Source organism: Opisthocomus hoazin, chromosome 36 (genome assembly GCF_030867145.1).
Source record: "Opisthocomus hoazin isolate bOpiHoa1 chromosome 36, bOpiHoa1.hap1, whole genome shotgun sequence".
Taxonomy (NCBI): domain Eukaryota; kingdom Metazoa; phylum Chordata; class Aves; order Opisthocomiformes; family Opisthocomidae; genus Opisthocomus; species Opisthocomus hoazin.
In genome coordinates, this window is record NC_134449.1 from 411,271 (window position 1) to 477,821 (window position 66,551).

At 55.7% G+C, this 66,551-nt stretch overlaps 4 protein-coding genes and 3 long non-coding RNA genes across 18 annotated transcripts in view; 5 read left to right on the forward strand and 2 right to left on the reverse strand.

The window, feature by feature from the left end:
* Window positions 1–4,586: 4,586 nt before the first annotated feature.
* LOC142365342 (medium-chain specific acyl-CoA dehydrogenase, mitochondrial-like) lies at window positions 4,587–22,810 on the forward strand. Of its 3 annotated transcripts, none has more exons than XM_075446076.1 (12): window positions 4,587–4,704; window positions 12,552–12,651; window positions 13,373–13,470; window positions 13,581–13,650; window positions 15,865–15,965; window positions 16,057–16,137; window positions 16,930–17,060; window positions 18,581–18,689; window positions 19,060–19,200; window positions 19,277–19,372; window positions 20,579–20,827; window positions 22,723–22,810. In XM_075446076.1, the coding sequence occupies exons 1-12, from the start codon at window positions 4,651–4,653 to the stop codon at window positions 22,792–22,794; spliced, it is 1,302 nt and encodes a 433-aa protein (XP_075302191.1). In that variant the 5' UTR covers window positions 4,587–4,650; the 3' UTR covers window positions 22,795–22,810. The 3 variants fall into 3 exon arrangements, with proteins under 3 accessions (XP_075302191.1, XP_075302193.1, XP_075302192.1); XM_075446078.1 differs by lacking the exon at window positions 4,587–4,704 and adding an exon at window positions 10,268–10,473 and having other exon boundaries at window positions 12,555–12,651; XM_075446077.1 differs by lacking the exon at window positions 4,587–4,704 and adding an exon at window positions 10,377–10,473.
* On the forward strand, window positions 5,526–8,206 carry LOC142365353 (uncharacterized). The gene is made up of 5 exons (XM_075446089.1): window positions 5,526–5,667; window positions 5,735–5,802; window positions 5,903–6,012; window positions 6,101–6,343; window positions 6,461–8,206. The coding sequence occupies exons 1-5, from the start codon at window positions 5,526–5,528 to the stop codon at window positions 7,041–7,043; spliced, it is 1,146 nt and encodes a 381-aa protein (XP_075302204.1). The 3' UTR covers window positions 7,044–8,206.
* Window positions 20,821–23,996, reverse strand: LOC142365344 (uncharacterized). The gene is made up of 3 exons (XR_012766430.1): window positions 23,832–23,996; window positions 22,473–22,656; window positions 20,821–21,457 (listed from the first exon to the last, which is right to left on the reverse strand). It is a non-coding gene; the product is annotated as an uncharacterized LOC142365344 (long non-coding RNA).
* A 143-nt stretch (window positions 23,997–24,139) lies between these two features.
* LOC142365350 (uncharacterized) lies at window positions 24,140–37,958 on the forward strand. 9 transcript variants are annotated; one of them, XR_012766438.1, is made up of 7 exons: window positions 24,140–24,392; window positions 25,451–26,266; window positions 33,069–33,468; window positions 34,222–34,385; window positions 34,790–34,927; window positions 35,472–35,538; window positions 36,126–37,944. It is a non-coding gene; the product is annotated as an uncharacterized LOC142365350 (long non-coding RNA). The 9 variants fall into 9 exon arrangements; XR_012766433.1 differs by having other exon boundaries at window positions 34,790–36,883; window positions 36,961–37,957; XR_012766435.1 differs by having other exon boundaries at window positions 35,007–37,957.
* A 2,594-nt stretch (window positions 37,959–40,552) lies between these two features.
* LOC142365347 (medium-chain specific acyl-CoA dehydrogenase, mitochondrial-like) lies at window positions 40,553–53,011 on the forward strand. Of its 2 annotated transcripts, none has more exons than XM_075446086.1 (12): window positions 40,553–40,675; window positions 42,757–42,853; window positions 43,575–43,672; window positions 43,783–43,852; window positions 46,066–46,166; window positions 46,258–46,338; window positions 47,130–47,260; window positions 48,781–48,889; window positions 49,260–49,400; window positions 49,477–49,572; window positions 50,779–51,027; window positions 52,924–53,011. In XM_075446086.1, exons 1-12 carry the CDS (start codon window positions 40,652–40,654, stop codon window positions 52,993–52,995), a joined length of 1,269 nt encoding a protein of 422 aa, XP_075302201.1. In that variant the 5' UTR covers window positions 40,553–40,651; the 3' UTR covers window positions 52,996–53,011. The 2 variants fall into 2 exon arrangements, with proteins under 2 accessions (XP_075302201.1, XP_075302200.1); XM_075446085.1 differs by having other exon boundaries at window positions 40,570–40,675; window positions 42,754–42,853.
* LOC142365351 (uncharacterized) lies at window positions 51,491–56,751 on the reverse strand. Its single transcript, XR_012766440.1, has 3 exons — window positions 56,590–56,751; window positions 52,674–52,857; window positions 51,491–51,657 (listed from the first exon to the last, which is right to left on the reverse strand). It is a non-coding gene; the product is annotated as an uncharacterized LOC142365351 (long non-coding RNA).
* Window positions 56,752–65,940: 9,189 nt separating this feature from the next.
* Window positions 65,941–66,551, forward strand: part of LOC142365349 (uncharacterized) — a 5,686-nt gene continuing 5,075 nt past the window's right edge. The window contains exons 1-2 of the mRNA XM_075446088.1: window positions 65,941–66,019; window positions 66,117–66,209. The gene's annotated coding sequence lies outside the window, so the exon portion shown is untranslated. The remainder of the gene's footprint in view (window positions 66,020–66,116; window positions 66,210–66,551) is intronic.

The window sequence follows — 66,551 nt, forward strand, 5'->3', positions numbered from 1 at the left end:
CTCGAGGGCTGTATCCCGTAGGCAACCTCCCTGGGGCAGCTCCTTGCCCTCCTACCAGGGCGCTGGGCGCCTGCTCATGGCACCAGCTGTCTTCACGTGGTGGGCTTGGTCCCTGGGGCTTTTCCCCGTGGGAGCTGTGTGCTCGGTGGGGAGCGCAGTCGCCCTTTTCCCAGCAGCAGTGGTTAATGCTCGGAAAGGGTCTGCAGCTGACGAAGGAAAGGGTTGGCAGCGCAAGTGAGGGCTGCAGATGTGCTCCTGTTCCCGTCCCCTGCACAGGGACACGGGTCGTTCGCTCTTGTTGCGGGGCAGTTTCAGTTCTCGCAAGCGTCTCTGTTCCTGGAATTCCAGAGAAACCTTTGAATCTGTTTGGAGGCTGAGGTGGTCCTGGAGAGCCCCGTCCCGTGTCCAGGCAGCCCAGTGCTCCGCTCCTCGAGGGCTTGCTGGTCCGAGTGAAAGGCAGCAGCTTGCTTTCCCTGGGAACCCCTCCTCCAAAGCTGACCAAAGCAAGCACAGTCTTTGTGTGTGGATGGCAACAGTCTGTGCATGGGTAAGTGTCCCGGTTCGTGTCGATCTCTCAAATTTACAGGACAACGCACTTTGTAAATTCAGATTTATTTCGCAAGCTCCTCTGGTTAAAAAAAAAAACAATCAAGCAAAGGCTTAGTCCCCTTTGTACAGATGAGTCTGCCATGTGAATTCTCTAATTCATTAACTTGTGGATTTGCTGCACCTTCTCAAATACCTCGTGTGTGATGGAGCAGCTTATGCTGGAGGCCATCATGAAGCAAGTGGAGGAAAAGAAGGTTATCAGGAGTAGTCAGCATGGATTCACCAAGGGGAAATCATGCCTGACCAATCTGATAGCTTTCTACAATGACATGACTGGCTGGGTAGACGAAGGGAGAGCCGTGGATGTTGTCTACCTCGACTTCAGCAAGGCTTTCGACACTGTCTCCCATGATATCCTCCTAGGGAAGCTGAGGAAGTGTGGGCTGGATGAGTGGTCGGTGAAGTGGATTGAGAACTGGCTGAATGGCAGAACTCAGAGGGTTGTCATCAGCGGCGCTGAGTCTGGTTGGAGGCTGGTAACAAGTGGTGTCCCCCAGGGGTCAGTACTGGGCCCAGCCTTGTTTAACTTCTTCATCAACAACCTGGATGAAGAGTTAGAATGTACCCTCAGCAAGTTTGCTGATGACACCAAACTGGGAGGTGTGGTAGATACACCAGAAGGCTGTGCTGCCATTCAGCGTGACCTGGATAGGCTGGAAAGCTGGGCAGAGAGGAACCTGATGAGGTTCAACAAGGGCAAGGGCAGGGTCCTGCACCTGGGGAGGAACAACCTCATGCACCAGGACAGGCTTGGGGTGGACCTGCTGGAGAGCAGCTCTGTGGAGAGGGACTGGGAGTGCTGGGGGACGACAGGGTGACCATGAGCCAGCAGTGTGCCCTGGGTACCAAGAAAGCCAATGGGATCCTGGGGTGCATCAAGAAGAGTGTGGCCAGCAGGACGAGGGAGGTTCTCCTTCCCCTCTACACTGCCCTAGCGAGGCCTCATCTAGAGTACTGTGTCCAGTGCTGGGCTCCCCAGTTCAAGAAAGATGAAGAGCTACTGGAGAGAGTCCAGCGGAGGGCTACAAGGATGATGAGGGGAGTGGAACATATCCCCTACGAGAAGAGGTTGAGGGAACTGGGCTTGTTCAGCCTGAAGAAGAGAAGGCTGCGAGGGGACCTTATAAATGCTTACAAATATCTGAAGGGTGGGTGTCAGGAGGATGGGGCCAAGCTCTTTTCAGTGGTGTCCAGTGACAGGACAAGGGGCAACGGGCACAAACTGGAGCAGAGGAAGCTCCAGCTGAACCCGAGGAAGAACTTCTTCCCTCTGAGGGTGACAGAGCACTGGCCCAGGCTGCCCAGGGAGGCTGTGGAGTCTCCTTCTCTGGAGATATTCCAGCCCCGCCTGGACAAGGTCCTCTACAGCCTGCTGTAGGTGACCCTGCTTCGGCAGGAGGGTTGGACTAGATGACCCACAGAGGTCCCTTCCAACCCCTACTCTTCTGTGATTCTGTGTTCTCCAGAATCTTGCAGATTCTCTGGCTGCGTGTCCGAGAGGGCAAGAGTTACCCAGCCAATGATGGGCGTGCTGCTGCACCCCAGTGCGTGCCCAGCGTGCCCTGTGAGCGTGCTGCTCGCACTTGGACCTAGCGGTGCTGCTCCCGGTGGTGTCCCAAACTTGGGGTTGGTTTGCCCGGTGTGCAGGACGCCAATGTGCGCTCCGAGCAGAGGGGTTTGGCTGCGTGTCTGCGCAGATACGGGTGTCTGTCCCGAGGCAGCAGCCCTCGTTCACAAGCCGACAGCCATTGATGCTCTTCGCATTGCCATAGTCCTCTTCCTAACACACGTGCCCTGTGATTCTGTTAACCGAGTGGTTTGAGTCTCTTTGCGCAGCGTGTAAATTAGTAGGCGTGCTGAGTTTCTTCATCCTTGGAGTGCGGGGTCGAACTGGGGCAGGTGGTCCGTGAGTCGGTGGCCGCGATCTCCCCGTGCCGCAGTTGGCTTTCCCCGAGGTCCCTGTTCCTTTTGGCATTCCCTGCAGCTTTTCACAGCTCGTTAGCTACGCTTACGATTCGTCGCTCTGGGGTTCTGCTTTGGACAGCTTCATCCTTCCATGAGACAGTAACACGTTCTTCACAATCCTGTTTCTTAGTTTCTGTGGTGAATTTTGAACTTACAAGATTACGAAACTTAATTATAGTAAGGGTAGGGCTTTACAAAATTACCTACAGCAGCAATAGCCCAGCTGTTTCGATGATCATGTCACATTTTGATTCCCCTTCTTATTCCTCAGTACAACACCAGCACGCGTCGGGCCTCGGTGAGAGCCACGTGTTGTGCCAGAAGCTGTGCAGAAGTCGGGTGAACGGTCGCTGCGCGCCGCACGCCGCGTTGGTGAGGACCCTCGATGCCTTGAACGTCTGAGCCAGCGCTGCAGGGCGTGAGCCACGTCTGGTTTTCAGATGACCTGCAACGAAGTGGGAGTGCACACCATCCCGGGCGGGTGATGCTCCTTGACGTGCTGTCCTGATGTCTGTCAACTAGTGACGGATCCGGCGTGCCACCTCTCATGCAGAGCATCTCCTCGGTCCCTCTTCCAGGCAGCCAGCCCAGGCAGAGCAGTCACAGCCATCACCTCTGTCCCTGCTCCGTCAAGCTGTAGGGAATCCGAGGAGCAAGTTGAAGACACTCGGGTGAGAAAACTGTTCATAGAATCACAGAATCTTTAAGGTTGGAAAAGACCTCGAAGGTCATCAAGTCCAACCGTCAACCCAACCCCACCATGCCTGCTCAACCATGTCCTGAAGTGCCACGTCCACACGTTTTTTGAACCCCTCCAGGGATGGTGACTCCACCACTGCCCTGGGCAGCCGGTTCCGCTGCTCGACCACTCTTCAGTGAAGACGTTTTTCCTAATGTCCAATCTAAACGTCCCCTGGTGCGACTTGAGGCCATTGCCTCTCCTCCTATTGCCTGTCACTGGGGAGAAGAGACCGACCCCCAGCTCACTACAGCCTGTGTTCAGGCAGCGGTAGAGAGCGATAAATCCCCCTCAGCCTCCTTTTCTGCAGACGGAACAACCCCAGCTCCCTCAGCCGCTCCTCATAAGACGTGTGTTCTAGACCCTTCTCCAGCCTCATGGCCTTGCTCTGGACACGCTCCAGCACCTCAACGTCCTTCCATTCTGCTCTGCTGAGAAGAGCCTTTTGTTGCCTTCTGGGGAGAAACGGGCCCGGAGGACGCCGAGGGATGAGCTTGGAGCAAGCGGTGGCTCCAGCACCGAGCTCGTGGCCAAGCACTGGATCCCATGAGTGTGGGCAGGGTTTCTGGCTGTGGCATGCTGGCATCGGCCCATTGAGAGCCTGCTGGGTGGTGACGTCTGTCCTGGTGACAGTGAGGGCCTTGAGTCATGTTTTGATGGTCCCTTTGGTGTGTCTCCCCTGCAGGCTGCGATATTCCAGCTGACCAGCGCTGGCTGCGGGGACCTGGCTGCTGCGCTCAGCCCCAGTCTGCAGGAGCTGGACCTGGGTGATGGTGACATTGGAGACCCCGGACTTCAGCTGCTGTGCGAGGGGCTGAAGCAACCCACCTGCCCGCTGGAGATCATGGGGTGAGGGACCCGGGGCTCCTCGGGGCAGCCCTTGGTGAGGTCTGGGCTGGGGCTGGGCAGCTGCTGCCGGCGGGGACGGGGAGAGGCTGCCGTGGGTCCCTGCACATCCCATGCTCCCTGCCTGCCCACCCGCAGAGCAAGAGGGGAGCGTAAAAGTGTGTCCCTCCAGGCACCTTCTTCCCTTTCCCTGGGTCCTACACCCCTGGGGTGGCTTCCAGGTGAGCCTTGTGGGGCAGAGCGGGTGGATTCTCACTCAACGCCTGAAGAAGTTCGCTGGTAGCTCTAACTGTGCCATTGCTTTGGTCCAGCCACGTCCAGTCAACTCCTGGCCATGTTAGCATCTTGCCTGGAGGGTCGTATCCCGTTTCTAGAATTGCCGCTCCAAGATTTACCTCTTTCTTAAGGCTGTTGAGAGGTTGAACGACATTGCTGTTTGGTGGTGGAAGACCTGAGGTTGGACTTCAGTGGTTGTCCTGTCCCCAGCCAGAATGGAGCAGACTCCACCTCTCCGACACCGGGAGATCTTCGCGCTGCGCGCATGGGTGGGTCGTGCCTCCTCTCAGCGGAAGAAGGGTTCTGGTACCAAGGTCCTTCTTCTGAAGGAAGGGCGGGCTCTGTCAGACCAGAGTCGTTCGTGGGGCTGCTGATGGACTTTTCCCAAGTCCACGAGGTCTTGCGCTGCGCTGCTTTGGCTGAAGAATCAGCAAAGACGGGCGCCCTGCTGGTTTCCACTGCCTGAAGCCCGGCTGAGTGTCAGTGACCTGGGCGAAGGGTGAGCTGGCTGGGGCTTGCGTGCTTTGGACAGAGAGGAATGGCCTCGATGAAGGGTCCTCAGGGGAGCAGAAATCCTCAGACCAGCTCAGCCCATTAACCTCCCCGCTCCCCGCCCCGTGCCAGCTCCCGGGCAGGGAGAGCAGCAGCTGGGGAGTGGGGAGGACAGCGAGGGGAGGTCTGGCAGGCGCTTGGGAGTGGGAGGGGGTGAAGCATAGGTGCTGCTGGTGCCCGGTCGTGCAGTGTGCTGGGGTGTCAGGCAGTGGTCAGTGCCAGGCGGATTTAAGAGTTCTTCTTCTCTGCTTCTCTCCAAAGGTTGATCAGATCTGGATTAATGAAAGGACGCAGCAGAAGCTGGCTGTCTGAAAGAGAAAAAGCCAAGGTAGAATAAATTGCACATTTCTGGAGCAGGGCGAGGTCCCTGACCTCATGGTGCTCTCACAGATACAGGCTGAACACTAGAAGTGAGGCAGGGCTGAGGGGATGTTTGTAGCATTTATGGATATTCCCTTTAATGCCAGAAAGGGGTTACCAGCGTCTCTGGTCGGGACGTGGCTGCAGTCGTGGCTGACTGTCGTGACGAGGGCGGGAGATGCTGCTGGGGACTGAGTTCTGCTCAGGCGCAACGGCAGCTCGAAGGGGTCCTGTCCGGATCCCCGTTAGGGCGCGAGGCGGGCAGAGGGACTTAGGGCAGGGATGTAGAAGAACGGCGCTGAGGGTGCAGACAGAGGAGTGTAGGCCCTCCTGCTTGAAGTTTCTGGGAGCTCTGTATGTCAGGGCGGGTGTTTTTCCTGTTCCCAGGGCCCATGGATGAAGATTTTGATAGTTCTGATTTGACAGCTTCAGAGGAGCTTGCTTCTGTCTCTTTTGTTTGTCTTGCTTTTATGCCGGAGAACTGCTTCTGGTTTTGCAAAGGGGGCCTGGCTCGGGGATCTCCTCAGGTTGTGAGGTTTTCCTCCCCTCCCGTAGCCGGTGCCAGCCTCTGGACTCTCCTGGTGCCAGACGATCCCTAGGGACGCCAGCCATGAAATCTTTCCGGGTCTGGTTTTCAGTCCACGAGCAACAACAACATCGCAGTGGCAAAGCAGGAGCTCCCTGAGCTGCAGAGACGCCCTCTGCTTTGAACTCCCTTGGCCTCCCAGGAAATCCCTGAAAATACCCGTCCAGGTCCTTCCTCCTCCCGCCTGGCTGTTCCTGTGCGTGTGTAGTGACGGGATCACGGATCGGTTCTGACGCGAGGGGACTTCGCCATGAATGCACAGCAGTTTGTGCCTGTAACCACGTGGACGAGGCGGGCGTCCCAGACGGCGCTGGGGCGAGGATTTGTGGAAGCAGAGAACGGCAGAATAGCTGGGCTGGGAAGGACCCAACCGCCTGCTCGAGCTGGGTCGGCGGGAGCAGCTTGCCTCGGTCGTGTCCCATCGGGTCTTGAGTACCCGCAGGGACTGAGAAGCTGCAGCCTCTCTGGGCAGCCAGGTCTGACGCTTGATCACGCGCACAGTAACAAGCTTTTTGTTACGTTTGCAGAGTCCCCAAGTGCGAGGTGCAGCAGCTGGGGGGGACAGGGGACGGAAAGGAGGGGCTCCTGGGCTCGGAGTGCCCGCCAACCCGACAGCCGAAGGCCGGGGGCTCAGCCCGGGCCGGTTGTGCTGCTGGTGGTCTGGGTCTGTCCCAGCCCAGCCCCTGCCTGGCAGAGGGGCTGCGGAGCCGCAGCTGGACCACGCTGAGCGGGATCTCCTGGGGTGCGACAGTGGGGGGGGCACGGGCTGCTTATCTCTCCTGCTCTGTGCGTGTGGGTGCCAGCGCCGTCCCCGCCAGCAAGTCTCGTTCTGCCTCCAGAACAGCCGAGGAGTTGTCTGTCGGAGCAGCTGCCGTCCTGCGTTCACTGTCCCTGCGGAGAAGCGACTTCGAGCCCATTCTCAGAGCCGGCGAGCCAGTGACCACGCTTGGGCGGACGTGCCCGTCCTCGGGCCCCTCCTCGCGCTTGCGCTCGGTGGCAGCGACAGCCAAACTCCTCCAGCAGTGCCTCCCCGGGGGGTCAGCTACAGGAGAGGTGGTCTGCGGGGGGCTGGGACCAGTCTGTGCAACTCAGACCAGTGACCGGGGGTGATGTTCAGGCAGGGCGAAGAAAGGAGTGTGTGGAGAGCAGGAATGGCGGCCATCCCCGAGCCGGGGCTGCTCTCAGACCCAGTGTCACGGCCCGCAGCCGTCCCCGCCACCTCGATGGCACCTGGCCCTGCCAGCGGGACGGAGCTGGTGCCGAGGGCTGTGTGCTGCGGCTCTGCCCGCGCCGTCCCGCTCCCCGCTGATGCCCAGGGACGATCCCGTAGGGGTCTCATCCAGCATGGCGGCCGGGGAGGGAGCGGGGCCGGTGCTGCGGAGGAGACGGCCCTGCCCGGCAGGAGCTGCGCTGGTGCCCGTGCACCCGGGCAGAGCTGGGGGGTTGTGCGAACCCTCCCTCCCTGCACCCGTTTCTGCTCTCAGAGAGGGAACAGAGGGTGGGGGGCAACAAAGCCATACAGATTCTTGTTGACATGTCGGTGTTGGAAGGAGCTGTCAGGCAAAAATCAAAAACTTTCCATAAATAATAGGATATTTAGAGTTGTTTTGTTATTTATACGAACTTTTAGGGCACCTCGAGGTTTCCGAATGCTCTGCAAAGAAAGGCAGATGTTGGCACGGCCTGATCTCAGCTGTGTGCTCCCCCGTTACGCCCGCTCAGCGCACAGCAGGGCAGCGAACAGAAGGTGCTGCTGCCCTGTATCCTGCCACAGGCAACGAAATCGTGTCTTTGTGGCAGCCATGACAGCAATGCAGACAGATAATTTATAGCTCTGCAGAGCGGGACGCCGCGGGCTGTCGGGAGCTGCCACTGCCTCCAGCAGAGCCGGCCCGGGACCCCCGGGAGCCGCGGTCTCTGCCCAGGGCGGGGGACGCGGCTGCTGCCGGCACAGACCCTGCCCGACCGGTACCCCAGCCCGGGTACCGATTCCCCGGTGAGTCCCCCCGCACCCCCCGCCCCGCTGCCTCGGGGGGACACGGACCCTCGCCCCCTTGCCCCAGGCACAGAGCCCCTCACTCACGCCAGTCCCCCCCAGCAGCTGGTTTTGGGGACCCAGACCGTCCCTGCCGCAGTGGCTGGAAGCTAAAGACCCCCAGTTGCTCCCACAGCTGCACGGGGAGCCCACCGGCCCCAGCAGCAGCACTGGGACCCCACTCCCACTCCCCCCACCAGCCCGGGGCACCCACGCCCTGGGTCTGGCTCCCGTTGCCGGCGCCGGATTCCAGCGAGGGGCAGGGAGGTGTCGCCAGAGCTGGCACTCGTCCCTGCGGCACGCGCACGGCCGTGAGCGGGAGGTTACGCAGAGCTCAGACGAGGTTTTAAGAGACAGGTTAAAAAAGATGCAATGAGATGATACAGCGTGTACAGCGTCTGCCCCGCCTGTTTCTTCACAGCTCCCGTTCGGCAGCTGTAGAGATGTAACCCAGTTGCACAAAAAAAAGTATTTGATGTGTTACATACAGCAGCCAAATTAAAAGCCCTGAGCCTTTGAGCAGATACGGCTTTAGAATTAAAAGAAAAAGAAAAAAAGACTGAAAATTTGAAATGAAGTAACGATTGCGATAGTCAGGAATGAAACAAGCTGAAAACATACCTGGCAATATTTTTATGGAATTTTGCGATGTTCTTTCGCGGCAGCAGCTTCAGTGACCTGCGCTGCATCAGCCCCTGCGTGATGTTCCGGCCCTTGCCCTCGCTGAAACACCGGCTCAGCAGCAAACGCTAGAACACAGTTTGTAATATTCAAAAAAATAAATTGCAAAACATTTATACCTGTTATAGAAGCTCGCCTCCCGTGACGAATTCAAATTGAGCAGCCAATTGTTAATTAATCAGTTGTGACCTTATTAGCAATAGAATTTATTTAAGCAAGCGATGAAGCAGGCAAAACAGCGCTGGGCGGCCGGGGAGCCTCCTGCTCCGCCAACGGTCCGCACCCCACCCCCCAGCAGAGTCTCTCTTTATAGTTTAGTGGTTCCGGGCTCTATGTGGCACATCCTGGTATATTTTTTTTGCAGCTGCACGTACTGTTGCGAGGGGGTCATCCTGGTCCCTCTGGGGGTCGTGAGAATGAAGGTCGTAGTTTTCCTCCGTGTTGTGGATCAGTTTCTTTTCTCATTTGGTCATGCTGGTCCAGCACGAAGCAGGAAGGATTCGTGCTCGTTTGCTCAGCAGGATGTCGATACTCTGAGGTTTGGTTTGGTGATTTGTCAACGTGCATTCCAAGGCTCACAGCTATCACAGCAGAACATCGCTCAAGTGGTTGGTGGGGTGGGTTGAGAACCGGCTGAGTGGCAGAGCTCAGAGGGTTGGCATCAGCGGCGCAGAGTCTGTTTGGAGGCTGGTAATGAGTGGTGTGCCCCAGGGGTCAGTACTGGGCCCAGCCTTGTTTAACTTCTTCATCAACGACCTGGATGAAGAGTTAGAATGTACCCTCAGCAAGTTTGCTGATGACACCAAATTCGGAGGAGTGGTGGACACACCGGCAGGCTGTGCTGCCATTCAGCGTGACCTGGACTGGTTGGAGAGTTGGGCAGAGAGGAACCTGATGAGGTTCAACAAGGGCAAGGGCAGGGTCCTGCACCTGGGGAGGAACAACCCCAGGCACCAGGACAGGCTTGGGGCAGACCTGCTGGAGAGCAGCTCTGTGGAGAGGGACTGGGAGTGCTGGGGGACGACAGGGTGACCATGAGCCAGCAGTGTGCCCTGGGTGCCAAGAAGGCCAATGGGATCCTGGGGTGCATCAAGAGGAGTGTGCGCAGCAGGGCGAGGGAGGTTCTCCTCTCCCTCTGCTCTGCCCTTGTGAGGCCCCATCTGCAGTGCTGTGTCCAGTGCTAGGCTCCCCAGTTCAAGAAAGATGAGGAGCTACTGGAGAGAGTCCAGCGCAGGGCTACGAGGATGAGGAGGGGACAGGAGCATCTCTCCCACGAGGAGAGGCTGAGGGAGCTGGGCTTGTTCAGCCTGGAGAAGAGAAGGCTGAGAGGGGACCTTAGAAATGCCTCTAAATATCTGCAGGGTGGGGGTCAGGAGGACGGGGCCAGACTCTTTCCAGTGGTGCCCAGCGACAGGACAAGGGGCAACGGGCACAAACTGGAGCAGAGGAAGCTCCAGCTGAACCCGAGGAAGAACTTCTTCCCTCTGAGGGTGACGGAGCCCTGGCCCAGGCTGCCCAGGGAGACTGTGGAGTCTCCTTCTCTGGAGATATTCCAGCCCCGCCTAGACGCGGTGCTGTGCAGCCTGCTGTGGGTGACCCTGCTTGGGCAGGGGGTTGGGCTGGGTGACCCACAGAGGTCCCTTCCCCCACCCCGCCCCGTGTGTTTGTGACATAGCGCCCGGCCCCGTTCCGCCCTCAGCCTTGGTCACAGCCCAGAGCGAGGCCAGGCCCCGCACCCCACGGCCCCACCGCCGCCCCAGCCGGACAGCGCCGGCAGCTGCCGCGGGTCGCCTGGGCAAGATGTCGGCCTTCGGAGCCTGCCGGGTGAGCGGGGGGGGGCCGGGCCGGGCAGGAGGCCATGGGGCGGGGGGCGGCGGGAGCAGCCGCGGGCCGAGGCGCCGGGGTCCTCCCGCCGAGGAGCGGGACACGGGGCGGCCCCCCCCCCCCCCCCTCTGCCCTGTGCTCCCAAGTGGGTGAAGGGTGAAGGGCGGCGGGGCGGGCGGCCACGGCCCTGGGGCCTCGCCAGCATCGCACTGCCCTTGGCGGCTCTGCTGGCCCTGGTGGTTCTGGTGGCCCTGGTGGTTCTGGTGGCCCTGGTGGTTCTGGTGGCCCTGGCGGCTCTGCTGGTCTTGGTGGTTCTGCTGGCCCTGGTGGTTCTGCTGGCCCTGGTGGTTCTGGTGGCCCTGGTGGCTCTGCTGGTCTTGGTGGTTCTGCTGGCTCTGCTGGCCCGGGTGGTTCTGCTGGCCCTGGTGGCTCTGCTGGCCCTCGTGACTCGGCTGGCCCCGGTGGTTCTGCTGGCTGTGGTGGCTTCGGGTGGCCTCGGTGGCTCTGGTGGCGTTGGGACGCGGCAGGCACTGGGCGTGAGCATGGCTGCGGGTGCCTCGGCGCCCAGCCCACCGAGCTGGGCAGCGGGGCGGCCAGCTGAGTGGGCGGGGGTCGGCCGCACCCCCAGGTGTCGGGAGCGGCGGGTTCCCGGCCGTAACCCACAGGAACGACGTTGCGCACCGCTCGGGTGCGGACGCCGCGCGAGTTCTCTGGCACGACCTCGGCAGCTGCCTCCACATCGGGCATTGCCACCGAGCTCTGGACTTTGGCTGCTTCAGGCCCAGCTTTCTGGTGGCAAAAATTATGACAATTACCTGGCTTTTTCTCAGCCCCATCTGCTTCTTGCCCGCTTCCGGATAAAATAAGGTGTGAAATGTTTTGGGGGGATCCAGCTCTTTGCAGCGGTTTCTCGGAGCTGTTTGATCCTGTTGGTTTTACCGCGCGACAGCGGCCGCAGCGAGGGGAGAACGCTCAGCCGGGCAGGTGGGGCTGGGGGAAGGCAGCGACCTGGCCAGGCTGGAGAGTTGGGCAGAGAGGAACCTGATGAGGTTCAACCAGGGCAAGGGCAGGGTCCTGCACCTGGGGAGGAACAACCCCAGGCACCAGGACAGGCTGGGGCGGCCCTGCTGGAGAGCAGCTCTGCGGAGAGGGACTGGGAGTGCTGGGAGACGACAGGGTGACCATGAGCCAGCAGTGTGCCCTGGGTGCCCCGAAGGCCAATGGGATCCTGGGGTGCATGAGGAGGAGTGTGGGCAGCAGGGCGAGGGAGGTTCTCCTCCCCCTCTGCTGTGCCCTGGGGAGGCCCCATCTGCAGCGCTGTGTCCAGTTCTGGGCTCCCCAGTTCAAGAAAGATGAGGAGCTACTGGAGAGAGTCCAGCGCAGGGCTACGAGGATGAGGAGGGGACAGGAGCATCTCTCCTGCGAGGAGAGGCTGAGGGAGCTGGGCTTGTTCAGCCTGGAGAAGAGAAGGCTGCGAGGGGACCTTAGAAATGCCTCTAAGTATCTGCAGGGTGGGGGTCAGGAGGACGGGGCCAAGCTCTTTCCAGTGGTGCCCAGCGACAGGACAAGGGACAACAGGCACAAACTGGAGCAGAGGAAGTTCCGTCTGAACGTGAGGAAGAACTTCTTCCCTCTGAGGGTGCCGAAGCCCTGGCCCAGGCTGCCCAGGGAGGCTGTGGAGTCTCCTTCTCTGGAGATATTCCAGCCCCACCTGGACGTGGTGCTGTGCAGCCTGCTGTGGGTGACCCTGCTTGGGCAGGGGGTTGGGCTGGGTGACCCCCAGAGGTCCCTTCCAACCCCGACCATCCTGTGACGCACCGTGCCGCAGCGGCTGGCGGTGGCGAGCGGTCCAGGCGCAACGCAGTGCCTGCTGGCAAGCACGGTCCCGAACTACGATGCCCTCATCGGCGGTCCCGTGCCCAGCAGCGGCCGGCCTGCGCTTCGTCACCCTTTACCTTCGCAGACGTTTTCCGTTTTCTGTGGAAACGCCTCGTCTCCCCCTGGTCCTGCCTTGTGCTCTCCCCGCTGCGGCGCGCGGGAGCGGCGGAGATCTCACACCCATCTGCTTGCTTCCTCAGCAGATGCTGCGAGCCGTGGCAGGGCGCGGGTGGAGGCCGCGCTCCAGCAAACCCGCTCCCAGCGCACACGCCAGCAGGCCCGGGGCTGGCTTCAGCTTTGGTAAGTACGGCAGGTTTGGGGAGGAATACGGCGTTATGGACAAATCAGAGTTAGGAGGAAAGCCAGCCGCGCTGCGGTTCGGTGGGAATTTACAAGGGGTTTCTTCTGAGTAGATTTCTGTCCTCTTTTAAAAAACCATTTGAAAACCAAAATCACTTTCCTCTCCAGCTGAGGAAAGCCGGGCACGTTTGTGATGTTTATGGGGTTTTATTGTTTTTCGAACTGATGTCTGTCTTCAGCTTTTTCATTGCCAGAGTTCCCTCAGCTTTGAAGAATGATCTCAAGTTGGCTTTTACAATGTTAAAATAACTGTCTGTAGTCTTAGCGGAATGCGGTTGTAAAGAAATTCCCCCCCGTTTAGGCCTGGTACGTAGGTAAGAGCAGATTTAGCAGCCAGACGTTTGGAGCGAGTAGCCAGAACCACCAGATGAGGAACGCCGCTCTGCCTCTGTCTCCTCCTCCGTTACGCAGCGCTCCCCGCTGCGTCGCCGCTGGCGTGCGGATGAGTCGGTCAGAGATCAGCGCGGGTTTTCTCTGGAGCGAAGGAGGAGGTCGAGCCGCTTGGTTGCTGGAGAGGCATGGGGAGGCGGGTCCACGTGGTCTGGGTTGTCCTGGGAGGAACTCACGCTTGGTTCTTCTTTTCTCGTCACCTGACAACTGGCAGAATGAAAAAGAGTACGGAATTTGCGAGGTGGTTTTTTTTACGTTGTTTTTTTGCTAGAACTGACTGATGAACAGAAAGAGTTTCAAGCCACTGCTCGGAAATTTGCTGTGGAAGAAGTTATTCCTGTTGCTGCACAGTACGACAAAACTGGAGAGGTAAATTACCATAGAGTAGGGGGGGAAAAGTCGATTTTTATCTTAATCTGTGTCAAATTTATAATGTTAACGGTGACGAATCCGGAAGTGATTCTGCCTGTCTGTTCCAGTATCCTCTGCCGCTCATAAAACGAGCTTGGGAGCTTGGTCTTATGAATTCGCACATACCGGAGAGCTGCGGTAAGTAACCGTTCTTTTTCATCTGTAAAATAAAACAAAGAAAAGGCCTTTGAGGAGATTTATATGTTCCGTATAAAACGAACAGTCGCCCACTCGACGCTCTAAACTTCCTCAGCAGGCAGGCTGGCGCCTGCAGCTGGTGCCGGGGGCGGACGTCGTCTGGCCACAAACTGGGCAGATCACGATTTCCTAATTTGTGACCAGGTTTTCTACCGTGGCGACAGCTGCCCGACGGTCCCCTGGCGCGGCGCGGCCGCTGGTGGGGCGGAGGGGTCAGAAGGTTGCGTTTTGATCTCGTTTCTGACGCAGGCCGGAGCAATTTCCGAGTTTAGTCCGGAAGGACGGTGTTCCAGTTTAGGTGCCGTGCGGTACGGCAGCGCATTGGTGTGTGACTGACCTTGGAAAGAAACGTTACATTTCAGATTTTCCTTTTGCGTTTATATTACCTGAAAACGAAGCTGGGGAAATGTCCATAGCAGAGCCTGTATTTTTGAAGAGTCAGCGGAGGGTGGACCTTTTATCAAAAATTTAATTAATAAGGAAGAAAGAGACAAAAGGAGTAATTGTGAGGAGCAGCCACAAATTCTAGGGAAACTCGAGGCTGAAAGAGCATTAAATTAAAACTTAGAAGGGACAAACTGGACGCCATTCCTTTACAAGGTCTGCAAGGGAGAGCGGGGAAAATGCACCCCAGTCAGCCTGATGCACCGCGTAAATTAAGAACACGATGAAGTACAGTGGAGCAGACACGCCTCCGGCACGCCGTGGGGTTTTCCTAAAAGGAAGTCAGGGCACAAAAAATAAATGGAGTTTGCTGCAGGAGCTGATAAGCCTGTGAACACCTGGGTGGTATAAAATGCTCAAACTTTGGAAATGAATGTGAACAATCAGCTGGTTTCATAGCGGAAAAATCAGCAGCACAGACTGGCTGGCGCTTGGGCTGAAGAACCGGGGAGAGGGTGTCCCCAGGGAGGTCACAGAGTTTGCTGGGAATACCGAGTTACTCCGTGTCGAAAAGGTGTGAAGAGCTGCAGGGGAAGGCTGTGAAACTGGGCGACTGTTAAAATGGCAGACGAAAATCAGAACAGGAAAAATGATGCACCCAGGAAAGGAAAGAAGCAATCCAAGCTTCCCAGAGCAAATGGTGTCGTCTGAGCAAGTTAGTGCCTCTGGAAAAAAAAACAAGATTTGGGGGGTTAGAATATAAAGTGTTGTGAAGATGTCAGCAAAATGCCCACAAGTGGTCAAAGCCATAAACTTCAGGTCAGAAATTAAGAAGAGAATGATGAAAAAAGCAGAAGGCATAATTCTGCTGCTGCCTGAATCCAAACTGCGCTTGCCTCTGCAGTTCTTTAAGCAGCCTGATCCTGCCACCTGGAAAGGGTGTCGTGGGAAGGGAGGAGATTCCTAAAAAGGTGACAAAGATGGTAAAAGGTACAGAACAGCTGCTGAGTGAGAAACACTGCAGCCGTCAGCGTGGTGGGGCGTCTGAGAAGGGACCGCTAGCTCACCGTCCCTTCGGTGCGACCCGAAGGCAGCAGGGCCAGAGCAAGTGAAAGGAGGTGGCTCCACACTAAGTGCAGAGTTAATTTGTGCGGCTCGTTACCCCTGGATGATACCGGTGCTCAAATTGTACGTGGGGGCAAAAAGAGAGTGGGCAAATCCCCAGAAGAAATCTCTTGTCGGGGGCTGGCTGACAGAGAGACCAAGGAAACTTGTGGCTGAGGAAGTCACCTGAAGGCTGAGGAAAATATTCTGAGGACGTATAGCTGTATCGTTACTGCGTTTTTATCCACTTGCCAAAGTGTTGGCTGCTGTCGGGAGCAGATTACCGGGTTGGTTTTCTGACCGATGCTTGGTTTTTGTATTCCTGAGTGCTGTGGTAGCTCAGGAGCCCGTGTCGCCCTTCCTCTGCTTCCTAAGAACTCTTCAGAAGATTCTCAGATGTGAGGTAGTTGAAAGGCTTTGGCAGTGCATTCTCGCAGTTGTCCCACGTCAAGCCCGTCACCCTGGAACGGAGAAATGTGATTTTTAAGTCATCTGTTACTAATCTGCAAAAACTTTTCTTTAGAAGGCTTGCGTGGGAACGTCTGATCGAACACAGGGCACAATCAGATGCATGAGGGGGAATGTGTTTCCGATAATTAATTTTTGTCGCTCACTGATGTGTTCCACTTCAGCCTCGTTTTAGTCAGTGAAATATTTGAACTGTAGGTGGTCTGGGCCTCGGCACTTTTGAGTCCTGCCTCATAACGGAAGAGTTAGCGTACGGATGCACGGGGGTTCAGACTGCCATTGAGGGGAACTCCCTAGGGGTAAGCGCTGTCCCTTCCTGCCTCCTTTCAGCTGGAGTCCGTGCCCTTTAGAAAGGTGGCTTAACGCTCTAAATATTTAATTTTCTTTCAGGAAATGCCAGTAATCATTGCGGGAAATGAGCAGCAGCAGAAGAAATACTTGGGAAGAATGATAGAGGAACCACTTATGTGTGTAAGTAGGACTTGGGAACACTGTAGAATGTTCCGAAATTACATTCATTGGGTTTTTTGGGCTGTTTAAAACACTGATATCTACTCACAACTTAGCCTGTGTTGGTTTTTAAACAAACCGTGGGCGTTTACTGAAAGCCAGGGAGTACTGAATTAGATGTAAGCAGGAAGCAAACAGAAGATACTGCCTGGAAAAGCATCCGAAGTCGCTTCCAGGAAATTAACGCCTTTGAATTCACTCTCAAGGGAAGCTGCAGGGGTGTAAGGAAAATGCAAGGTTTGTAGGAGCACAGACGCAATCAGATGGGCATTAAACTGCACTTAGGGATGTCAGGTGATATTTAAGCAGAACTTGTCACATAGAAAGATGTAAAGATTTATGTGCAGTGCGTTAAAATGGGAGAAACTAAGCCTCATGAAATGAAGAGCACGGTTCCCATAAAATTTTACTCTGTGCTCTTACTTTCAGATTTCAAAGATCGTCAGCTTTCGTGTCAGAGTTTGTGAAGCATAAGGGAGGGGGGTGACTTATTAAAAGTTACAGAATGGTTCTGGTTATCATTAGAAGATCATTCCAATTATTATTATGGATTTATAAGGAGAACTAACCCTATGTGCTTGGACTCTTGCTCAGACAGCTGTTGGGGTTTTTCGCTGTAGTATTTTGGGGTTTTCCACACAGTCCATTTAAGACTTTTACAGATCAGTTTGGTGCACGTGATTCTGCAATAATTTCTGGTTGCTTAAAACCAGAGTTTTATTCCTCAATATTTGGCATTTTCTTTTCTTCTAGGCTTACTGCGTAACCGAGCCTGGCGCAGGCTCTGACGTGGCCGGTATAAAAACCAAGGCTGAGAAGAAAGGAGACGAATATGTCATCAATGGTCAGAAGATGTGGATCACAAACGGTGGGAAAGCAAACTGGTGTGTTGGCTTTTGACTGGCGTCCCATTCTGTTACTCTGTTCCGACCTGAGGTGCCCCCCACGCCCCCCAGTTAGACACCAGCGGTTCTCTGAAGGTCTGGCACAAAGCTGAGCCTTCGTCATGGTGCATCTCGCTGCCCTTGGACCTGTGACCAGTTCGTCAGGGCAAGGTGTGAGGCAGGGCCGTGTGAGGCAGGGCCGTGCAGCGTCTCACATGGACACTGAGCGATGACGGGACAACTCCGCTCAAGAAGGCCTCTCAATTTTTGCTGCTGTCAAACAAAACCAGTTCCGCTGTCTCTTCCGGGAAGGGCAGCACCAGTCAGAGTTAACTGGCCCAGTGCTCAAGAGGCTCCTGTTACAAGGGACCTTGCTCTGTGGCTGTGGTGGCCCAGATCAGTTGCTTCTGATTCTGCTGGAAACGTCTCTCACTTCCAGTGAAGACAGAAAAATGCCAGCATTGTGGTGTGACCTTTTATTTTGCTAAGGGAAGACATTTGCCCAGTGCCAACGGATCCAGGTTTTGCTGTGGCGTCTGTGGAGGTGCTTTACAACACAGACCTCCTTCATCACGTCTCACACAAGAGCATGCTCATCCCCACCACACAGATTCTTTTGAATTCAAGAGGAAAAACTTGACACATTTATGTCTAAAGCTGCATTTTCTTGTTATTTATTTCTCTGTTCAAGGCAGACCCCTCAAGGAGAATCTACCACAGAATCACAGAATCACAGAATGGTAGGGGTTGGAAGGGACCTCTGTGGGTCATCTAGTCCAACCCTCCTGCCGAAGCAGGGTCACCAACAGCAGGTTGTAGAGGACCTTGTCCAGGCGGGTCTGGAATATCTCCAGAGAAGGAGACTCCACAGCCTCCCTGGGCAGCCTGGGCCAGGGCTCCGGCACCCTCAGAGGGAAGAAGTTCTTCCTCGTGTTCAGACAGAACTTCCTGTGCCTCAGTTTGTGCCCGTTGCCCCTTGTCCTGTCGCAGGGCACCACTGGAAAGAGCTTGCCAACCAACCAGCTCTCTTTGATGTTACTGAGCACCATCAGTGTGATTTAGCACTGTTTGATTTCTAACGGAAAAAAACTCCTTTATAGCTTATACTTAGCAGAACAAAACTGAGATCTTCGAAATCAGCTGATAACTTGAAGGTTCTGCACGCAGTACTGTGATTCCTGATTTTTACGTGCGTGCTGTGAAGTGGTTTCTGTTGTACTGTGCGTGAAGCCGATGGGAATGTTAAGACTTAAAATACATGGAAAAGGTGAAGGACCTTTGCGTGCTGACCTGAGGTGACTGTAGTAAATCTGGACTTTGGCAGTAAGAGACGCACTGACACTTCCTCTCTCTCGCTGCCTCTCCGTTTATTTTTGGCAGGGCCAAAGGGTTGTTAACTGAGTGGCAGATCTATTATATGGTAGAAAGACACATAAAAGCATCCCATGTGTTAGCTAAAAAAGTACCTGATCGTTAATTGCGAGGAGAAACGGACTGCCCTCGTCTCTGTTTTACACCAGGTATTTTCTGCTAGCGCGTACCGATCCAGACCCAAAAGCTCCCGCAGGCAAAGCCTTTACTGGATTCATTGTGGAAGCGAATAGCCCTGGAATCCAAGTCGGAAGAAAGGTGAGGAGCGTACCTCTGCTTTGACAAGCCATGAGTTTTCATTCGCTTCTAAAGCGGTAACGCAACAATCCGCCGTTCACACTGGACACCCTGGGCTAGTTCTCTTTGGGGAAAGAAAGACAAACGAATGATTACGGCTGCAGAATCGATTTCACAAACAGAGACAGGAAACTGCTTGGACAAACTACGGGCATGGCGATCTGTAAATGCAAAGCTAGTGTTTGTTGTGTACGTGATGATTTTTAGACAAAGCCAAAGTGTTTGGGGGAAAAAAAAATTACCTGATGCTTTGAGTAAACTGAAGAATGAAAATGTGTTGCACCTTGGCAGAATCCCATTGAGTTGCACCTCTGTCAACTTCCCTGTACAGGAAATGAACATGGGCCAGCGCTGCTCCGACACAAGAGGTATTGTCTTTGAAGATGTCAGAGTTCCGAAAGAAAATGTATTACTAGGTGAAGGAGCTGGCTTTAAAATCGCAATGGGAGCTTTTGATAAGACCAGACCACCCGTAAGTATCAGAAAGAAGTTACTTAGAAATTCCCTTTATATTTTCCGATTTTCATGCTGTGCTGTGTTTAATTCAGGTAGCAGCTGGTGCTGTTGGGTTAGCAAAAAGAGCGCTCGATGAAGCTACCAAATATGCCTTGGAAAGAAAAACCTTTGGGAAACCAATTGTTGAAGTAAGTTAAATATATAAAAATAAGTATATCCAAAAGCTGCGTTTTCATACCTGATGTACTACGAGTGAATTTTCAGCGTTGTTCCTTTACATTCAGGACGTGAGATTTATGGTATCTCTGCCACTGCTTGGCTTTTCAAGTATATAGGTCAGCGCTATCTGAGTAAATCTAGTTATGCAGTAACTCCTGGGATTCTTCAGTAATTTATTGATGATAATAGCAAAATCACAAAGAAAACTCCACCCAAAACCCTGAAACTGTCAGGACACACTGAAGCTCTTCAATGCTCATGAGCAGGGATTTTCAGGGAAGGAGGAAATCTCCCTGAGGCAGGGACACAAGACTCACAGTATTAATACTAACGGAACACATTGCCAATCACACTGCTTTCCTGGCTTAAAGAAATATCCATAAACATCCGACTAAATACAGATCTCATAAAAAGGAAAGCACAACTTCATCAATCAATACTTAATCCCTGTGACTAAGTGGATTTTAGAATTAAAAACTTAAAAGTCTGGGTGGCCCAAACGGTTCAGGAACGGGGCTTGAGGTGAACCGGTGTGCTACACCGAGGGATGGAAAGGGGAATCAAAACGTGAAGTGATAACTGGAGGGCTGGAGCACCTCTCCTCCGAGGACAGGCTGAGGGAACTGGGGCTGCTCAGCCTGGAGGAGAGAAGGCTCCGGGGTGACCTTAGAGCAGCTGCCAGTGCCTGGAGGGGCCGACAGGAAGGATGGAGAGGAGCTTTTCACAAGGGGGTGCAGTGATAGGACAAGGGGGAACGGCTCTAAACTAAAAGAGGGCAGATTTAGAGTAGACACAGGAAAGAAATTCTTCCCTCTGAGGGTGGTGAAGCACTGGCCCAGGCTGCCCAGAGAAGCTGTGGCTGCCCCCTCCCTGGCAGGGCTCAGGGCCAGGTTGGATGGAGCTCTGAGCACCCTGGGCTGGTGGGAGGGGTCCCTGCTGATGGCAGGGGGTTGGACCCAGATGATCTTTAAGGTCCCTTCCAACCCTTACTATTCCATGATTCTATTCCATGATTCCATGATTTTGAGAGCCTGATCCAAATTCTGGAGAACTCAAGTATGATTTCCTGAGCGCGCTGAGCTTGCAAATTAAGATATTAAGAAGACTTTATTCTGCTTGGATGTCAGAGGGTTTTAGGCAGGCAACGTTAACATGGTTTGTTTCCTCAACCACAGCACCAAGCAGTGTCTTTCATGCTTGCTGAAATGGCCATGAAAGTGGAGCTGGCCAGGATGGCTTACCAGAGGGCTGCGTGGGAAGTCGACGCTGGCCGCAGGAACACCTACTACGCTTCCATCGCAAAGGCCTTCGCCGGTGATGTTGCGAACCAAGTAGCTACGGACGCAGTGCAGATTTTTGGAGGAAATGGATTTAATACTGAATATCCTGTGGAAAAACTCATGAGAGATGCTAAAATCTACCAGGTGAGTAAAAGAGAGGATGCAATCTGTATAGTCATGCATACATTTTATATAAAATACACTAGTGGCTACTTATTTGAAATGGTGACGTGCACACACATAGAAGTTTTGAGGCTGAGAGCAATAATCCTTCCATTTAAAAAAAGGGCATGCAAATCAGGCAAATTCTTGCCTACAAAACTCTGTGTGCATGAGATCAACAGCTTAACCTGCCCAAGAGGAACAGCTGCGTCTTCCTCTCAGCCCCATACCTGGTGCAGAGAACGGTCGCTGGAAATCGCATCCTGTGCCTTGTCATACCCAAAGCGGGCGCACAGAACAAGCGACGCGCGGTGGCTGCACCGAGTGTGCCGCTTGCCTCCCTCCTCGTTGAGTCTAGAGGAGAACACTCCAACAGCTTCTGCCTCATTCCTCATCAGTCACGGTGGGGGTTGGTTTAGGGGTGTTTTTTTTTCCTTTCTGCTTCCCAGGCTCTGCATCACTTCTTGCTGTGCTCTGAACCTTCTGCCTGAAACTTTGGTGTCGTAAGCTGGGCTTTACTTCACCTGAGATATCACCAGCACTGAGTGTCACGTGTTAGTTATCTTGTGTGTGTTCATTAACAGAAGTGTGGCGCAGCCTGCAGTGATTAGCCTTTAAAAAAAAAAAAAAAAAAGCCCAGAACAAAACCCCCAACAAAATGTTCCCATATTTACTCATATTTAGCCCATAGTGGCTCATAATCCCCAGATCTTTTTCTTCAGCGTTATTACCAAGAAATTATTCCCCATCATAATTCTTCTCGTAGCATATACTATGCTACAGTTCTTTATTTGGAAAGATTGATTGAATTATGTTCAGGAAAACCAGGAATCTTTTATCTTTTCACATCTTCCTGACATTAATAATGACTAGAAAAAAACACACCGAAACAGAGGACAACAAGAAATGCATGTGGGCCGTGACCCGCAGCGCTGTAACAGGTGTCATTCTGAAGATTCTAGGTAGTTGAAATTTCGTTTATTGCTGACTTCACAACTATTCTCACTAGCTGAGAATTTTTCTCTACCTCAGGACAGAAAACTGCTGGTTTGGAATCTAAAGGTTCTTCGTATTAATCACACTCCTGCAACTGGGGAAATGAATGAGTAACTGAATTTGTCATGATTGGGCTTTTTTGCTGTCAGGCTCCACCCTAATGTGACCACAGGTTACAGCGTCTTTATTTCTGCGAAGCTGCCTAAGGTTCTTGGGAGGATTATCCCCGTTTTATGACTACAGACAAAGTGAAATTCCATACCTCTGAGCAATCTGCCAAAGATTCGCTTTGGCAGAGCTGGGAGCTGAAAGACTTCAGCCCCTGAGCTCTGTTTCTGGAGGAAAATGTAAAAATACATGCTCAAGAAAAAAAGGAGGAAATAGTGTGTTGAAGACAGTATTAGTTCAGAAAGAGTAGTGGGAATAAATGGATGAAAGGGACCGTTTGCTATGGCCTTGAAAGGCTAGTCAAAGGAAATGCAGCACTTCCAGCGCAGGTCACCTCCTCCCCTCCACCCACCGTTTCCAAACCCGCTTTGTGAAGCCTAAGTTACGTATTTTCTTCCCCAGAGAAGACATTTCCCCCATCCTTCTTTACTCACTACCTCTGTTAATTCCATGAGAACCTTACTGAGTTTTGCTGAGCGCATCGGAGAGAACAAGACGGTCACTTGGGATCTCGTGTGGGATTTATTGCATTCAGCCCGCTGTAGTTACTCCAGACACACTGGAATTTTGTTCAGTTTTCTCTGTCTTTTGGCACGCCCTAACCCACACAGGGGTAGTGCTATGAAGGTTTACACGTGTAGAAAGATCTGTTAAAATATTAAAAACAACACAAAACAAAAATCAGCTAACATTATTGTAATTCTTCTTTTCAGATTTATGAAGGAACTGCTCAGATTCAAAGGATGATCATAGCCCGGGAACATATCGGCAAATACAAGGCTTAAAGAAACGTTTCAGGCACGTCTGGTGTGGCTGTAGTGTTCTGTGTTCTAATGGAAGAGGATCTGGGAGCGTTTCTCAAGACAGAAGGGCATGGAAAGACACCTTTTCCTTCAAAATCTTTGCTGTGCACATGATTAAGCAGTCCTGCTGCACCCCCCGTCCATTCCCTCACTTCGCTCCTTCTGGCGAAAGGAGCCTGGCAGGGACCCTCCCCGTTCCTAGGATACGTGTGAAGTTTGAGGTGGCAAGACAAGCAAGCAGCCCCAGTCTCTGTGCCTCTGTGCGAGCAGTGCCATGGGCAGATGAGGCTGAGCAACAGCTTTCCAGGCTAGCCCCTTCTGGCTGCCAGCTACCAGCAGACTTTCTCATTTTCGGAGGAGGGCTGCGAAAGGAGCTTGGCAGCGACCCTCTCCGTTCCCAGGCTGCGTGTGAAGTTTGAGGTGGCAAGACAAGCAAGCAGCCCCAGTCTCTGTGCCTCTGTGCGAGCAGTGCCATGGGCAGATGAGGCTGAGCAACAGCTTTCCAGGATAGCCCTTTCTGCCTGCCAGCTACCTGCAGACGTTCGTATTTTCGGAGCAGGGCTGCTGGAGGGAGCCTGGCAGGGACCCCCCCTCATTCCCCCTAAGCTACGTTTGAAGTTTGAGGTGGCAAGACAAGCAAGCAGCCCCAGTCTCTGTGCCTCTGTGCGAGCAGTGCCATGGGTAGAAAGGTGTCTTTGCCTTTCCATGTGCCCTAAGGACTGGCGTGGGCCTTTCGGGAGAATCGAGCAGCTGCAAAAGGGTATTTTGGTGCCTCCCAAGGGCCTCCATTTCTCCTTTTGTGCTTTCCAGGCCGCTCTGTTTGCCCTCTGGTGTGGCTTGCAGCTCTACAGGTGCCGTTTGGTGCAGCCCACAGCTCTACGTCTGCCCTCGGCTGACACCCAGAACCCTCCCTCTGCCTTTCTCTGTGCCCCACAAATGCCTTTACCCTCTTCTCCCCTCAGGATTGGCTCCAGTGGCCTCCCACCCTGTCCTCAACAAGAGGAAGCTGGGGGACGCACCGGGCACACACGGCGCTTTGGGTCTGGGGGGGCCCCCGGCGGGCGATTCCCGGCGCTGCCGGCTCCACCCCGCGCCCGTCCGCCGGGGAGCGAGGGCCCTGCTCCCGCCGCACAGCCCCCGGCCCGGCTCCCCTCACGGGCGCTGCCTCCCTTCGCGGGGTCCTTCCGTGCCGCGGGGTGCCCGTTCACCGCCTGCGTGCCGCGGGGTGCCCATTGCCATCGCCTGCGTGCGGCGCCGCCTCGGAGCGCCGGCGCGGGTCAGGCGAGCGGCGCGTGCAGCTCCGGCGGGGTCCTGGCGGGAGGGGTCCTGGCTGGCGCGGCGAGGCGGGAGGCGGCGGCGCTCGATGGCTCTCAGCGCGGAACGGCGCTGGGCGCGGGCTGCGGTACCGGTGGGGCAGGGTCTGTGCCGGCAGCAGCCGCGCCTCCCGCCCTGGTGGGGGGGGGGTGATGCGATGAACCGCGCAGTCCCTGGACGTGTCGGACTCGAACCCTCCCTTCTGCCCCGACCGCCGCGGTGCCTGGCGCTGGTTACCGACAGCCACAAATTAGCTCGTCAACGCGGTAAGAACATCCCGTCACAAAACGGGTTTCATTCCTTAAAGTCAGCAATGCTAACCTGGGCTGAAGTGTGGTTTTTTTAGTAGCAGCTATAAATGTTTTGCTATTTATTCTTTTTTTAATATTACAAACTGTGTTCCAGCGTTTGCTGCTGAGCCGCAGAATCACAGAATGGTCGGGGTTGGAAGGGCCCTCTGTGGGTCACCCAGCCCAACCCCCTGCCGAAGCAGGGTCACCTGCAGTAGGTTGTAGAGGACCTTGTCCAGGCGGGTTTGGAAGGAGACTCCACAACCTCCCTGGGCAGCCTGGGCCAGGGCTCCGTCACCCTCAGAGGGAAGAAGTTCTTCCTCGGGTTCAGCTGGAGCTTCCTCTGCTTCAGTTTGTGCCCGTTGCCCCTAGTGCTGTCGCTGGGCACCACTGGAAAGAGCTTGGCCCCATCCTCCTGACCCCCACCCTGCAGATATTTAGAGGCATTTCTAAGGTCCCCTCGCAGCCTTCTCTTCTGCAGGCTGAACAAGCCCAGCTCCCTCAGCCTCTCCTCGCAGGAGAGATGCTCCAGTCCCCTCCTCATCCTCGTAGCCCTGCGCTGGACTCTCTCCAGTAGCTCCTCATCTTTCTTGACCTGGGGAGCCCAGCACTGGACACAGCACTGCAGATGGGGCCTCACAAGGGCAGAGCAGAGGGAGAGGAGAACCTCCCTGGACCTGCTGCCCACACTCCTCCTGATGCACCCCAGGATCCTCCCATTGGCCTTCTTGGCACCCAGGGCACGCTGCTGGCTCATGGTCACCCTGTCGTCCCCCAGCACTCCCAGTCCCTCTCCACAGAGCTGCTCCCAGCAGGTCCGCCCCAAGCCTGTACTGGTGCCTGGGGTTGTTCCTCCCCAGGGGCTGGACCCTGCCCTTGCCCTGGTTGAACCTCATCAGGTTCCTCTCTGCCCAACTCTCCAGCCTGTCCAGGTCACGCTGGATGGCAGCACAGCCTGCTGGTGTATCCACCATTCCTCCCAGTTTGGTGTCATCAGCAAACTTGCTGAGGGTACACTCTAACTCTTCATCCAGGTTGTTGATGAAGAAGTTAAGCAAGACTGGGCCCAGTACTGACCCCTGGGGCACACCACTGGTTACCGGCCTCCAACCAGACTCCGCGCCGCTGATGCCAACCCTCTGAGCTCTGCCACTCAGCTGGTTCTCAACCCACCCCACCGACCACTTGAGCGATGTTCTGCTGTGATAGCTGTAAGCCTTGAAATGCACGTTGACAAATCACCAAACCAAACCTCAGAGTATCGACATCCTGCTGAGCAAACGAGCACGAATCCTTCCTGCTTCGTGCTGGACCAGCATGACCAAATGAGAAAAGAAACTGATCCACAACGCGGAGGAAAACTACGACCTTCATTCTCACGACCCCCAGAGGGACCAGGATGACCCCCTCGCAACAGTACGTGCAGCTGCAAAAAAAATATACCAGGATGTGCCACATAGAGCCCGGAACCACTAAACTATAAAGAGAGACTCTGCTGGGGGGTGGGGTGCGGACCGTTGGCGGAGCAGGAGGCTCCCCGGCCGCCCAGCGCTGTTTTGCCTGCTTCATCGCTTGCTTAAATAAATTCTATTGCTAATAAGGTCACAACTGATTAATTAACAATTGGCTGCTCAATTTGACTTCGTCACGGGAGGCGAGCTTCTGTAACAGGTATAAATGTTTTGCAATTTATTTTTTTGAATATTACAAACTGTGTTCTAGCGTTTGCTGCTGAGCCGGTGTTTCAGCGAGGGCAAGGGCCGGAACGTCACGCAGGGGCTGATGCAGCGCAGGTCACTGAAGCTGCTGCCGCGAAAGAACATCGCAAAATTCCATAAAAATATTGCCAGGTATGTTTTCAGCTTGTTTCATTCCTGACTATAGCAATCGTTACTTCGTTTCAAATTTTCAGTCTTTTTTTCTTTTTCTTTTAATTCTAAAGCCGTATCTGCTCAAAGGCTCAGGGCTTTTAATTTGCCTGCTGTATGTAAACACATCAAATACTTTTTTTTGTGCAACTGGGTTACATCTCTACAGCTGCCGAACGGGAGCTGTGAAGAAACAGGCGGGGCAGACGCTGTACACGCTGTATCGTCTCATCGCATCTTTTTTAACCTGTCTCTTAAAACCTCGTCTGAGCTCTGCGTAACCTCCCGCTCGGGGCCGTGCGCGTGCCGCAGGGACGAGTGCCAGCTCTGGCGACACCTCCCTGCCCCTCGCTGGAATCCGGCGCCGGCAACGGGAGCCAGACCCAGGGCGTGGGTGCCCCGGGCTGGGGGGGGGAGTGGGAGTGGGGTCCCAGTGCTGCTGCTGGGGCCGGTGGGCTCCCCGTGCAGCTGTGGGAGCAACTGGGGGTCTTTAGCTTCCAGCCACTGCGGCAGGGATGGTCTGGGTCCCCAAAACCAGCTGCTGGGGGGGACTGGCATGAGTGAGGGGCTCTGTGCCTGGGGCCAGGGGGCGAGGGTCCGCGTCCCCCCGAGGCAGCGGGGCGGGGGGTGCGGGGGGACTCACCGGGGAATCGGTACCCAGGCTGGGGTACCGGTCGGGCAGGGTCTGTGCCGGCAGCAGCCGCGTCCCCCGCCCTGGGCAGAGACCGCGGCTCCCGGGGGTCCCGGGCCGGCTCTGCTGGAGGCGGTGGCAGCTCCCGACAGCCCGCGGCGTCCCGCTCTGCAGAGCTATAAATTATCTGTCTGCATTGCTGTCATGGCTGCCACAAAGACACGATTTCATTGCCTGTGGCAGGATACAGGGCAGCAGCACCTTCTGTTCGCTGCCCTGCTGTGCGCTGAGCGGGCGTAACGGGGGAGCACACAGCTGAGATCAGGCCGTGCCAACATCTGCCTTTCTTTGCAGAGCATTCGGAAACCTCGAGGTGCCCTAAAAGTTCGTATAAATAACAAAACAACTCTAAATATCCTATTATTTATGGAAAGTTTTTGATTTTTGCCTGACAGCTCCTTCCAACACAACATGTCAACAAGAATCTGTATGGCTTTGTTGCCCCCCACCCTCTGTTCCCTCTCTGAGAGCAGAAACGGGTGCAGGGACGGAGTGTTCGCACAACCCCCCAGCTCTGCCCGGGTGCCCGGGCCCCAGCGCAGCTCCCGCCGGGCAGGGCCGTCTCCTCCACAGCACCGGCCCCGCTCCCTCCCCGGCCGCCATGCTGGATGAGACCCCTACGGGATCGTCCCTGGGCATCAGCGGGGAGCGGGACGGCGCGGGCAGAGCCGCAGCACACAGCCCTCGGCACCAGCTCCGTCCCGCTGGCAGGGCCAGGTGCCATCGAGGTGGCGGGGACGGCTGCGGGCCGTGACACCGGGGCTGAGAGCAGCCCCAGCTCGGGGATGGCCGCCATTCCTGCTCTCCAGACGCCCCGAGCCCTCACCTGACGTTCCAGGGCTGGGGCTGGAGCTGGACGTGAGCGTCAGTCTGGGCACAGCGGCGCGGCAGAGCCCCCAGGCAGCTCTCGGACCCCTCGGGAGCCCGCCCGGAATCACGGAGGGTGAAGCAGAGCTGTGCTGCCGGCATTGCCACCCCGTGAATGCTCCCCGACCTCTGCAAATGGAGGCATTTCCCAGTTGTCACAGCCTGCCAGTGTTTCTGCCCAGAAACCTCTGCTACACGCTGCCTTTCCTGGGGGTCTTGGCGGAGACCTGCGCTCCCAGGTTCCCCAGTTCCGTGAGCAAGCAGCCGCTCGCTGGCGGCTTTCCGCACGGGGCTGTTCAGCAGGGATTTGCAACAGCTGGCGGGTGCTGCTTGCAGACACGAGTGGGAAAAGACAGGGAAAACCTTGGGTTAAAATTCTTCCCATTCTGCTCTTCAAGTGCCTCTACGCTGTCTTGGGCTGCCTTTAAGCCTGAGCCCTTCATTCCCCGTTGCAAGTCGCTCGCTGAAGGGAAGGAGAGCAAATTCTGATGTGCCTAAGAAGAACCCGTGCCTCAGTACGAGGGACACTGGCGATACTGGAGAGAGGGAGACCTTGTTGCGGCCGCCAGTACTTAAAGGGGGGTTGTAGGAAAGCTGGGGACAGCCTTTTCAGCAGGGCCTGTTGTGACAGGACAAGGGATAGCAGTTTTAAACTGAAAGAGGGTAGATGTAGATCAGATCTAAGGAAGGCATTTTTTTTGGAGGAGGGTGGTGGGACAGTGGAACAGGTTGCCCAGAGAAGCTGTGCAGGTCCCATCCCTGGCAACGTTCCAGGTCAGGTTGGACAGGGGCTTTGAGTAGCCTCGTCTCGTGGAAGATGTCTCTGCCCGTCTCAGCAGGATGTTCTGACTGGGTGATCCCCGAAGGTCCCTCCCAACCCAACCCATGATTCTGTGGCTCTCAGCCCGTGGATGGTGGTAAGTGCTTCTGAGGTCACTCGTGCCCCGGTACGTGGTGGGCCGGCAGCAGGCGCAGGGGGTGGGCAGGTCTTGTCTCCTTGTAGGAAAACCCTGAAGCAGCTCCCGCGTCCAGACTGGAGCGTGAGGCCGTACGTCGTAGTCTCGGCCCCGCTCTGTGCCTGGCGCGGGGCAGCCCGCAGCCACCTCCAAAGTGTCATCCCTGCGGGTCCCTGCTACCAAAACCCTGCTGATTGCGCCCAGTACAGGCACTTTTACGTTCATCCTTGGAGTGCGGGGTCGAACAGGGGCAGGTGGTCCGTGAGTCGGTGGCCGCGATCTCCCCGTGCCGCAGTTGGCTTTCCCCGAGGTCCCTGTTCCTTTTGGCATTCCCGGCAGCTTTTCACAGCTCATTAGCTACGCTTACGATTTGTCGCTCTGGGGTTCTGCTTTGGACAGCTTCATCCTTCCATGAAACAGTAACACGTTCTTCACAATCCTGTTTCTTAGTTTCTGTGGTGAATTTTGAACTTACAAGATTACGAAACTGTAGCTATGCTAAGGGTAGGGCTTTACAAAACTACCTACAGCAGCAATAGCCCAGCTGTTTCGATGATCATGTCACATTTTGATTCCCCTTTTTATTCCTCAGTACAACGCCGGGGCTGGAGCTCAGGGTGGTGCTGGCCGAGCCCTGGGGCGAGGGGACAGGGCTGAGCTCTGCCCGGCTGGGTCCCTGCCATGCTTGGCCCGTCCGCCTCGTGGCTGCGGCAGCGGCTCCGGGCAGCGCTGCGGTCTCAGGCCGGCGTTGCGGCGTGAATCCCGGCCCCTTTTCCCGGGGCGTTTGCAGCATCGCCCCGTGGCGCGGGAGGCGAAGCCCCAGGATTCCTCGTGGAAGTGCTGAGGGATCTCGCCGTGGGCGAGAAGTTCAGGCGTCGAGGGTGGCGTGTGGACTTTGAAGGCGCGCAGCGTCTGCCCCGGGGGTTGGTTTGAGGAACCTGGTGCCGCAGTCCGCTTGCTGGGCGCGTGGGCTAGCGCCGAGGTGCGGACGTTGCTGTGGGTGGGGGAGGCCTCTAAATATCTGCAGGGTGGGGGTCAGGAGGACGGGGCCAGACTCTTTGCAGTGGTGCCCAGCGGCAGGACAAGGGGCAACGGGCACAAACTGGAGCAGAGGAAGCTCCAGCTGAACCCGAGGAAGAACTTCTTCCCTCTGGGGGTGACGGAGCCCTGGCCCAGGCTGCCCAGGGAGGCTGTGGAGTCTCCTTCTCTGGAGATATTCCAGCCCTGCCTGGCCGCGGTGCTGTGCCCCCTGCTCTGGGTGACCCTGCTTGGGCAGGGGGTTGGGTTGGGGGACCCACAGAGGGCCCTGCCAACCCTGAACATTCTGTGATTCTGTGGTGCATGGGTACCCCCAAACACCATGGCCACCCTGGTTCTGGTTCAGCCGTGGCTCTGAGCGTTCTCAGACCCGTCCAGATGCAGCCCCTCGAGGGCTGTATCCCGTAGGCAACCTCCCTGGGGCAGCTCCTTGCCCTCCTACCAGGGCACTGGGCGCCTGCTCATGGCACCAGCTGTCTTCACGTGGTGGGCTTGGTCCCTGGGGCTTTTCCCCGTGGGAGCTGTGTGCTCGGTGGGGAGCGCAATCGCCCTTTTCCCAGCAGCAGTGTTTAATGCTCGGAAAGGGTCTGCAGCTGACGAAGGAAAGGGTTGGCAGCGCAAGTGAGGGCTGCAGATGTGCTCCTGTTCCCGTCCCCTGCACAGGGACACGGGTCGTTCGCTCTTGTTGCGGGGCAGTTTCAGTTCTCGCAAGCGTCTCTGTTCCTGGAATTCCAGAGAAACCTTTGTATCTGTTTGGAGGCTGAGGTGGTCCTGGAGAGCCCCGTCCCGTGTCCAGGCAGCCCAGTGCTCCGCTCCTCGAGGGCTTGCTGGTCCGAGTGAAAGGCAGCAGCTTGCTTTCCCTGGGAACCCCTCCTCCAAAGCTGGCCAAAGCAAGCACAGTCTTTGTGTGTGAATGGCAACAGTCTGTGCATGGGTAAGTGTCCCGGTTCGTGTCGATCTCTCAAATTTACAGGACAACGCACTTTGTAAATTCAGATTTATTTCGCAAGCTCCTCTGGTTAAAAAAAAAAACAATCAAGCAAAGGCTTAGTCCCCTTTGTACAGATGAGTCTGCCATGTGAATTCTCTAATTCATTAACTTGTGGATTTGCTGCACCTTCTCAAATACCTCGTGTGTGATGGAGCAGCTTATGCTGGAGGCCATCATGAAGCAAGTGGAGGAAAAGAAGGTTATCAGGAGTAGTCAGCATGGATTCACCAAGGGGAAATCATGCCTGACCAATCTGATAGCTTTCTACAATGACATGACTGGCTGGGTAGACGAAGGGAGAGCCGTGGATGTTGTCTACCTCGACTTCAGCAAGGCTTTCGACACTGTCTCCCATGATATCCTCCTAGGGAAGCTGAGGAAGTGTGGGCTGGATGAGTGGTCGGTGAAGTGGATTGAGAACTGGCTGAATGGCAGAACTCAGAGGGTTGTCATCAGCGGCGCTGAGTCTGGTTGGAGGCTGGTAACAAGTGGTGTCCCCCAGGGGTCAGTACTGGGCCCAGCCTTGTTTAACTTCTTCATCAACAACCTGGATGAAGAGTTAGAATGTACCCTCAGCAAGTTTGCTGATGACACCAAACTGGGAGGTGTGGTAGATACACCAGAAGGCTGTGCTGCCATTCAGCGTGACCTGGATAGGCTGGAAAGCTGGGCAGAGAGGAACATGATGAGGTTCAACAAGGGCAAGGGCAGGGTCCTGCACCTGGGGAGGAACAACCTCATGCACCAGGACAGGCTTGGGGTGGACCTGCTGGAGAGCAGCTCTGTGGAGAGGGACTGGGAGTGCTGGGGGACGACAGGGTGACCATGAGCCAGCAGTGTGCCCTGGGTACCAAGAAAGCCAATGGGATCCTGGGGTGCATCAAGAAGAGTGTGGCCAGCAGGACGAGGGAGGTTCTCCTTCCCCTCTACACTGCCCTAGCGAGGCCTCATCTAGAGTACTGTGTCCAGTTCTGGGCTCCCCAGTTCAAGAAAGATGAAGAGCTACTGGAGAGAGTCCAGCGGAGGGCTACAAGGATGATGAGGGGAGTGGAACATATCCCCTACGAGAAGAGGTTGAGGGAACTGGGCTTGTTCAGCCTGAAGAAGAGAAGGCTGCGAGGGGACCTTATAAATGCTTACAAATATCTGAAGGGTGGGTGTCAGGAGGATGGGGCCAAGCTCTTTTCAGTGGTGTCCAGTGACAGGACAAGGGGCAACGGGCACAAACTGGAGCAGAGGAAGCTCCAGCTGAACCCGAGGAAGAACTTCTTCCCTCTGAGGGTGACAGAGCACTGGCCCAGGCTGCCCAGGGAGGCTGTGGAGTCTCCTTCTCTGGAGATATTCCAGCCCTGCCTGGACAAGGTCCTCTACAGCCTGCTGTAGGTGACCCTGCTTCGGCAGGAGGGTTGGACTAGATGACCCACAGAGGTCCCTTCCAACCCCTACTCTTCTGTGATTCTGTGTTCTCCAGAATCTTGCAGATTCTCTGGCTGCGTGTCTGAGAGGGCAAGAGTTACCCAGCCAATGATGGGCGTGCTGCTGCACCCCAGTGCGTGCCCAGCGTGCCCTCTGAGCGTGCTGCTCGCACTTGGACCTAGCGGTGCTGCTCCCGGTGGTGTCCCAAACTTGGGGTTGGTTTGCCCGGTGTGCAGGACGCCAATGTGCACTCCGAGCAGAGGGGTTTGGCTGCGTGTCTGCGCAGATACGGGTGTCTGTCCCGAGGCAGCAGCCCTCGTTCACAAGCCGACAGCCATTGATGCTCTTCGCATTGCCATAGTCCTCTTCCTAACACACGTGCCCTGTGATTCTGTTAACCGAGTGGTTTGAGTCTCTTTGCGCAGCGTGTATATTAGTAGGCGTGCTGAGTTTCTTCATCCTTGGAGTGCGGGGTCGAACTGGGGCAGGTGGTCCGTGAGTCGGTGGCTGCGATCTCCCCGTGCCGCAGTTGGCTTTCCCCGAGGTCCCTGTTCCTTTTGGCATTCCCCGCAGCTTTTCACAGCTCGTTAGCTACGCTTACGATTCGTCGCTCTGGGGTTCTGCTTTGGACAGCTTCATCCTTCCATGAGACAGTAACACGTTCTTCACAATCCTGTTTCTTAGTTTCTGTGGTGAATTTTGAACTTACAAGATTACGAAACTTAATTATAGTAAGGGTAGGGCTTTACAAAACTACCTACAGCAGCAATAGCCCAGCTGTTTCGATGATCATGTCACATTTTGATTCCCCTTCTTATTCCTCAGTACAACACCAGCACGCGTCGGGCCTCGGTGAGAGCCACGTGTTGCGCCAGAAGCTGTGCAGAAGTCGGGTGAACGGTCGCTGAGCGCCGCACGCCGCGTTGGTGAAGACCCTCGATGCCTTGAACGTCTGAGCCAGCGCTGCAGGGCGTGAGCCACGTCTGGTTTTCAGATGACCTGCAACGAAGTGGGAGTGCACACCATCCCGGGCGGGTGATGCTCCTTGACGTGCTGTCCTGATGTCTGTCAACTAGTGACGGATCCGGCGTGCCACCTCTCATGCAGAGCATCTCCTCGGTCCCTCTTCCAGGCAGCCAGCCCAGGCAGAGCAGTCACAGCCATCACCTCTGTCCCTGCTCCGTCAAGCTGTAGGGAATCCGAGGAGCAAGTTGAAGACACTCGGGTGAGAAAACTGTTCATAGAATCACAGAATCTTTAAGGTTGGAAAAGACCTCGAAGGTCATCAAGTCCAACCGTCAACCCAACCCCACCATGCCTGCTCAACCATGTCCTGAAGTGCCACGTCCACACGTTTTTTGAACCCCTCCAGGGATGGTGACTCCACCACTGCCCTGGGCAGCCGGTTCCGCTGCTCGACCACTCTTCAGTGAAGACGTTTTTCCTAATGTCCAATCTAAACGTCCCCTGGTGCGACTTGAGGCCATTGCCTCTCCTCCTATTGCCTGTCACTGGGGAGAAGAGACCGACCCCCAGCTCACTACAGCCTGTGTTCAGGCAGCGGTAGAGAGCGATAAATCCCCCTCAGCCTCCTTTTCTGCAGACGGAACAACCCCAGCTCCCTCAGCCGCTCCTCATAAGACGTGTGTTCTAGACCCTTCTCCAGCCTCATGGCCTTGCTCTGGACACGCTCCAGCACCTCAATGTCCTTCCATTCTGCTCTGCTGAGAAGAGCCTTTTGTTGCCTTCTGGGGAGAAACGGGCCCGGAGGACGCCGAGGGATGAGCTTGGAGCAAGCGGTGGCTCCAGCACCGAGCTCGTGGCCAAGCACTGGATCCCATGAGTGTGGGCAGGGTTTCTGGCTGTGGCATGCTGGCATCGGCCCATTGAGAGCCTGCTGGGTGGTGACGTCTGTCCTGGTGACAGTGAGGGCCTTGAGTCATGTTTTGATGGTCCCTTTGGTGTGTCTCCCCTGCAGGCTGCGATATTCCAGCTGACCAGCGCTGGCTGCGGGGACCTGGCTGCTGCGCTCAGCCCCAGTCTGCAGGAGCTGGACCTGGGTGATGGTGACATTGGAGACCCCGGACTTCAGCTGCTGTGTGAGGGGCTGAAGCAACCCACCTGCCCGCTGGAGATCATGGGGTGAGGGACCCGGGGCTCCTCGGGGCAGCCCTTGGTGAGGTCTGGGCTGGGGCTGGGCAGCTGCTGCCGGCGGGGACGGGGAGAGGCTGCCGTGGGTCCCTGCACATCCCGTGCTCCCTGCCTGCCCACCCGCAGAGCAAGAGGGGAGCGTAAAAGTGTGTCCCTCCAGGCACCTTCTTCCCTTTCCCTGGGTCCTACACCCCTGGGGTGGCTTCCAGGTGAGCCTTGTGGGGCAGAGCGGGTGGATTCTCACTCAACGCCTGAAGAAGTTCGCTGGTAGCTCTAACTGTGCCATTGCTTTGGTCCAGCCACGTCCAGTCAACTCCTGGCCATGTTAGCATCTTGCCTGGAGGGTCGTATCCCGTTTCTAGAATTGCCGCTCCAAGATTTACCTCTTTCTTAAGGCTGTTGAGAGGTTGAACGACATTGCTGTTTGGTGGTGGAAGACCTGAGGTTGGACTTCAGTGGTTGTCCTGTCCCCAGCCAGAATGGAGCAGACTCCACCTCTCCGACACCGGGAGATCTTCGCGCTGCGCGCATGGGTGGGTCGTGCCTCCTCTCAGCGGAAGAAGGGTTCTGGTACCAAGGTCCTTCTTCTGAAGGAAGGGCGGGCTCTGTCAGACCAGAGTCGTTCGTGGGGCTGCTGATGGACTTTTCCCAAGTCCGCGAGGTCTTGCGCTGCGCTGCTTTGGCTGAAGAATCAGCAAAGACGGGCGCCCTGCTGGTTTCCACTGCCTGAAGCCCGGCTGAGTGTCAGTGACCTGGGCGAAGGGTGAGCTGGCTGGGGCTTGCGTGCTTTGGACAGAGAGGAATGGCCTCGATGAAGGGTCCTCAGGGGAGCAGAAATCCTCAGACCAGCTCAGCCCATTAACCTCCCCGCTCCCCGCCCCGTGCCAGCTCCCGGGCAGGGAGAGCAGCAGCTGGGGAGTGGGGAGGACAGCGAGGGGGGCTCTGGCAGGCGCTCGGGAGTGGGAGGGGGTGAAGCATAGGTGCTGCTGGTGCCCGGTCGTGCAGTGTGCTGGGGTGTCAGGCAGTGGTCAGTGCCAGGCGGATTTAAGAGTTCTTCTTCTCTGCTTCTCTCCAAAGGTTGATCAGATCTGGATTAATGAAGGGACGCAGCAGAAGCTGGCTGTCTGAAAGAGAAAAAGCCGAGGTAGAATAAATTGCACATTTCTGGAGCAGGGCGAGGTCCCTGGCCTCATGGTGCTCTCACAGATACAGGCTGAACACTAGAAGTGAGGCAGGGCTGAGGGGATGTTTGTAGCATTTATGGATATTCCCTTTAATGCCAGAAAGGGGTTACCAGCGTCTCTGGTCGGGACGTGGCTGCAGTCGTGGCTGACTGTCGTGACGAGGGCGGGAGATGCTGCTGGGGACTGAGTTCTGCTCGGGCGCGACGGCAGCTCGAAGGGGTCCTGTCCGGATCCCCGTTAGGGCGCGAGGCGGGCAGAGGGACTTAGGGCAGGGATGTAGAAGAACGGTGCTGAGGGTGCAGACAGAGGAGTGTAGGCCCTCCTGCTTGAAGTTTCTGGGAGCTCTGTATGTCAGGGCGGGTGTTTTTCCTGTTCCCAGGGCCCATGGATGAAGATTTTGATAGTTCTGATTTGACAGCTTCAGAGGAGCTTGCTTCTGTCTCTTTTGTTTGTCTTGCTTTTATGCCGGAGAACTGCTTCTGGTTTTGCAAAGGGGGCCTGGCTCGGGGATCTCCTCAGGTTGTGAGGTTTTCCTCCCCTCCCGTAGCCGGTGCCAGCCTCTGGACTCTCCTGGTGCCAGACGATCCCTAGGGATGCCAGCCATGAAATCTTTCCGGGTCTGGTTTTCAGTCCACGAGCAACAACAACATCGCAGTGGCAAAGCAGGAGCACCCTGACCTGCGGAGACGTCCTCTGCTTTGAACTCCCTTGGCCTCCCAGGAAATCCCTGAAAATACCCGTCCAGGTCCTTCCTCCTCCCACCTGGCTGTTCCTGTGCGTGTGTAGTGACGGGATCACGGATCGGTTCTGACGCGAGGGGACTTCGCCGTGAATGCACAGCAGTTTGTGCCTGTAACCACGTGGACGAGGCGAGCATCCCTGACGGCGCTGGGGCGAGGATTCGTGGAAGCAGAGAATGGCAGAATAGCTGGGCTGGGAAGGACCCAACCGCCTGCTCGAGCTGGGTCGGCTGGAGCAGCTTGCCTCGGTCGTGTCCCTTCGGGTCTTGAGTACCCGCAGGGACCGAGAAGCTGCAGCCTCTCCGGGCAGCCAGGTCTGACGCTTGATCACGCGCACAGTAACAAGCTTTTTGTTACGTTTGCAGAGTCCCCAAGTGCGAGGTGCAGCAGCTGGGGGGGACAGGGGACGGAAAGGAGGGGCTCCTGGGCTCGGAGTGCCCGCCAACCCGACAGCCGAAGGTGTCTGCTGGTGCTGCTGGTGGTCTGGGTCTGTCCCAGCCCAGCCCCTGCCTGGCAGAGGGGCTGCGGAGCCGCAGCTGGACCACGCTGAGCGGGATCTCCTGGGGTGCGACAGTGGGGGGGTGCACGGGCTGCTCATCTCTCCTGCTCTGTGCGTGTGGGTGCCAGCGCCGTCCCCGCCAGCAAGTCTCGTTCTGCCTCCAGAACAGCCGAGGAGGAGTCTGTCGGAGCAGCTGCCGTCCTGTGTTCACTGTCCCTGCGGAGAAGCGACTTCGAGCCCATTCTCAGAGCCGGCGAGCCAGTGACCACGCTTGGGCGGACGTGCCCGTCCTCGGGCCCCTCCTCGCGCTTGCGCTCGGTGGCAGCGACAGCCAAACTCCTCCAGCAGTGCCTCCCCGGGGGGTCAGCTACAGGAGAGGTGGTCTGCGGGGGGCTGGGACCAGTCTGTGCAACTCAGACCAGTGACCGGGGGTGATGTTCAGGCAGGGCGAAGAAAGGAGTGTGTGGAGAGCAGGAATGGCGGCCATCCCCGAGCCGGGGCTGCTCTCAGACCCAGTGTCACGGCCCGCAGCCGTCCCCGCCACCTCGATGGCACCTGGCCCTGCCAGCGGGACGGAGCTGGTGCCGAGGGCTGTGTGCTGCGGCTCTGCCCGCGCCGTCCTGCTCCCCGCTGATGCCCAGGGACGATCCCGTAGGGGTCTCATCCAGCATGGCGGCCGCGGAGGGAGCGGGGCCGGTGCTGCGGAGGAGACGGCCCTGCCCGGCAGGAGCTGCGCTGGTGCCCGGGCAGCCGGGCAGAGCTGGGGGGTTGTGCGAACCCTCCCTCCCTGCACCCGTTTCTGCTCTCAGAGAGGGAACAGAGGGTGGGGGGCAACAAAGCCATACAGATTCTTGTTGACATGTCGTGTTGGAAGGAGCTGTCAGGCAAAAATCAAAAACTTTCCATAAATAATAGGATATTTAGAGTTGTTTTGTTATTTATACGAACTTTTAGGGCACCTCGAGGTTTCCGAATGCTCTGCAAAGAAAGGCAGATGTTGGCACGGCCTGATCTCAGCTGTGTGCTCCCCCGTTACGCCCGCTCAGCGCACAGCAGGGCAGCGAACAGAAGGTGCTGCTGCCCTGTATCCTGCCACAGGCAATGAAATCGTGACTTTGTGGCAGCCATGACAGCAATGCAGACAGATAATTTATAGCTCTGCATAGCGGGACGCTGCGGGCTGTCGGGAGCTGCCACCTCCTCCAGCAGAGCCGGCCCGGGACCCCCGGGAGCCGCGGTCTCTGCCCAGGGCGGGGGACGCGGCTGCTGCCGGCACAGACCCTGCCCGACCGGTACCCCAGCCCGGGTACCGATTCCCCGGTGAGTCCCCCCGCACCCCCCGCCCCGCTGCCTCGGGGGGACACGGACCCTCGCCCCCTTGCCCCAGGCACAGAGCCCCTCACTCACGCCAGTCCCCCCCAGCAGCTGGTTTTGGGGACCCAGACCGTCCCTGCCGCAGTGGCTGGAAGCTAAAGACCCCCAGTTGCTCCCACAGCTGCACGGGGAGCCCACCGGCCCCAGCAGCGGCACTGGGACCCCACTCCCCCCCCCAGCCTGGGGCACCCACGCCCTGGGTCTGGCTCCCGTTGCCGGCGCCGGATTCCAGCGAGGGGCAGGGAGGTGTCGCCAGAGCTGGCACTCGTCCCTGCGGCACGCGCACGGCCCCGAGCGGGAGGTTACGCAGAGCTCAGACGAGGTTTTAAGAGACAGGTTAAAAAAGATGCGATGAGACGATACAGCGTGTACAGCGTCTGCCCCGCCTGTTTCTTCACAGCTCCCGTTCGGCAGCTGTAGAGATGTAACCCAGTTGCACAAAAAAAAGTATTTGATGTGTTACATACAGCAGCCAAATTAAAAGCCCTGAGCCTTTGAGCAGATACGGCTTTAGAATTAAAAGAAAAAGAAAAAAAGACTGAAAATTTGAAATGAAGTAACGATTGCGATAGTCAGGAATGAAACAAGCTGAAAACATACCTGGCAATATTTTTATGGAATTTTGCGATGTTCTTTCGCGGCAGCAGCTTCAGTGACCTGCGCTGCATCAGCCCCTGCGTGACGTTCCGGCCCTTGCCCTCGCTGAAACACCGGCTCAGCAGCAAACGCTAGAACACAGTTTGTAATATTCAAAAAAATAAATTGCAAAACATTTATACCTGTTATAGAAGCTCGCCTCCCGTGACGAATTCAAATTGAGCAGCCAATTGTTAATTAATCAGTTGTGAACTTATTAGCAATAGAATTTATTTAAGCAAGCAATGAAGCAGGCAAAACAGCGCTGGGCGGCCGGGGAGCCTCCTGCTCCGCCAACGGTCCGCACCCCACCCCCCAGCAGAGTCTCTCTTTATAGTTTAGTGGTTCCGGGCTCTATGTGGCACATCCTGGTATATTTTTTTTGCAGCTGCACGTACTGTTGCGAGGGGGTCCTCCTGGTCCCTCTGGGGGTCGTGAGAATGAAGGTCGTAGTTTTCCTCCGCGTTGTGGATCAGTTTCTTTTCTCATTTGGTCATGCTGGTCCAGCACGAAGCAGGAAGGATTCGTGCTCGTTTGCTCAGCAGGATGTCGATACTCTGAGGTTTGGTTTGGTGATTTGTCAACGTGCATTTCAAGGCTTACAGCTATCACAGCAGAACATCGCTCAAGTGGTTGGTGGGGTGGGTTGAGAACCGGCTGAGTGGCAGAGCTCAGAGGGTTGGCATCAGTGGCGCGGAGTCTGTTTGGAGGCTGGTAATGAGTGGTGTGCCCCAGGGGTCAGTACTGGGCCCAGCCTTGTTTAACTTCTTCATCAACGACCTGGATGAAGAGTTAGAATGTACCCTCAGCAAGTTTGCTGATGACACCAAATTGGGAGGAGTGGTGGACACACCGGCAGGCTGTGCTGCCATTCAGCGTGACCTGGACAGGCTGGAGAGTTGGGCAGAGAGGAACCTGATGAGGTTCAACCAGGGCAAGGGCAGGGTCCTGCACCTGGGGAGGAACAACCCCAGGCACCAGTACAGGCTTGGGGCAGACCTGCTGGAGAGCAGCTCTGCGGAGAGGGACTGGGAGTGCTGGGGGACGACAGGGTGACCATGAGCCAGCAGTGTGCCCTGGGTGCCAAGAAGGCCAATGGGATCCTGGGGTGCATCAAGAGGAGTGTGGCCAGCAGGGCGAGGGAGGTTCTCCTCTCCCTCTGCTCTGCCCTTGTGAGGCCCCATCTGCAGTGCTGTGTCCAGTGCTAGGCTCCCCAGTTCAAGAAAGATGAGGAGCTACTGGAGAGAGTCCAGCGCAGGGCTACGAGGATGAGGAGGGGACAGGAGCATCTCTCCTGCGAGGAGAGGCTGAGGGAGCTGGGCTTGTTCAGCCTGGAGAAGAGAAGGCTGCGAGGGGACCTTAGAAATGCCTGTAAATATCTGCAGGGTGGGGGTCAGGAGGACGGGGCCAGACTCTTTCCAGTGGTGCCCAGTGACAGGACAAGGGGCAACGGGCACAAACTGGAGCAGAGGAAGCTCCAGCTGAACCCGAGGAAGAACTTCTTCCCTCTGAGGGTGACGGAGCCCTGGCCCAGGCTGCCCAGGGAGACTGTGGAGTCTCCTTCTCTGGAGATATTCCAGCCCCGCCTAGACGCGGTGCTGTGCAGCCTGCTGTGGGTGACCCTGCTTGGGCAGGGGGTTGGGCTGGGTGACCCACAGAGGTCCCTTCCCCCACCCCGCCCCGTGTGTTTGTGACATAGCACCCGGCCCCGTTCCGCCCTCAGCCTTGGTCACAGCCCAGAGCGAGGCCAGGCCCCGCACCCCACGGCCCCACCGCCGCCCCAGCCGGACAGCGCCGGCAGCTGCCGCGGGTCGCCTGGGCAAGATGTCGGCCTTCGGAGCCTGCCGGGTGAGCGGGGGGGGCCGGGCCGGGCAGGAGGCCATGGGGTGGGGGGCGGCGGGAGCAGCCGCGGGCCGAGGCGCCGGGGTCCTCCCGCCGAGGAGCGGGACACGGGGCGGCCCCCCCCCCCCCCCCCTCGGCCCTGTGCTCCCAAGTGGGTGAAGGGTGAAGGGCGGCGGGGCGGGCGGCCACGGCCCTGGGGCCTCGCCAGCATCGCACTGCCCTTGGCGGCTCTGCTGGCCCTGGTGGTTCTGGTGGCCCTGGTGGTTCTGGTGGCCCTGGTGGTTCTGGTGGCCCTGGCGGCTCTGCTGGTCTTGGTGGTTCTGCTGGCCCTGGTGGTTCTGGTGGCCCTGGTGGTTCTGGTGGCCCTGGCGGCTCTGCTGGTCTTGGTGGTTCTGCTGGCTCTGCTGGCCCGGGTGGTTCTGCTGGCCCTGGTGGCTCTGCTGGCCCTCGTGACTCGGCTGGCCCCGGTGGTTCTGCTGGCTGTGGTGGCTTCGAGTGGCCTCGGTGGCTCTGGTGGCGTTGGGACGCGGCAGGCACTGGGCGTGAGCATGGCTGCGGGTTCCTCGGCGCCCAGCCCACCGAGCTGGCCAGCGGGGCGGCCAGCTGAGTGGGCGGGGGTCGGCCGCACCCCCAGGTGTCGGGAGCGGCGGGTTCCCGGCCGTAACCCACAGGAACGACGTTGCGCGCCGCTCGGGTGCGGACGCCGCGCGAGTTCTCTGGCACGACCTCGGCAGCTGCCTCTGCATTGGGCATCGCCGCCGAGCTCTGGACTTTGGCTGCTTCAGGCCCAGCTTTCTGGTGGCAAAAATTATGACAATTACCTGGCTTTTTCTCAGCCCCATCTGCTTCTTGCCCGCTTCCGTATAAAATAAGGTGTGAAATGTTTTGGGGGGATCCAGCTCTTTGCAGCGGTTTGTCGGAGCTGTTTGATCCTGTTGGTTTTACCGCGCGACAGCGGCCGCAGCGAGGGGAGAACGCTCAGCCGGGCAGGTGGGGCTGGGGGAAGGCAGCGACCTGGCCAGGCTGGAGAGCTGGGCAGAGAGGAACCTGATGAGGTTCAACCAGGGCAAGGGCAGGGTCCTGCACCTGGGGAGGAACAACCCCAGGCACCAGGACAGGCTGGGGCGGCCCTGCTGGAGAGCAGCTCTGCGGAGAGGGACTGGGAGTGCTGGGGGACGACAGGGTGACCATGAGCCAGCAGTGTGCCCTGGGTGCCCCGAAGGCCAATGGGATCCTGGGGTGCATGAGGAGGAGTGTGGGCAGCAGGGCGAGGGAGGTTCTCCTCCCCCTCTGCTGTGCCCTGGGGAGGCCCCATCTGCAGCGCTGTGTCCAGTTCTGGGCTCCCCAGTTCAAGAAAGATGAGGAGCTACTGGAGAGAGTCCAGCGCAGGGCTACGAGGATGAGGAGGGGACAGGAGCATCTCTCCTGCGAGGAGAGGCTGAGGGAGCTGGGCTTGTTCAGCCTGGAGAAGAGAAGGCTGCGAGGGGACCTTAGAAATGCCTCTAAGTATCTGCAGGGTGGGGGTCAGGAGGACGGGGCCAAGCTCTTTCCAGTGGTGCCCAGCGACAGGACAAGGGACAACAGGCACAAACTGGAGCAGAGGAAGTTCCGTCTGAACGTGAGGAAGAACTTCTTCCCTCTGAGGGTGCCGAAGCCCTGGCCCAGGCTGCCCAGGGAGGCTGTGGAGTCTCCTTCTCTGGAGATATTCCAGCCCCACCTGGACGTGGTGCTGTGCAGCCTGCTCTGGGTGACCCTGCTTGGGCAGGGGGTTGGGCTGGGTGACCCCCAGAGGTCCCTTCCAACCCCGACCATCCTGTGACGCACCGTGCCGCAGCGGCTGGCGGTGGCGAGCGGTCCAGGCGCAACGCAGTGCCTGCTGGCAAGCACGGTCCCGAACTACGATGCCCTCATCGGCGGTCCCGTGCCCAGCAGCGGCCGGCCTGTGCTTCGTCACCCTTTACCTTCGCAGACGTTTTCCGTTTTCTGTGGAAACGCCTCGTCTCCCCCTGGTCCTGCCTTGTGCTCTCCCCGCTGCGGCGCGCGGGAGCGGCGGAGATCTCACACCCGTCTGCTTGCTTCCTCAGCAGATGCTGCGAGCCGTGGCGGGGCGCGGGTGGAGGCCGCGCTCCAGCAAACCCGCTCCCAGCGCACACGCCAAGAGGCCCGGGGCTGGCTTCAGCTTTGGTAAGTACGACAGGTTTGCGGAGGAATACGGCATTACGGACAAATCAGAGTTAGGAGGAAAGCCAGCCGCGCTGCGGTTCGGTGGGAATTTACAAGGGGTTTCTTCTGAGTAGATTTCTGTCCTCTTTTAAAAAACCATTTGAAAACCAAAATCACTTTCCTCTCCAGCTGAGGAAAGCCGGGCACGTTTGTGATGTTTATGGGGTTTTATTCTTTTTCGAACTGATGTCTGTCTTCAGCTTTTTCATTGCCAGAGTTCCCTCAGCTTTGAAGAATGATCTCAAGTTGGCTTTTACAATGTTAAAATAACTGTCTGTAGTCTTAGCGGAATGCGGTTGTAAAGAAATTCCCCCCCGTTTAGGCCTGGTACGTAGGTAAGAGCAGATTTAGCAGCCAGACGTTTGGAGCGAGTAGCCAGAACCACCAGATGAGGAACGCCGCTCTGCCTCTGTCTCCTCCTCCGTTACGCAGCGCTCCCCGCTGCGTCGCCGCTGGCGTGCGGATGAGTCGGTCAGAGATCAGCGCGGGTTTTCTCTGGAGCGAAGGAGGAGGTCGAGCCGCTTGGTTGCTGGAGAGGCACGGGGAGGCGGGTCCGCGCGGTCTGGGTTGTCCTGGGAGGAACTCATGCTTGGTTCTTCTTTTCTCGTCACCTGACAACTGGCAGAATGAAAAAGAGTACGGAATTTGCGAGGTGGGTTTTTTTACGTTGTTTTTTTGCTAGAACTGACTGATGAACAGAAAGAGTTTCAAGCCACTGCTCGGAAATTTGCTGTGGAAGAAGTTATTCCTGTTGCTGCACAGTACGACAAAACTGGAGAGGTAAATTACCATAGAGTAGGGGGGGAAAAGTCGATTTTTATCTTAATCTGTGTCAAATTTATAATGTTAACGGTGACGAATCCGGAAGTGATTCTGCCTGTCTGTTCCAGTATCCTCTGCCGCTCATAAAACGAGCTTGGGAGCTTGGTCTTATGAATTCGCACATACCGGAGAGCTGCGGTAAGTAACCGTTCTTTTTCATCTGTAAAATAAAACAAAGAAAAGGCCTTTGAGGAGATTTATATGTTCCGTATAAAACGAACAGTCGCCCACTCGACGCTCTAAACTTCCTCAGCAGGCAGGCTGGCGCCTGCAGCTGGTGCCGGGGGCAGACGTCGTCTGGCCACAAACTGGGCAGATCACGATTTCCTAATTTGTGACCAGGTTTTCTACCGTGGCGACAGCTGCCCGACGGTCCCCTGGCGCGGCGCGGCCGCTGGTGGGGCGGAGGGGTCAGAAGATCGCGTTTTGATCTCGTTTCTGACGCAGGCCGGAGCAATTTCCGAGTTTAGTCCGGAAGGACGGTGTTCCAGTTTAGGTGCCGTGCGGTACGGCAGTGCTTCGGTGTGTGACTGACCTTGGAAAGAAACGTTACATTTCAGATTTTCCTTTTGCATTTATATTACCTGAAAACGAAGCTGGGGAATTGTCCCTAGCAGAGCCTGTATTTTTGAAGAGTCAGCGGAGGGTGGACCTTTTATCAAAAATTTAATTAATAAGGAAGAAAGAGACAAAAGGAGTAATTGTGAGGAGCAGCCACAAATTCTAGGGAAACTCGAGGCTGAAAGAGCATTAAATTAAAACTTAGAAGGGACAAACTGGACGCCATTCCTTTACAAGGTCTGCAAGGGAGAGCAGGGAAAATGCACCCCAGTCAGCCTGATGCACCGCGTAAGTTAACAACACGATGAAGTACAGTGGAGCAGACACGCCTCCGGCACGCCGTGGGGTTTTCCTAAAAGGAAGTCAGGGCACAAAAAATAAATGGAGTTTGCTGCAGGAGCTGATAAGCCTGTGAACACCTGGGTGGTATAAAATGCTCAGACTTTGGAAATTAATGTGAAAAATCAGCTGGTTTCATAGCGGAAAAATCAGCAGCACAGACTGGCTGGCGCTTGGGCTGAAGAACCAGGGAGAGGGTGTCCCCAGGGAGGTCACAGAGTTAGCTGGGAATACCGAGTTACTCCGTGTCGAAAAGGTGTGAAGAACTGCAGGGGAAGGCTGTGAAACTGGGCAACTGTTAAAATGGCAGACGAAAATCAGAACAGGAAAAATGATGCACCCAGGAAAGGAAAGAAGCAATCCAGGCTTCCCAGAGCAAATGGTGTCGTCTGAGCAAGTTAGTGCCTCTGAAAAAAAAACAAGATTTGGGGGGTTAGAATATAAAGTGTTGTGAAGATGTCAGCAAAATGCCCACAAGTGGTCAAAGCCATAAACTTCAGGTCAGAAATTAAGAAGAGAATGATGAAAAAAGCAGAAGGCATAATTCTGCTGCTGCCTGAATCCAAACTGCGCTTGCCTCTGCAGTTCTTTAAGCAGCCTGATCCTGCCACCTGGAAAGGGTGTCGTGGGAAGGGAGGAGATTCCTAAAAAGGTGACAAAGATGGTAAAAGGTACAGAACAGCTGCTGAGTGAGAAACACCGCAGCCGTCAGCGTGGTGGGGCGTCTGAGAAGGGACCGCTAGCTCACCGTCCCTTTGGTGCGACCCGAAGGCAGCAGGGCCAGAGCAAGTGAAAGGAGGTGGCTCCACACTAAGTGCAGAGTTAATTTGTGTGGCTCGTTACCCCTGGATGACACCGGTGCTCAAATTGTACGTGGGGGCAAAAAGAGAGCGGGCAAATCCCCAGAAGAAATCTCTTGTCAGGGGCTGGCTGACAGAGAGACCAAGGAAACTTGTGGCTGAGGAAGTCACCTGAAGGCTGAGGAAAATATTCTGAGGACGTATAGCTGTATCGTTACTGCGTTTTTATCCACTTGCCAAAGTGCTGGCTGCTGTCGGGAGCAGATTACCGGGTTGGTTTTCTGACCGATGCTTGGTTTTTGTATTCCTGAGTGCTGTGGTAGCTCAGGAGCCCGTGTCGCCCTTCCTCTGCTTCCTAAGAACTCTTCAGAAGATTCTCAGATGTGAGGTAGTTGAAAGGCTTTGGCAGTGCATTCTCGCAGTTGTCCCACGTCAAGCCCGTCACCCTGCAACGGATAAATGTGATTTTTAAGTCATCTGTTACTACTCTGAGAAAACTTTTCTTTGGAACGCTTGCGTGGGAATGTCTGATCGAACACAGGGCACAATCAAATGCATGAGGGGGAATGTGTTTCCGATAATTAATTTTTGTCGCTCACTGATGTGTTCCACTTCAGCCTCGTTTTAGTCAGTGAAATATTTGAACTGTAGGTGGTCTGGGCCTCGGCACTTTTGAGTCCTGCCTTATAACGGAAGAGTTAGCGTACGGATGCACGGGGGTTCAGACTGCCATTGAGGGGAACTCCCTAGGGGTAAGCGCTGTCCCTTCCTGCCTCCTTTCAGCTGGAGTCCGTGCCCTTTAGAAAGGTGGCTTAACGCTCTAAATATTTCATTTTCTTTCAGGAAATGCCAGTAATCATTGCGGGAAATGAGCAGCAGCAGAAGAAATACTTGGGAAGAATGATAGAGGAACCACTTATGTGTGTAAGTAGGACTTGGGAACACTGTAGAATGTTCCGAAATTACATTCATTGGGTTTTTTGGGCTGTTTAAAACACTGATATCTACTCACAACTTAGCCTGTGTTGGTTTTTAAACAAACCGTGGCGTTTACTGAAAGCCAGGGAGTACTGAATTAGATGTAAGCAGGAAGCAAACAGAAGATACTGCCTGGAAAAGCATCCGAAGTCGCTTCCAGGAAATTAACGCCTTTGAATTCACTCTCAAGGGAAGCTGCAGGGGTGTAAGGAAAATGCAAGGTTTGTAGGAGCACAGACGCAATCAGATGGGCATTAAACTGCACTTAGGGATGTCAGGTGATATTTAAGCAGAACTTGTCACATAGAAAGATGTAAAGATTTATGTGCAGTGCGTTAAAATGGGAGAAACTAAGCCTCATGAAATGAAGAGCACGGTTCCCATAAAATTTTACTCTGTGCTCTTACTTTCAGATTTCAAAGATCGTCAGCTTTCGTGTCAGAGTTTGTGAAGCATAAGGGAGGGGGGTGACTTATTAAAAGTTACAGAATGGTTCTGGTTATCATTAGAAGATCATTCCAATTATTATTATGGATTTATAAGGAGAACTAACCCTATGTGCTTGGACTCTTGCTCAGACAGCTGTTGGGGTTTTTCGCTGTAGTATTTTGGGGTTTTCCACACAGTCCACTTAAGACTTTTACAGATCAGTTTGGTGCACGTGATTCTGCAATAATTTCTGGTTGCTTAAAACCAGAGTTTTATTCCTCAATATTTGGCATTTTCTTTTCTTCTAGGCTTACTGCGTAACCGAGCCTGGCGCAGGCTCTGACGTGGCCGGTATAAAAACCAAGGCTGAGAAGAAAGGAGACGAATATGTCATCAATGGTCAGAAGATGTGGATCACAAACGGTGGGAAAGCAAACTGGTGTGTTGGCTTTTGACTGGCGTCCCATTCTGTTACTCTGTTCCGACCTGAGGTGCCCCCCACGCCCCCCAGTTAGACACCAGCGGTTCTCTGAAGGTCTGGCACAAAGCTGAGCCTTCGTCATGGTGCATCTCGCTGCCCTTGGACCTGTGACCAGTTCGTCAGGGCAAGGTGTGAGGCAGGGCCGTGTGAGGCAGGGCCGTGCAGCGTCTCACATGGACACTGAGCGATGACGGGACAACTCCGCTCAAGAAGGCCTCTCAATTTTTGCTGCTGTCAAACAAAACCAGTTCCGCTGTCTCTTCCGGGAAGGGCAGCACCAGTCAGAGTTAACTGGCCCAGTGCTCAAGAGGCTCCTGTTACAAGGGACCTTGCTCTGTGGCTGTGGTGGCCCAGATCAGTTGCTTCTGATTCTGCTGGAAACGTCTCTCACTTCCAGTGAAGACAGAAAAATGCCAGCATTGTGGTGTGACCTTTTATTTTGCTAAGGGAAGACATTTGCCCAGTGCCAACGGATCCAGGTTTTGCTGTGGCGTCTGTGGAGGTGCTTTACAACACAGACCTCCTTCATCACGTCTCACACAAGAGCATGCTCATCCCCACCACACAGATTCTTTTGAATTCAAGAGGAAAAACTTGACACATTTATGTCTAAAGCTGGATTTTCTTGTTATTTATTTCTCTGTTCAAGGCAGACCCCTCAAGGAGAATCTACCACAGAATCACAGAATCACAGAATGGTAGGGGTTGGAAGGGACCTCTGTGGGTCATCTAGTCCAACCCTCCTGCCGAAGCAGGGTCACCAACAGCAGGTTGTAGAGGACCTTGTCCAGGCGGGTCTGGAATATCTCCAGAGAAGGAGACTCCACAGCCTCCCTGGGCAGCCTGGGCCAGGGCTCCGGCACCCTCAGAGGGAAGAAGTTCTTCCTCGTGTTCAGACAGAACTTCCTGTGCCTCAGTTTGTGCCCGTTGCCCCTTGTCCTGTCGCAGGGCACCACTGGAAAGAGCTTGCCAACCAACCAGCTCTCTTTGATGTTACTGAGCACCATCAGTGTGATTTAGCACTGTTTGATTTCTAACGGAAAAAAACTCCTTTATAGCTTATACTTAGCAGAACAAAACTGAGATCTTCGAAATCAGCTGATAACTTGAAGGTTCTGCACGCAGTACTGTGATTCCTGATTTTTACGTACGTGCTGTGAAGTGGTTTCTGTTGTACTGTGCGTGAAGCCGATGGGAATGTTAAGACTTAAAATACATGGAAAAGGTGAAGGACCTTTGCGTGCTGACCTGAGGTGACTGTAGTAAATCTGGACTTTGGCAGTAAGAGACGCACTGACACTTCCTCTCTCTCGCTGCCTCTCCGTTTATTTTTGGCAGGGCCAAAGGGTTGTTAACTGAGTGGCAGATCTATTATATGGTAGAAAGACACATAAAAGCATCCCATGTGTTAGCTAAAAAAGTACCTGATCGTTAATTGCGAGGAGAAACGGACTGCCCTCGTCTCTGTTTTACACCAGGTATTTTCTGCTAGCGCGTACCGATCCAGACCCAAAAGCTCCCGCAGGCAAAGCCTTTACTGGATTCATTGTGGAAGCGAATAGCCCTGGAATCCAAGTCGGAAGAAAGGTGAGGAGCGTACCTCTGCTTTGACAAGCCATGAGTTTTCATTCGCTTCTAAAGCGGTAACGCAACAATCCGCCGTTCACACTGGACACCCTGGGCTAGTTCTCTTTGGGGAAAGAAAGACAAACGAATGATTACGGCTGCAGAATCGATTTCACAAACAGAGACAGGAAACTGCTTGGACAAACTACGGGCATGGCGATCTGTAAATGCAAAGCTAGTGTTTGTTGTGTACGTGATGATTTTTAGACAAAGCCAAAGTGTTTGGGGGAAAAAAAAATTACCTGATGCTTTGAGTAAACTGAAGAATGAAAATGTGTTGCACCTTGGCAGAATCCCATTGAGTTGCACCTCTGTCAACTTCCCTGTACAGGAAATGAACATGGGCCAGCGCTGCTCCGACACAAGAGGTATTGTCTTTGAAGATGTCAGAGTTCCGAAAGAAAATGTATTACTAGGTGAAGGAGCTGGCTTTAAAATCGCAATGGGAGCTTTTGATAAGACCAGACCACCCGTAAGTATCAGAAAGAAGTTACTTAGAAATTCCCTTTATATTTTCCGATTTTCATGCTGTGCTGTGTTTAATTCAGGTAGCAGCTGGTGCTGTTGGGTTAGCAAAAAGAGCGCTCGATGAAGCTACCAAATATGCCTTGGAAAGAAAAACCTTTGGGAAACCAATTGTTGAAGTAAGTTAAATATATAAAAATAAGTATATCCAAAAGCTGCGTTTTCATACCTGATGTACTACGAGTGAATTTTCAGCGTTGTTCCTTTACATTCAGGACGTGAGATTTATGGTATCTCTGCCACTGCTTGGCTTTTCAAGTATATAGGTCAGCGCTATCTGAGTAAATCTAGTTATGCAGTAACTCCTGGGATTCTTCAGTAATTTATTGATGATAATAGCAAAATCACAAAGGAAACTCCACCCAAAACCCTGAAACTGTCAGGACACACTGAAGCTCTTCAATGCTCATGAGCAGGGATTTTCAGGGAAGGAGGAAATCTCCCTGAGGCAGGGACACAAGACTCACAGTATTAATACTAACGGAACACATTGCCAATCACACTGCTTTCCTGGCTTAAAGAAATATCCATAAACATCCGACTAAATACAGATCTCATAAAAAGGAAAGCACAACTTCATCAATCAATACTTAATCCCTGTGACTAAGTGGATTTTAGAATTAAAAACTTAAAAGTCTGGGTGGCCCAAACGGTTCAGAAACGGGGCTTGAGGTGAACCGGTGTGCTACACCGAGGGATGGAAAGGGGAATCAAAACGTGAAGTGATAACTGGAGGGCTGGAGCACCTCTCCTCCGAGGACAGGCTGAGGGAACTGGGGCTGCTCAGCCTGGAGGAGAGAAGGCTCCGGGGTGACCTTAGAGCAGCTGCCAGTGCCTGGAGGGGCCGACAGGAAGGATGGAGAGGGGCTTTTCACAAGGGGGTGCAGTGATAGGACAAGGGGGAACGGCTCTAAACTAAAAGAGGGCAGATTTAGAGTAGACACAGGAAAGAAATTCTTCCCTCTGAGGGTGGTGAAGCACTGGCCCAGGCTGCCCAGAGAAGCTGTGGCTGCCCCCTCCCTGGCAGGGCTCAGGGCCAGGTTGGATGGAGCTCTGAGCACCCTGGGCTGGTGGGAGGGGTCCCTGCTGATGGCAGGGGGTTGGACCCAGATGATCTTTAAGGTCCCTTCCAACCCTTACTATTCCATGATTCTATTCCATGATTCCATGATTTTGAGAGCCTGATCCAAATTCTGGAGAACTCAAGTATGATTTCCTGAGCGCGCTGAGCTTGCAAATTAAGATATTAAGAAGACTTTATTCTGCTTGGATGTCAGAGGGTTTTAGGCAGGCAACGTTAACATGGTTTGTTTCCTCAACCACAGCACCAAGCAGTGTCTTTCATGCTTGCTGAAATGGCCATGAAAGTGGAGCTGGCCAGGATGGCTTACCAGAGGGCTGCGTGGGAAGTCGACGCTGGCCGCAGGAACACCTACTACGCTTCCATCGCAAAGGCCTTCGCCGGTGATGTTGCGAACCAAGTAGCTATGGACGCAGTGCAGATTTTTGGAGGAAATGGATTTAATACTGAATATCCTGTGGAAAAACTCATGAGAGATGCTAAAATCTACCAGGTGAGTAAAAGAGAGGATGCAATCTGTACAGTCATGCATACATTTTATATAAAATAAACTAATGGCTACTTATTTGAAATGGTGACGTGCACACACATAGAAGTTTTGAGGCTGAGAGCAATAATCCTTCCATTTAAAAAAAGGGCATGCAAATCAGGCAAATTCTTGCCTACAAAACTCTGTGTGCATGAGATCAACAGCTTAACCTGCCCAAGAGGAACAGCTGCGTCTTCCCCTCAGCCCCATACCTGGTGCAGAGAACGGTCGCTGGAAATCGCATCCTGTGCCTTGTCATACCCAAAGCGGGCGCACAGAACAAGCGACGCGCGGTGGCTGCACCGAGTGTGCCGCTTGCCTCCCTCCTCGTTGAGTCTAGAGGAGAACACTCCAACAGCTTCTGCCTCATTCCTCATCAGTCACGGTGGGGGTTGGTTTAGGGGTGTTTTTTTTTTTTTTCTGCTTCCCAGGCTCTGCATCACTTCTTGCTGTGCTCTGAACCTTCTGCCTGAAACTTTGGTGTCGTAAGCTGGGCTTTACTTCACCTGAGATATCACCAGCACTGAGTGTCACGTGTTAGTTATCTTGTGTGTGTTCATTAACAGAAGTGTGGCGCAGCCTGCAGTGATTAGCCTTTAAAAAAAAAAAAAAAAAAAGCCCAGAACAAAACCCCCAACAAAATGTTCCCATATTTACTCATATTTAGCCCATAGTGGCTCATAATCCCCAGATCTTTTTCTTCAGCGTTATTACCAAGAAATTATTCCCCATCATAATTCTTCTCGTAGCATATACTATGCTACAGTTCTTTATTCGGAAAGAATGATTGAATTATGTTCAGGAAAACCAGGAATCTTTTATCTTTTCACATCTTCCTGACATTAATAATGACTAGAAAAAAACACACCGAAATAGAGGACAACAAGAAATGTATGTGGGCCGTGACCCGCAGCGCTGTAATAGGTGTCATTCTGAAGATTCTAGGTAGTTGAAATTTCGTTTATTGCTGACTTCAAAACTATTCTCACTAGCTGAGAATTTTTCTCTACCTCAGGACAGAAAACTGCTGGTTTGGAATCTAAAGGTTCTTCGTATTAATCACACTCCTGCAACTGGGGAAATGAATGAGTAACTGAATTTGTCATGATTGGGCTTTTTTGCTGTCAGGCTCCACCCTAATGTGACCACAGGTTACAGCGTCTTTATTTCTGCAAAGCTGCCTAAGGTTCTTGGGAGGATTATCCCCGTTTTATGACTACAGACAAAGTGAAATTCCATACCTCTGAGCAATCTGCCAAAGATTCGCTTTGGCAGAGCTGGGAGCTGAAAGACTTCAGCCCCTGAGCTCTGTTTCTGGAGGAAAATGTAAAAATACATGCTCAAGAAAAAAAGGAGGAAATAGTGTGTTGAAGACAGTATTAGTTCAGAAAGAGTAGTGGGAATAAATGGATGAAAGGGACCGTTTGCTATGGCCTTGAAAGGCTAGTCAAAGGAAATGCAGCACTTCCAGCGCAGGTCACCTCCTCCCCTCCACCCACCGTTTCCAAACCCGCTTTGTGAAGCCTAAGTTACGTATTTTCTTCCCCAGAGAAGACATTTCCCCCATCCTTCTTTACTCACTACCTCTGTTAATTCCATGAGAACCTTACTGAGTTTTGCTGAGCGCATCGGAGAGAACAAGACGGTCACTTGGGATCTCGTGTGGGATTTATTGCATTCAGCCCGCTGTAGTTACTCCAGACACACTGGAATTTTGTTCAGTTTTCTCTGTCTTTTGGCACGCCCTAACCCACACAGGGGTAGTGCTATGAAGGTTTACACGTGTAGAAAGATCTGTTAAAATATTAAAAACAACACAAAACAAAAATCAGCTAACATTATTGTAATTCTTCTTTTCAGATTTATGAAGGAACTGCTCAGATTCAAAGGATGATCATAGCCCGGGAACATATCGGCAAATACAAGGCTTAAAGAAACGTTTCAGGCACGTCTGGTGTGGCTGTAGTGTTCTGTGTTCTAATGGAAGAGGATCGGGGAGTGTTTCTCAAGACAGAAGGGCATGGAAAGACACCTTTTCCTTCAAAATCTTTGCTGTGCACATGATTAAGCAGTCCTGCTGCACCCCTCGTCCATTCCCTCACTTCGCTCCTTTTGGCGAAAGGAGCCTGGCAGGGACCCTCCCCGTTCCTAGGCTACGTGTGAAGTTTGAGGTGACAAGACAAGCAAGCAGCCCCAGTCTCTGTGCCTCTGTGCGAGCAGTGCCATGGGTGGGCAGATGAGGCTGAGCAACAGCTTTCCAGGCTAGCCCCTTCTGGCTGCCAGCTATCTGCAGACGTTTGCATTTTCGAAGGAGGGCTGCGAAGGAGCCTGGCAGGGACCCTCCCCGTTCCCAGGCTTCGTGTGAAGTTTGAGGTGGCAAGACAAGCAAGCAGCCCCAGTCTCTGTGACTCTGTGCGAGCAGTGCCATGGGCACATGAGGCTGAGCAACAGTTTTCCAGGCTAGCCCCTTCTGGCTGCCAGCTATCTGCACAGTTTCGCATGTTTGAAATAGGGCTGCCGAGGCTCTCGGCACGGACCCCTATGCTACGTTTGAAGTTTGAGGTGGCAAGACAAGCAAGCAGCCCCAGTCTCTGTGCCTCTGTGCGAGCAGTGCCATGGGCAGATGAGGCTGAGCAACACCTTTCCAGGCTAGCCCCTTCTGCCTGCCAGCTATCTGCAGACGTTCGCATTTTCGAAGCAGGGCTGCGAAGGAGCCTGGCAGGGACCCTCTCCGTTCCCAGGCTACGTGTGAACTTTGAGGTGGCAAGACAAGCAAGAAGCCCCAGTCTCTGTGCCTCTGTGCAAGCAGTGCCATGGGCACACGAGCTTGAGCAACAGCTTTCCAGGCTAGCCCCTTCTGCCTGCCAACTATCTGCACAGGTTCGCATTTTCGGAGCAGGGCTGCCCGAGGCGACCAGCACGTACGTCCTAAGCTACGTTTGAAGTTTGAGGTGGCAAGACAAGCAAGCAGCCCCAGTCTCTGTGCCTCTGTGCGAGCAGTGCCATGGGCGGGCATATGAGGCTGAGCAACAGCTTTCCAGGCTAACCCCTTCTGCCTGCCAACTATCTGCAGACGTTTGCATTTTCGAAGGAGGGCTGCGAAGGAGCCTGGCAGGGACCCTCCCCGTTCCCAGGCTACGTGTGAAGTTTGAGGTGGCAAGACAAGCAAGCAGCCCCAGTCTCTGTGCCTCTGTGCGAGCAGTGCCATGGGCAGATGAGGCTGAGCAACAGCTTTCCAGGCTATCCCCTTCTGCCTGCCAGCTATCTGCACAGTTTCGCATATTTGAAATACGCCTGCCGAGGCTCTCAGCACGGAACCCTATGCTACATTTGACGTTTGAGGTGAGAAGACAAGCAAGCAGCCCCAGTCTCTGTGCCTCTGTGCGAGCAGTGCCATGGGCAGAAAAGGCTTAGCAACAGCTTTCCAGGCTAGCCCCTTCTGCCTGCCAGCTATCTGCAGACTTTCGCATTTTCGGAGGAGGGCTGCGGAAGCAGCCTGGCAGGGACCCTCCCCGTTCCCAGGCTACGTGTGAAGTTTGAGGTGGCAAGACAAGCAAGCAGCCCCAGTCTCTGTGACTCTGTGCGAGCAGTGCCATGGGCAGATGAGGCTGAGCAACAGCTTTCCAGGCTAGCCCCTTCTGCCTGCCAGCTACCTGCAGACTTTCTCATTTTCGGAGGAGGGCTGCGAAGGAGCCTGGCAGGGACCCTCCCCGTTCCCAGGCTACGTGTGAAGTTTGAGGTGGCAAGACAAGCAAGCAGCCCCAGTCTCTGTGCCTCTGTGTGAGCAGTGCCATGGGCAGATGAGGCTGAGCAACACCTTTCCAGGCTACCTCCTTCTGGCTGCCAGCTATCTGCAGACGTTCGCATTTTTGGAGAAGGGCTGCTGGAGGGAGCCTGCCAGGGACTCCCCCCTCATTCCCCCTAAGCTACGTTTGAAGTTTGAGGTGGTAAGACAAGCAAGCAGCCCCAGTCTCTGTGCCTCTGTGCGAGCAGTGCCATGGGCAGATGAGGCTGAGCAACAGCTTTCCAGGCTATCCCCTTCTGCCTGCCAGCTATCTGCACAGTTTCGCATATTTGAAATACGGCTGCCGAGGCTCTCAGCACGGACCCCTATGCTACGTTTGACGTTTGAGGTGAGAAGACAAGCAAGCAGCCCCAGTCTCTGTGCCTCTGTGCGAGCAGTGCCATGGGCAGATGAGGCTGAGCAACAGCTTTCCAGGCTAGCCCCTTCTGCCTGCCAGCTATCTGCAGACGTTCGCATTTTCGAAGCAGGGCTGCGAAGGAGCCTGGCAGGGACCCTCTCCGTTCCCAGGCTACGTGTGAACTTTGAGGTAGCAAGACAAGCAAGCAGCCCCAGTCTCTGTGCCTCTGTGCAAGCAGTGCCATGGGCAGATGAGGCTGAGCAACACCTTTCCAGGCTAGCCCCTTCTGCCTGCCAGCTATCTGCAGACTTTCGCATTTTCGGAGCAGGGCTGCCCGAGGCGACCGGCACGTACGTCCTAAGCTACGTTTGAAGTTTGAGGTGGCAAGACAAGCAAGCAGCCCCAGTCTCTGTGCCTCTGTGCGAGCAGTGCCATGGGCGGGCATATGAGGCTGAGCAACAGCTTTCCTGGCTAGCCCCTTCTGCCTGCCAACTATCTGCAGACGTTTGCATTTTCGAAGGAGGGCTGCGAAGGAGCCTGGCAGGGACCCTCCCCGTTCCCAGGCTACGTGTGAAGTTTGAGGTGGCAAGACAAGCAAGCAGCCCCAGTCTCTGTGCCTCTGTGTGAGCAGTGCCATGGGCAGATGAGGCTGAGCAACACCTTTCCAGGCTAGCTCCTTCTGGCTGCCAGCTATCTGCACAGGTTCGCATTTTCGAAGCAGGGCTGCGAAGGAACCTGGCAGGGACCACCCCCATTCCCAGGCTAGATTTGACGTTTGACGTGGCAAGACAAGCAAGCAGCCCCAGTCTCTGTGCCTCTGTGCAAGCAGTGCCATGGGCAGAGGAGGCTGAGCAACAGCTTTCCAGGCTAGCCCTTTCTGCCTGCCAGCTATCTGCAGACGTTCGCATTTTTGGAGCAGGGCTGCTGGAGGGAGCCTGCCAGGGACCCCCCCTCATTCCCCCTAAGCTACGTTTGAAGTTTGAGGTGGCAAGACAAGCAAGCAGCCCCAGTCTCTGTGCCTCTGTGCGAGCAGTGCCATGGGTAGATGAGGCATGTGTCTTTGCCTTTCCATGTGCCCTAAGGACTGGCGTGGGCCTTTCGGGAGAATCGAGCAGCTGCAAAAGGGTATTTTGGTGCCTCCCAAGGGCCTCCATTTCTGCTTTTGTGCTTTCCAGGCCGCTCTGTTTGCCCTCTGGTGTGGCTTGCAGCTCTACAGGTGCCGTTTGGTGCAGCCCACAGCTCTCCGTCTGCCCTCGGCTGACACCCAGAGCCCTCCCTCTGCCTTTCTCTGTGCCCCACAAATGCCTTTACCCTCTTCTCCCCTCAGGATTGGCTCCAGTGGCCTCCCACCCTGTCCTCAACAAGAGGAAGCTGGGGGACGCACCGGGCACACACGGCGCTTTGGGTCTGGGGGGGCCCCCGGCGGGCGATTCCCGGCGCTGCCGGCTCCACCCCGCGCCCGTCCGCCGGGGAGCGAGGGCCCTGCTCCCGCCGCGCAGCCCCCGGCCCGGCTCCCCTCACGGGCGCTGCCTCCCTTCGCGGGGTCCTTCCGTGCCGCGTGGTGCCCTTTCACCGCCTGCGTGCCGCGGGGTGCCCATTGCCATCGCCTGCGTGCGGCGCCGCCTCGGAGCGCCGGCGGCGGTCAGGCGAGCGGCGCGTGCAGCTCCGGCGGGGTCCTGGCGGGAGGGGTCCTGGCTGGCGCGTCGAGGCGGGAGGCGGCGGCGCTGGATGGCTCTCAGCGCGGAACGGCGCTGGGCGCGGGCTGCGGTACCGGTGGGGCAGGGTCTGTGCCGGCAGCAGCCGCGCCTCCCGCCCTGGTGGGGGGGGGGTGATGCGATGAACCGCGCAGTCCCTGGACGTGTCGGACTCGAACCCTCCCTTCTGCCCCGACCGCCGCGGTGCCTGGCGCTGGTTACCGACAGCCACAAATTAGCTCGTCAACGCGGTAAGAACATCCCGTCACAAAACGGGTTTCATTCCTTAAAGTCAGCAATGCTAACCTGGGCTGAAGTGTGGTTTTTTTAGTAGCAGCAATAAATGTTTTGCTATTTATTCTTTTTTTAATATTACAAACTGTGTTCCAGCGTTTGCTGCTGAGCCGCAGAATCACAGAATGGTCGGGGTTGGAAGGGCCCTCTGTGGGTCACCCAGCCCAACCCCCTGCCGAAGCAGGGTCACCTGCAGTAGGTTGTAGACGACCTTGTCCAGGCGGGTTTGGAAGGAGACACCACAACCTCCCTGGGCAGCCTGGGCCAGGGCTCCGTCACCCTCAGAGGGAAGAAGTTCTTCCTCGGGTTCAGCTGGAGCTTCCTCTGCTTCAGTTTGTGCCCGTTGCCCCTAGTGCTGTCGCTGGGCACCACTGGAAAGAGCTTGGCCCCATCCTCCTGACCCCCACCCTGCAGATATTTAGAGGCATTTCTAAGGTCCCCTCGCAGCCTTCTCTTCTCCAGGCTGAACAAGCCCAGCTCCCTCAGCCTCTCCTCGCAGGAGAGATGCTCCAGTCCCCTCCTCATCCTCGTAGCCCTGCGCTGGACTCTCTCCAGTAGCTCCTCATCTTTCTTGAAGTGGGGAGCCCAGCACTGGACACAGCACTGCAGATGGGGCCTCACAAGGGCAGAGCAGAGGGAGAGGAGAACCTCCCTGGACCTGCTGCCCACACTCCTCCTGATGCACCCCAGGATCCTCCCATTGGCCTTCTTGGCACCCAGGGCACGCTGCTGGCTCATGGTCACCCTGTCGTCCCCCAGCACTCCCAGTCCCTCTCCACAGAGCTGTTCCCAGCAGGTCCGCCCCAAGCCTGTACTGGTGCCTGGGGTTGTTCCTCCCCAGGGGCTGGACCCTGCCCTTGCCCTGGTTGAACCTCATCAGGTTCCTCTCTGCCCAACTCTCCAGCCTGTCCAGGTCACGCTGGATGGCAGCACAGCCTGCTGGTGTATCCACCATTCCTCCCAGTTTGGTGTCATCAGCAAACTTGCTGAGGGTACACTCTAACTCTTCATCCAGGTCGTTGATGAAGAAGTTAAACAAGGCTGGGCCCAGTACTGACCCCTGGGGCACACCACTGGTTACCGGCCTCCAACCAGACTCCGCGCCGCTGATGCCAACCCTCTGAGCTCTGCCACTCAGCCAGTTCTCAACCCACCCCACCGACCACTTGAGTGATGTTCTGCTGAGATAGCTGTAAGCCTTGAAATGCACGTTGACAAATCACCAAACCAAACCTCAGAGTATCGACATCCTGCTGAGCAAATGAGCACGAATCCTTCCTGCTTGGTGCTGGACCAGCATGACCAAATGAGAAAAGAAACTGATCCACAACGCGGAGGAAAACTACGACCTTCATTCTCACGACCCCCAGAGGGACCAGGATGACCCCCTCGCAACAGTACGTGCAGCTGCAAAAAAAATATACCAGGATGTGCCACATAGAGCCCGGAACCACTAAACTATAAAGAGAGACTCTGCTGGGGGGTGGGGTGCGGACCGTTGGCGGAGCAGGAGGCTCCCCGGCCGCCCAGCGCTGTTTTGCCTGCTTCATTGCTTGCTTAAATAAATTCTATTGCTAATAAGTTCACAACTGATTAATTAACAATTGGCTGCTCAATTTGACTTCGTCACGGGAGGCCAGCTTCTGTAACAGGTATAAATGTTTTGCAATTGATTTTTTTGAATATTACAAACTGTGTTCTAGCGTTTGCTGCTGAGCCGGTGTTTCAGCGAGGGCAAGGGCCGGAACGTCACGCAGGGGCTGATGCAGCGCAGGTCACTGAAGCTGCTGCCGCGAAAGAACATCGCAAAATTCCATAAAAATATTGCCAGGTATGTTTTCAGCTTGTTTCATTCCTGACTATCGCAATCGTTACTTCGTTTCAAATTTTCAGTCTTTTTTTCTTTTTCTTTTAATTCTAAAGCCGTATCTGCTCAAAGGCTCAGGGCTTTTAATTTGGCTGCTGTATGTAAACACATCAAATACTTTTTTTTGTGCAACTGGGTTACATCTCTACAGCTGCCGAACGGGAGCTGTGAAGAAACAGGCGGGGCAGACGCTGTACACGCTGTATCGTCTCATCGCATCTTTTTTAACCTGTCTCTTAAAACCTCGTCTGAGCTCTGCGTAACCTCCCGCTCGGGGCCGTGCGCGTGCCGCAGGGACGAGTGCCAGCTCTGGCGACACCTCCCTGCCCCTCGCTGGAATCCGGCGCCGGCAACGGGAGCCAGACCCAGGGCGTGGGTGCCCCGGGCTGGGGGGGGGAGTGGGAGTGGGGTCCCAGTGCCGCTGCTGGGGCCGGTGGGCTCCCCGTGCAGCTGTGGGAGCAACTGGGGGTCTTTAGCTTCCAGCCACTGCGGCAGGGATGGTCTGGGTCCCCAAAACCAGCTGCTGGGGGGGACTGGCGTGAGTGAGGGGCTCTGTGCCTGGGGCCAGGGGGCGAGGGTCCGCGTCCCCCCGAGGCAGCGGGGCGGGGGGTGCGGGGGGACTCACCGGGGAATCGGTACCCGGGCTGGGGTACCGGTCGGGCAGGGTCTGTGCCGGCAGCAGCCGCGTCCCCCGCCCTGGGCAGAGACCGCGGCTCCCGGGGGTCCCGGGCCGGCTCTGCTGGAGGCGGTGGCAGCTCCCGACAGCCCGCGGCGTCCCGCTCTGCAGAGCTATAAATTATCTGTCTGCATTGCTGTCATGGCTGCCACAAAGACACGATTTCGTTGCCTGTGGCAGGATACAGGGCAGCAGCACCTTCTGTTCGCTGCCCTGCTGTGCGCTGAGCGGGCGTAACGGGGGAGCACACAGCTGAGATCAGGCCGTGCCAACATCTGCCTTTCTTTGCAGAGCATTCGGAAACCTCGAGGTGCCCTAAAAGTTCGTATAAATAACAAAACAACTCTAAATATCCTATTATTTATGGAAAGTTTTTGATTTTTGCCTGACAGCTCCTTCCAACACGACATGTCAACAAGAATCTGTATGACTTTGTTGCCCCCCACCCTCTGTTCCCTCTCTGAGAGCAGAAACGGGTGCAGGGACGGAGTGTTCGCACAACCCCCCAGCTCTGCCCGGGTGCCCGGGCCCCAGCGCAGCTCCCGCCGGGCAGGGCCGTCTCCTCCGCAGCACCGGCCCCGCTCCCTCCCCGGCCGCCATGCTGGATGAGACCCCTACGGGATCGTCCCTGGGCATCAGCGGGGAGCGGGACGGCGCGGGCAGAGCCGCAGCACACAGCCCTCGGCACCAGCTCCGTCCCGCTGGCAGGGCCAGGTGCCATCGAGGTGGCGGGGACGGCTGCGGGCCGTGACACCGGGGCTGAGAGCAGCCCCGGCTCGGGGATGGCCGCCATTCCTGCTCTCCAGACGCCCCGAGCCCTCACCTGACGTTCCAGGGCTGGGGCTGGAGCTGGACGTGAGCGTCAGTCTGGGCACAGCGGCGCGGCAGAGCCCCCAGGCAGCTCTCGGACCCCTCGGGAGCCCGCCCGGAATCACAGAGGGTGAAGCAGAGCTGTGCTGCCGGCATTGCCACCCCGTGAATGCTCCCCGACCTCTGCAAATGGAGGCATTTCCCAGTTGTCACAGCCTGCCAGTGTTTCTGCCCAGAAACCTCTGCTACACGCTGCCTTTGCTGGGGGTCTGGGCGGAGACCTGCGCTCCCAGGTTCCCCCGTTCCGTGAGCAAGCAGCCGCTCGCTGGCGGCTTTCCGCACGGGGCTGTTCAGCAGGGATTTGCAACAGCTGGCGGGTGCTGCTTGCAGACACGAGTGGGAAAAGACAGGGAAAACCTTGGGTTAAAATTCTTCCCATTCTGCTCTTCAAGTGCCTCTACCCTGTCTTGGGCTGCCTTTAAGCCTGAGCCCTTCATTCCCCGTCGCAAGTCGCTCGCTGAAGGGAAGGAGAGCAAATTGTGACGTGCCTAAGAAGAACCCGTGCCTCAGTACGAGGGACACTGGCGATACTGGAGAGAGGGAGACCTTGTTGCGGCCGCCAGTACTTAAAGGGGGGTTGTAGGAAAGCTGGGGACAGGCTTTTCAGCAGGGCCTGTTGTGACAGGACAAGGGATAGCAGTTTTAAACTGAAAGAGGGTAGATGTAGATCAGATCTAAGGAAGGCATTTTTTTCTGAGGAGGGTGGTGGGACAGTGGAACAGGTTGCCCAGAGAAGCTGTGCAGGTCCCATCCCTGGCAACGTTCCAGGTCAGGTTGGACGGGGGCTTTGAGTAGCCTCGTCTTGTGGAAGATGTCTCTGCCCGTCTCAGCAGGGTGTTCTGACTGGGTGATCCCCGAAGGTCCCTCCCAACCCAACCCATGATTCTGTGGCTCTCAGCCCGTGGATGGTGGTAAGTGCTTCTGAGGTCACTCGTGCCCCGGTACGTGGTGGGCCGGCAGCAGGCGCAGGGGGTGGGCAGGTCTTGTCTCCTTGTAGGAAAACCCTGAAGCAGCTCCCGCGTCCAGACTGGAGCGTGAGGCCGTACGTCGTAGTCTCGGCCCCGCTCTGTGCCTGGCGCGGGGCAGCCCGCAGCCACCTCCAAAGTGTCATCCCTGCGGGTCCCTGCTACCAAAACCCTGCTGATTGCGCCCAATACAGGCACTTTTACGTTCATCCTTGGAGTGCGGGGTCGAACAGGGGCAGGTGGTCCGTGAGTCGGTGGCCGCGATCTCCCCGTGCCGCAGTTGGCTTTCCCCGAGGTCCCTGTTCCTTTTGGCATTCCCCGCAGCTTTTCACAGCTCATTAGCTACGCTTACGATTTGTCGCTCTGGGGTTCTGCTTTGGACAGCTTCATCCTTCCATGAAACAGTAACACGTTCTTCACAATCCTGTTTCTTAGTTTCTGTGGTGAATTTTGAACTTACAAGATTACGAAACTTGTAGCTATGCTAAGGATAGGGCTTTACAAAACTACCTACAGCAGCAATAGCCCAGCTGTTTCGATGATCTTGTCACATTTTGATTCCCCTTTTTATTCCTCAGTACAACGCCGGGGCTGGAGCTCAGGGTGGTGCTGGCCGAGCCCTGGGGCGAGGGGACAGGGCTGAGCTCTGCCCGGCTGGGTCCCTGCCATGCTTGGCCCGTCCGCCCCGTGGCTGCGGCAGCGGCTCCGGGCAGCGCTGCGGTCTCAGGCCGGCGTTGCGGCGTGAATCCCGGCCCCTTTTCCCGGGGCGTTTGCAGCATCGCCCCGTGGTGCGGGAGGCGAAGCCCCAGGATTCCTCGTGGAAGTGCTGAGGGATCTCGCCGTGGGCGAGAAGTTCAGGCGTCGAGGGTGGCGTGTGGACTTTGAAGGCGCGCAGCGTCTGCCCCGGGGGTTGGTTTGAGGAACCTGGTGCCGCAGTCCGCTTGCTGGGCGCGTGGGCTAGCGCCGAGGTGCGGACGTTGCTGTGGGTGGGGGAGGCCTCTAAATATCTGCAGGGTGGGGGTCAGGAGGACGGGGCCAGACTCTTTGCAGTGGTGCCCAGCGGCAGGACAAGGGGCAACGGGCACAAACTGGAGCAGAGGAAGCTCCAGCTGAACCCGAGGAAGAACTTCTTCCCTCTGGGGGTGACGGAGCCCTGGCCCAGGCTGCCCAGGGAGGCTGTGGAGTCTCCTTCTCTGGAGATATTCCAGCCCTGCCTGGCCGCGGTGCTGTGCCCCCTGCTCTGGGTGACCCTGCTTGGGCAGGGGGTTGGGTTGGGGGACCCACAGAGGGCCCTGCCAACCCTGAACATTCTGTGATTCTGTGGTGCATGGGTACCCCCAAACACCATGGCCACCCTGGTTCTGGTTCAGCCGTGGCTCTGAGCGTTCTCAGACCCGTCCAGATGCAGCCCCTCGAGGGCTGTATCCCGTAGGCAACCTCCCTGGGGCAGCTCCTTGCCCTCCTACCAGGGCGCTGGGCGCCTGCTCATGGCACCAGCTGTCTTCACGTGGTGGGCTTGGTCCCTGGGGCTTTTCCCCGTGGGAGCTGTGTGCTCGGTGGGGAGCGCAGTCGCCCTTTTCCCAGCAGCAGTGGTTAATGCTCGGAAAGGGTCTGCAGCTGACGAAGGAAAGGGTTGGCAGCGCAAGTGAGGGCTGCAGATGTGCTCCTGTTCCCGTCCCCTGCACAGGGACACGGGTCGTTCGCTCTTGTTGCGGGGCAGTTTCAGTTCTCGCAAGCGTCTCTGTTCCTGGAATTCCAGAGAAACCTTTGAATCTGTTTGGAGGCTGAGGTGGTCCTGGAGAGCCCCGTCCCGTGTCCAGGCAGCCCAGTGCTCCGCTCCTCGAGGGCTTGCTGGTCCGAGTGAAAGGCAGCAGCTTGCTTTCCCTGGGAACCCCTCCTCCAAAGCTGGCCAAAGCAAGCACAGTCTTTGTGTGTGGATGGCAACAGTCTGTGCATGGGTAAGTGTCCCGGTTCGTGTCGATCTCTCAAATTTACAGGACAACGCACTTTGTAAATTCAGATTTATTTCGCAAGCTCCTCTGGTTAAAAAAAAAAACAATCAAGCAAAGGCTTAGTCCCCTTTGTACAGATGAGTCTGCCATGTGAATTCTCTAATTCATTAACTTGTGGATTTGCTGCACCTTCTCAAATACCTCGTGTGTGATGGAGCACCTTATGCTGGAGGCCATCATGAAGCAAGTGGAAGAAAAGAAGGTTATCAGGAGTAGTCAGCGTGGATTCACCAAGGGGAAATCATGCCTGACCAATCTGATAGCTTTCTACAATGACATGACTGGCTGGGTAGACGAAGGGAGAGCCGTGGATGTTGTCTACCTCGACTTCAGCAAGGCTTTCGACACTGTCCCCCATGATATCCTCCTAGGGAAGCTCAGGAAGTGTGGGCTGGATGAGTGGTCGGTGAAGTGGATAGAGAACTGGCTGAATGGCAGAACTCAGAGGGTTGTCATCAGCGGCGCTGAGTCTGGTTGGAGGCTGGTAACAAGTGGTGTGCCCCAGGGGTCAGTACTGGGCCCAGCCTTGTTTAACTTCTTCATCAACGACCTGGATGAAGAGTTAGAATGTACCCTCAGCAAGTTTGCTGATGACACCAAACTGGGAGGAGTGGTGGACACACCGGCAGGCTGTGCTGCCATTCAGCGTGACCTGGATAGGCTGGAGAGCTGGGCAGAGAGGAACCTGATGAGGTTCAACAAGGGCAAGAGCAGGGTCCTGCACCTGGGGAGGAACAACCTCATGCACCAGTACAGGCTGGGGCGGTCCTGCTGGAGAGCAGCTCTGTGGAGAGGGACTGGGAGTGCTGGGGGACGACAGGGTGACCATGAGCCAGCAGTGTGCCCTGGCTGCCAAGAAGGCCAATGGGATCCTGGGGTGCATCAAGAAGAGTGTGGGCAGCAGGGCGAGGGAGGTTCTCCTTCCCCTCTACACTGCCCTAGTGAGGCCTCATCTAGAGTACTGTGTCCAGTTCTGGGCTCCCCAGTTCAAGAAAGATGAGGAGCTACTGGAGAGAGTCCAGCGGAGGGCTACGAGGATGATGAGGGGACTGGAACATATCCCCTACGAGGAGAGGTTGAGGGAACTGGGCTTGTTCAGCCTGAAGAAGAGAAGGCTGCGAGGGGACCTTATAAATGCTTACAAATATCTGAAGGGTGGGTGTCAGGAGGATGGGGCCAAGCTCTTTTCAGTGGTGTCCAGCGACAGGACAAGGGGCAACTGAGGTACAGGAAGCTCCAGCTGAACCCGAGGAAGAACTTCTTCCCTCTGAGGGTGACAGAGCACTGGCCCAGGCTGCCCAGGGAGGCTGTGGAGTCTCCTTCTCTGGAGATATTCCAGCCCCGCCTGGACAAGATCCTGTGCAGCCTGCTGTAGGTGACCCTGCTTCGGCAGGAGGGTTGGACTAGATGACCCACAGAGGTCCCTTCCAACCCCTACTATTCTGTGATTCTGTGTTCTCCAGAATCTTGCAGATTCTCTGGCTGCGTGTCCGAGAGGGCAAGAGTTACCCAGCCAATGGTGGGAGTGCTGCTGCACCCCAGTGCGTGCCCAGCGTGCCCTGTGAGCGTGCTGCTCGCACTTGGACCTAGCGGTGCTGCTCCCGGTGGTGTCCCAAACTCGGGGTTGGTTTGCCCGGTGTGCATGACGCCAATGTGCACTCCGAGCAGAGGGGTTTGGCTGCGTGTCTGCGCAGATACGGGTGTCTGTCCCGAGGCAGCAGCCCTCGTTCACAAGCCGACAGCCATTGATGCTCTTCGCATTGCCATAGTCCTCTTCCTAAAACACGTGCCCTGTGATTCTGTTAACCGAGTGGTTTGAGTCTCTTTGCGCAGCCTGTAAATTAGTAGGCGTGCTGAGTTTCTTCATCCTTGGAGTGCGGGGTCGAACTGGGGCAGGTGGTCCGTGAGTCGGTGGCTGCGATCTCCCCGTGCCGCAGCTGGCTTTCCCCGAGGTCCCTGTTCCTTTTGGCATTCCCCGCAGCTTTTCACAGCTCGTTAGCTACGCTTACGATTCGTCGCTCTGGGGTTCTGCTTTGGACAGCTTCATCCTTCCATGAGACAGTAACACGTTCTTCACAATCCTGTTTCTTAGTTTCTGTGGTGAATTTTGAACTTACAAGATTACGAAACTTAATTATAGTAAGGGTAGGGCTTTACAAAATTACCTACAGCAGCAATAGCCCAGCTGTTTCGATGATCATGTCACATTTTGATTCCCCTTCTTATTCCTCAGTACAACACCAGCACGCGTCGGGCCTCGGTGAGAGCCACGTGTTGCGCCAGAAGCTGTGCAGAAGTCGGGTGAACGGTCGCCGCGCGCCGCGTTGGTGAAGACCCTCGATGCCTTGAACGTCTGAGCCAGCGCTGCAGGGCGTGAGCCACGTCTGGTTTTCAGATGACCTGCAACGAAGTGGGAGTGCACACCATCCCGGGCGGGTGATGCTCCTTGACGTGCTGTCCTGATGTCTGTCAACTAGTGACGGATCCGGCGTGCCACCTCTCATGCAGAGCATCTCCTCGGTCCCTCTTCCAGGCAGCCAGCCCAGGCAGAGCAGTCACAGCCATCACCTCTGTCCCTGCTCCGTCAAGCTGTAGGGAATCCGAGGAGCAAGTTGAAGACACTCGGGTGAGAAAACTGTTCATAGAATCACAGAATCTTTAAGGTTGGAAAAGACCTCGAAGGTCATCAAGTCCAACCGTCAACCCAACCCCACCATGCCTGCTCAACCATGTCCTGAAGTGCCACGTCCACACGTTTTTTGAACCCCTCCAGGGATGGTGACTCCACCACTGCCCTGGGCAGCCGGTTCCGCTGCTCGACCACTCTTCAGTGAAGACGTTTTTCCTAATGTCCAATCTAAACGTCCCCTGGTGCGACTTGAGGCCATTGCCTCTCCTCCTATTGCCTGTCACTGGGGAGAAGAGACCGACCCCCAGCTCACTACAGCCTGTGTTCAGGCAGCGGTAG

Bases quoted from the DNA above. Each gene is read 5' to 3' on its own strand.
- LOC142365353 (XM_075446089.1), top strand. From the start codon at position 5,526: ATGCTGCTGGGGACTGAGTTCTGCTCAGGCGCAACGGCAGCTCGAAGG. The intron at 5,803-5,902 runs GTTTGTCTTGCT...CCCCTCCCGTAG, and splicing joins AGCTTGCTTCTGTCTCTTTT to CCGGTGCCAGCCTCTGGACT. The intron at 6,013-6,100 runs GCAAAGCAGGAG...ATACCCGTCCAG, and splicing joins GCAACAACAACATCGCAGTG to GTCCTTCCTCCTCCCGCCTG.
- LOC142365347 (XM_075446085.1), top strand. From the start codon at position 40,652: ATGTCGGCCTTCGGAGCCTGCCGG. The intron at 47,261-48,780 runs GTGTGTTGGCTT...GTTTTACACCAG, and splicing joins AACGGTGGGAAAGCAAACTG to GTATTTTCTGCTAGCGCGTA. The intron at 48,890-49,259 runs GTGAGGAGCGTA...TTCCCTGTACAG, and splicing joins GAATCCAAGTCGGAAGAAAG to GAAATGAACATGGGCCAGCG.
- LOC142365342 (XM_075446076.1), top strand. From the start codon at position 4,651: ATGGAGCAGACTCCACCTCTCCGACACCGGGAGATCTTCGCGCTGCGC. The intron at 17,061-18,580 runs GTGTGTTGGCTT...GTTTTACACCAG, and splicing joins AACGGTGGGAAAGCAAACTG to GTATTTTCTGCTAGCGCGTA. The intron at 20,828-22,722 runs GTGAGTAAAAGA...TCTTCTTTTCAG, and splicing joins GAGATGCTAAAATCTACCAG to ATTTATGAAGGAACTGCTCA.